At 40.6% G+C, this 69,466-nt stretch overlaps 4 protein-coding genes across 7 annotated transcripts in view; 2 read left to right on the forward strand and 2 right to left on the reverse strand.

Annotated features, from left to right (window-relative positions):
• Positions 1–12,078: 12,078 nt before the first annotated feature.
• On the reverse strand, positions 12,079–18,655 carry insig2 (insulin induced gene 2). Of its 3 annotated transcripts, XM_029530442.1 has the most exons (7): positions 18,530–18,655; positions 17,789–17,997; positions 17,342–17,514; positions 15,471–15,595; positions 15,169–15,335; positions 14,690–14,789; positions 12,079–14,571 (listed from the first exon to the last, which is right to left on the reverse strand). In XM_029530442.1, exons 2-7 carry the CDS (start codon positions 17,887–17,889, stop codon positions 14,530–14,532), a joined length of 708 nt encoding a protein of 235 aa, XP_029386302.1. In that variant the 5' UTR covers positions 17,890–17,997; positions 18,530–18,655; the 3' UTR covers positions 12,079–14,529. The 3 variants fall into 3 exon arrangements, with proteins under 3 accessions (XP_029386302.1, XP_029386301.1, XP_029386303.1); XM_029530441.1 differs by having other exon boundaries at positions 15,169–15,595; XM_029530443.1 differs by lacking the exons at positions 17,789–17,997; positions 18,530–18,655 and having other exon boundaries at positions 15,169–15,595; positions 17,374–17,511.
• Positions 18,656–23,674: 5,019 nt separating this feature from the next.
• Positions 23,675–26,385, reverse strand: LOC115061865 (U3 small nucleolar RNA-associated protein 14 homolog A). The gene has a single exon (XM_029530404.1). It carries the CDS (start codon positions 26,341–26,343, stop codon positions 24,031–24,033), a length of 2,313 nt encoding a protein of 770 aa, XP_029386264.1. The 5' UTR covers positions 26,344–26,385; the 3' UTR covers positions 23,675–24,030.
• Positions 26,386–27,369: 984 nt separating this feature from the next.
• On the forward strand, positions 27,370–56,233 carry ccdc93 (CCC complex scaffolding subunit CCDC93). Of its 2 annotated transcripts, none has more exons than XR_003842360.1 (24): positions 27,370–27,456; positions 27,786–27,899; positions 28,359–28,453; positions 28,990–29,101; positions 29,741–29,839; positions 31,041–31,097; positions 31,792–31,892; positions 32,885–32,921; positions 35,625–35,723; positions 36,045–36,095; positions 36,920–37,006; positions 38,818–38,934; positions 45,546–45,608; positions 45,698–45,771; positions 46,494–46,575; positions 46,681–46,755; positions 47,269–47,340; positions 48,357–48,465; positions 48,567–48,649; positions 52,744–52,781; positions 52,908–52,992; positions 53,146–53,259; positions 54,206–54,632; positions 54,803–56,233. XR_003842360.1 is itself a non-coding variant. In XM_029530405.1 (24 exons), exons 1-23 carry the CDS (start codon positions 27,370–27,372, stop codon positions 54,260–54,262), a joined length of 1,908 nt encoding a protein of 635 aa, XP_029386265.1. In that variant the 3' UTR covers positions 54,263–54,279; positions 54,803–56,233. The 2 variants fall into 2 exon arrangements, 1 of the variants encoding a protein (XP_029386265.1); XM_029530405.1 differs by having other exon boundaries at positions 54,206–54,279.
• A 5,220-nt stretch (positions 56,234–61,453) lies between these two features.
• The window catches only part of tmprss3a (transmembrane serine protease 3a), a 12,375-nt gene continuing 4,362 nt past the window's right edge, over positions 61,454–69,466 (forward strand). Inside the window, exons 1-7 of the mRNA XM_029529750.1 lie at positions 61,454–61,492; positions 61,875–62,109; positions 66,014–66,127; positions 66,921–67,034; positions 67,384–67,507; positions 68,240–68,359; positions 68,783–68,829. Coding sequence (XP_029385610.1) covers positions 61,454–61,492; positions 61,875–62,109; positions 66,014–66,127; positions 66,921–67,034; positions 67,384–67,507; positions 68,240–68,359; positions 68,783–68,829 — 793 coding nt within the window. The remainder of the gene's footprint in view (positions 61,493–61,874; positions 62,110–66,013; positions 66,128–66,920; positions 67,035–67,383; positions 67,508–68,239; positions 68,360–68,782; positions 68,830–69,466) is intronic.

Raw genomic sequence — 69,466 nt, forward strand, 5'->3', positions numbered from 1 at the left:
TGCCCATTACAGGTCAGCAGACAGGGCACCCTAAAACAGTTGGCCCTCACTTCAGTTCATATGTGGCACTAAATGAAGACTCACTGTACCATGACTCCATAATGTCCCTTCAACGTTCCATTAACATTTATTACTTTAGAGAAGATATAGGGGTATTACAGCAGGACCTGTCCAGGACTCTTGGATTTGGCTCCATCTTTTATCTTTTTGAAGTTCTGAGTCTGTGCACAGTATTGTTCAGTCTTGTCAAAAAGAAAGACATCCATTCCAATTGTGATGAACTTTGTTTTTATGATTGCAGTTGTTATTCTCCTCCAACACAGTGTTTACCTGTTTACACCACTCCTATGTTAAACTGTGGCAACACAACAGAGCTACAATCAATCAGCCAACAGCACAAAAATGCTAATGTTAAGGGGTTAGGGTTCGGGTTTGTTTAAAATCTAAATCTGATCAAATTAAATGTATTTATATGGCGCCAAATCATAACAAAGTTGCATTTAGGCACTTTACACATAGAGTAGGTATTGGCCCAACTCTTTATGGAGTTGTTAAAGAAACCCAACATATCCCTCCAAGCGCAAGCACTTGGCAACAGTGGCAGGGAAAATTTTCCTTTAAGAGGCTGAAACCTCAGGCAAAACCAGGCTCAGGGAGGGGTCAGGGAATGCCTTGACTGGTTGGGTTGACATAGGGGTGGCGGGGGGTGGGGAGGGCAGACTCTGTATAGAAACATACAGTCACTGTATGTTTCTATACAGTGACTGCAACTGTTAGTTCTAAATGTGCAATAGTAAATATTAGCAGTAGGGGAAATGAAGAGGTTGCAATGGGAAGTGTGTAAAGATAACTAATGTTAACTCTTCCAGCAGCAGGTGCTGAGCAGGAACATGGAGCATGATTCAAATGATTCAGCACCTGTAGGACAAGGACAGGAGAGACAAAACACATACTACAGGAACAAACAAAGTCAGAGAGATATAATATTTTAATGCATGGGGGAGAGAGGAAGGGAGAGGTAGGGAGAAAGAGAGAGGTGCTCAGTGCAACCCCCAGCAGTCTAGGCCTATAGCAGCACAACTAAAAGAAAAGAGTAATGAAACCTTGAATTTTTAACTGTAGGCTTTGCCATAAACAAAGGTTTAAAGCCCGATCTTGGAAGCTGTGACAGAGTCTTCCCCACGAACTGATACTGGAAGTTGGTTCCATAGAAGAGGAACCTGATAACCGAAAGATTTGCCTCCCAGTTTACTCATAATTCATATCTGTGAACCACCCACCTCTTGTTTCTTTTGAATGAATTGAATTTGATTGCATATTCGACACATTTGTTTGGTCAGGGTTAATCTTTTTTTCAATGTGGCATTTTGTATTTCTATGTCTCAACTAAACACAGAGTTTAGACCAGATCTGTTTTTGTTTGAATCTCTCTCATTATTTACATGCTGGCGACGTAGAAGATTGGAGGAATACATGATGCCTCCAATTTTACGTTTGCTTTAATTGGTAGGAATGAACACCTCAAAGTGTTTGGCTGTGGAGGTGCACCATCTTCCTCTCAATGATTTAATGATTTCTTTGCAAGCTCCTGTCACAGAGCACATGCCCAGAGAAATGCAGGCCACAGCTTTTGTTGTTGCTCAGTGACTATAAAACCTCTGTTTATTAGATATTTTAGCTTGTAGTAGTAGTGAAAGAATACATTCACAGCTTTGCACCTGAACTAAAATTTATCTGCCCATTGGCATAGGCTCCACTCCAGCCACTCTGAAAGGTCTGAGCACGACAGAAAGCAGAGTCTTGTACTCTGAGTAGAGACTCCCAGTGGACACATTACCTCTCTTCCTGTGTGTTCATAGACCACACTTAGAAAAAGACTTTGGAAGCCACACGCAGTGCTGGTGGTAGAGCATGTAGTCTACTTCTTCGCACTTTTAAATCACATTCTCTTTGCCTCCCAAGCAAAATTAGAAGCAGAAGTGTGTCTGAGGAGCAGAGAAAAAATAGACAGATGGGAATCCGAAAGATGTCAGGCTTAAGTAGAACATGTGTAAAATAAAAGATAAGCTGCTGAAGAGCACTTTCCAATGTGTGATCAAGAATTAGCAATTCACAGCAGAATATCACATATATTTTCTGGATGTCAGATCCCAGTCACTTGAAAAATGTCCAGAGCTGTAGGGTAAGTCTAACAAGGACACAGTTTAACTGTAAAGAAGCCTTCTGGAGGACTTACCTCCAAAACCTCCTTTAAAATTTGGTTTTACAAAGTGCATGTTAAGTTTAACATATGAAAAATCTACATCCAAGTGAAATGAATATACAGCACCCAGTTTCAAATTTAGGCAAACTCATCTTCCCTTTAACTGGTTAAAGATACATGTTGCTGTTTTCTCAGGTCATAATCCACAATTCTTCAGTGTCTGATGTCTCAGAGGAGAAACTGAGGCCAGGGGTTGAGCAGAGATAACTGATTAGTCCCACAGTGTCTACTGTGGTCTAAGTGCAGTGAGAGGGAATGAATTGCACAAGCTCTGATCTTCTGTTCTGGGCCCAGTGTGCAAATAACTTGTGTGTGACTGACATCTTGCATGTCTCAACCTCCTGGTTGAGGGTCCATGGCATTGTCAAGATTCTTCCAAGTTTCCAGAAATTACTGATTCAACAACGCCGCCTGCCTTAAAATTAGCATTACAAATAAAACTGTGTGTAACTAAGGATAGTGAAATGACGTCAACTTTGTTCCCAAGCTACATACCTCCTCTGACTGACGACACTTCAGTTGCTGGAACAGGCACCCAAGATTACAATGCTTAGGATAAGTTGTGTCAAATAACCCTCGACCACCACTAACAAATCAATGAGTGCAAGACAATGAGGCATTACTGCATCTTATCAATTCTGCCATAATTATCATCTGTTTTCTGAAAGACATGGACAGAATCCGGTGGACTGAATCATATATACTCCCTCATTCTGCAGTCACTGATATACAATGTGCAAAACAAGTCAAATTGTGTTGAAGATATTGCTACATGGAATTGCAATTTTATTTAAGAATGAGCATTGAAAAAAAATTTAATATATATATTTGCGTGTGTGTGTGTGTGTGTGTTGACTAATTAATATGAAAATTGAAGGAAAGATTATTTACAATCAGATTTTATAATCAGAAGTTGTGAACCAATTGACATTCATTGTTGTTTACATCTTATTATTAATATTTGTTAGGAGCCTAAGTAAAATAGCTAAATATTGTTCCCATTAAAACTCAGTTTTACGATACCATTACACCACAGAAAGCACAGGCTAGCTATATAAGTTGATATATAAAATAGTCATTTTGACTGATAATCCTTTGTTTCTTTTAAAATATTTGATTTCACTGTTAAAATGTTTTGGCCCTAAGTGGTCAAATTCTTTACATATATGTATGTAACTGAATGTGATATAGAACAATTGGTAAACCCACAGATCCAGCTGTTGTAGGCCATTGACATGTGTGCCATGAATTGAAGTGTGTTTGATTGAGATGGTAAACCATAGCTTGAACTGCTTTGGTATTGTAGTCACACATGACAAAACCACAATCTTGTGACAGGCCATGGATCTGTATGATATTCTATTTACTAAGGATATGAAGGAGTTCAGATACAAAATTTAGTTTTTCCTAAACACCAGTTAAAAAGTGTAGACCATCATACATTCTGACGGAAATGATCCCTCCCTCTGCTACAGTTAGAGGACAGGCTTGTACAAAGACAACATAGTAGCTTCCTCTGGAGTTTTTTCAGGGAGGTGCCATGGATATGCAGGTGTCGGCTGTCGGGCTATTCACCCTGTCCTCCTAAAGTGCTTGTGTAAACAACCTCCACTGCAGGCCCTGTAACAAGAGAGCTCACTTTCCAGCTCACAGCACCACACGCTGTTCCTGTTAGAGATGCATTCTCTCCACGCAGGTTTCCCTCCTAATCGGGGGTGTCAAAGAAGAAGAGGGAGAGAGACACAGAGAAGGAGGGAGAGCAGTAGCATCACTGGAGACGCCTGCGTTTACGGTTGTAAACTCTATATAAGAGAAGGCAAGTGTCGCAGAGACAAGTTAACCGTCAATCACAAGGCACCCATCTGTGCAGGGCTCACACGGTAGGCTGATGTAGGGAAGACAATGTGCTCCCAGATCATTTACACACCCGAGTGGGAGAGAGCTGTACATCTGCAACCAGAACAGATTGTTATATGTATGTTTGAAAGGTGGGAATTGTTCACTGTGCAAATACATTTCTTCTACGTAGGCAGTGATAGCTGATTTGATGAAGCAGAGCCTCAGTTCCTGAGGACTAAATATTTCTGGGCTGTAACATGCAAGGAGAGGTAGATCGCAACACAAGGGCAAGTATGTTGTGTCTTCCTGTATAGCCAAGCCACGGAGAACACGCAACATCTAATTTGCAGGTGGTTTCAGGAAAAAAATGGGACATTTCCTTTTTTGAAAATAACAATTATTGATAATGGAGTTTTTGTATGGGTGTGTGTGTGTGTAAGTTACACATCTGTTTATTTCATAGGTGGTTATGTGTTTACTGTCAGCTTTGCCTCTAGCAATATAATTCCCTGCTGGATCAGAGAAAAAGACCAGCAAGGTTCACATCCTGATCCCCATCTGATGTTCAGACAACAGCAGCTTTCTCTTTTCTGTTTGGGGTCAATGTTGTGAAATATTCTTATATCATATCAGGATCTTCTGTGACTGAAACCAGAGCCTATGAGTGGCCCACAGAACCATGAACCAATTAAAGGGTAATGTAGTCACTATATTAGTTAAAGTGTTAGGTGATGAAGTCTGTGGTTCTGCTGCAAATAAAAAAACATTTTTTCGTGATTTTGTAGCAGAGGACCCTCTCATAGTCATTTACTGTCGCTATTAGCATGTTGCTAACATATTTGTGTTTGCCCAGTGTGAGTTGCCACCAGACTTAATGCTGATCTTCAGTTTAATCCACCTCGCTTTAAAACCCTTATTCAAGGAGACTCTTGACTACATTAAGCATTATCCTTTACATTAACATCATCCTTTCCTAGATCTGCTCCAAGGCTCCATATACACACTTATCTCTGCCAGATGATTGACAAGTCAGGGTTTATTTCCCTTGAGTCCTCCCCTGTTCTCCTCTCATTGGCTGAGCTCCATCTTTGCTCTCATTACAGCCCTTATCTCTGTACCCTGCTCATACGGTTTATCTTTTTAATTATGTTGCTCCTAACCTGTCGAAGAGGTTTCTTGGTGCCTATCAGTGGACGGCGTCCCCTGTGTTCCAGACCTCTGCTGTCTTGTCATACACACACTTACATGCACACTCATCTTAGTCCCATGTGGGCCAAGCGCCCCTCTGTTTCCTCAAATACAAAGGACAGCGTTTTTGTTCAGGGTCTAATGACAAGAAATAAACTGCTCATACACAAGCTGTTACTCTGATTCCCTTTCTCTGCACTCCTCACCTGTTTCTTTATTGTTAATCCCAGTCTTTCACCTTCTTGGTCTCATTTGCCTGCCTGAGGGAAGTTTTTGGTGGAGAGTGGTGGAACATTTCACACTACAAGGTCAACCAACTCTCATGAGACACTTCAACACTTTTATGGCCGAATCAATGGTGCCTTCCTGGTGTACTGGGATTCAGCGTTAGCTCTGGGAAGGATTAGAATGTCTGACTCAGATACAGTAACTGTCAGATTTCAGAATATCTCAGTTGTTGAGATCAAGCACACAGGTAATATCAAAAACATTCCTGAGAACAAAAAATGTGTGGCTATTATGCCCCAGTCAAGTCAGCTCATGATGATTTGTGAGGACGGAAGGGTCCACGTGGAGCCAATGCAGCTCTTCAAACAGCTCCCTGCAAACACCCATGCAAGTAAAAGAGTGGGTAACACTAGCCCCAAGCAAGAGTTTCAGAGGGGGGACTGGGGTCAAGTGCCACAGTAGCAGATGAACATTCAAATCCTTCACTCCCTCATCCCTCTCTACACCCGGTCTGCTGGGGCTTCATGTAAGCACCCAGGCTCTCTCACTGTTTAACATTCAGTGTGTGGACACACTGCAGCAGCAGGGGGTTCCTGAACAACGCAAATCATTGACTCATAACCACCATAGGGTCAGAGGTGAAATCACTTCCATTTCAGGAAGTGTATTTTTTTATTCAGGCACAGTCTGAAACTGAAAACCAGTAATAGCAACAATAGCATGATGCGTTTGTTCCATTTTTACTTTTACTAGACTTTCGCCTAGCCCTGTTCTATATCTAAAGTGCCTTAAAGTAACTGATTTGGCACTATATATCAATTAATTTGATTAGATTTTGTGTGTTTTGTGGAGTTGCTATGACTGTAGGGATGCTCCAGGGAAATAAACAGCAACAGGAACAGTTCTAATCTGTGGTGAAGATGAGGCAAGCCACCTTCCAAAATTCACACAATCACAGCCTCCTTTCAAATGTTGCGCTGCCATTGCCATCCATGCTTGTTGACTATGAAGTGCGCAGCTTGTCTGGCATGATATCACTGGAGAATGGCGGGGGGGATAATTGATTTGACTTCGGCGTTGGCAAATCCCTGTGAGGTTTGAAGGGGAACGGAGGAGGAGCAGCCACAGAGTGTGTAATCACTAGGTATCCATGACACCACAGACAATAAGCTCTCTTAATAAACCTAATCTCCATCATTGGAAGAGAGGAAGAGGCAAGAGACTTTGTAGAGATGAGGGAGATATTCATGAACCGAAAATTGATATTTTGCAACAGTATTTGTAGAGTTTACTGAGAATAGTGGTGTTTTAAACAATTATCCTCTTTCACTTATTACAGACAGACAGACAGACAGACAGACAGATAGATAGATAAATGGATAGATAGAAAGATATTTTATTCATAGGGAAATTCAACAAAAAATCTAGATTCTACTTCTTCTAGAGATATTGACCTGTATTAAATAAATTTAAAGATGATGTGATGTGAAGGGAAGATGAAGGAGGCAAAGAATGAACAAAAAATACTGTACCTCTATATTAAAGGCATGCTAATTCAAGATCAGTCCTCACACCAGTGAACAAAAGCAACGCAGCCCAAGGATCAGCACATCTGCTCTAAAAGTAACACTAATGATCTGGTTCTAAGGAAACAAAGTATTAAGCTTTTATGGCAGTTTAATTTGAGGCTAAAGAAACACTAGCTTTTGGCTTAGCCCACTGGTGTCTACCTAGCTGCTTTCCTAACTTCCCCAGTTCCAATGTGACATCTAGTCCTCAAAACTGTGCTGCTGTTTGTTTTGATATTTAAGACACCACACATGCATACACAAATTCACACACACACTCTTTTTTTCCCTCTGTCTGTTCTCTCTCACTCACACACATAACTAAGTGGATTACATACTGACGATTTGTGTTTGACCAAAAGCATTTAGTCACAGAGTGCACCGCAGTTCAAAGCGAGGATTAGTACCCTAGCATGTCATCCGTTTGGTCAGTGACCATGTCTAATGGCTTCAGTGATTTAGCATGTCATATGTGTGTGTCAGCATACAAGCTAACAGGGTGGGATCCTGAGCAGAAGGGAAGGGTTTAAGGCCTCCAGATGTTATTGTCACTGAGCTGGCATTTTTTTAATCATGGCATACCCTAACCCACTACAAAAACAAAAAACAGACCGGTGACAGTTACTGTCTGTATATATGAAATTAACTCCTCCATATTTTAATGCAATGTTTTGTGGGTTTAATGCAGTCTTTGTGGTGTGTTTGAGAGGAGACAAAATTTAATATGTTTTACTTATTGTAAATATTTTTACTTAATATTATAGTTTATATAAATTTAAGTCAATAGATTTAGTACTTCCTCATCCCCTTAATGCTTAATGTTCAACGTTTTTTGTTTTTTGTTTTTTTTTTTCCCCACCAAAACAAATTTACTGTAGATAGAACAGTTGTGCTGGACAAGAAACCACATTCTGAATCTTATATTATATTTTCATATTTCATATTTAATATTATATATTATAAGTGCCAGGGTCAATGCCAGGGGCAGAACCAGGAGCAGTTCGAGGGGCAGTGCTGTTTCTGTCTAAAATACTGGATCACATATCAGTTACTATATAATTTACGAAAAAATTATAGTTTCACCTCAGTTTTAATTATTCTTCTCTGCTCTAAAATAGCAGCTACAAATGTACTGAGCAGCCACTGGCAGCAATTGTTTAAGAGCAGCAGTGAAAAATGAGTTCTGTCTTATCCAGTAACACAAGACAAGAAACAAGTGATCATATAGTGTATGTGATGGTTTAATCTGGATGGTGGGCACCAGTGTAAGAAGAATTCTTTATTCCTTTTTTTATATACGACTGACTCACTGACTTTCATATCTTCATATGTTTCTTTAAGGATTTAAACTGACTCAAACAATAATGATAGTGACCATGTCAAATTAATACAAGTTCAACACAGGGTTTGCATTCATTAATTTATTTATTTTATATGCATTGGTATGGAGTCTGTACTTATCATCAACCAATCCTGAATAACTACTTATGTTATGAACTCAGCTCAGCAGTTTAAAATTGTTACATTTATACCACAACAGCAGCAGAACAGAATCACTGTCTTAGTGTGAGTTAAAGTGTTGAAGTGTGTCTTACAAATATCTCAGAAGAAGACACCACCTGTGCACTCATAAAAATTTTGACCATTCTGCAAATCACTTCTCATACTGCTGCTGAGCACAGATCGAAACACTGACCAACCTTCTCTGCACCTTCCTGTCAGGGGACAAGTTGGAATCACAGAGGAAACCATGACAGTGCTTTTGAATCTTTCGACCCAGTCTTAGAAAATTTGGTTTGACCTCCATGACCAAGTGGCTGTGGAGTCTGTGTCAGGGCAAGAAATCACTGTGTGATGACAATGCCATGTGTGATTAGACACGCGCTGACTTTCTGTCTGAGCAGCACCACAAGAACAGTTTGCCTTAGTGCTAGGACAGCCAGCACAAAGGAGGCTTTTCATGGCTGTGGTGACACGCAGCTCAATGAAAGACCGTCACTGCTCCCCTGACACAATTTCAACATTCTTGGTAGATGGTTTAGATCAGCAGGAGGTAGTGGCTGTGTTGAGTGTATGTTTACATTTCATGGATATTGAACACGGAATTTTTAAGTGGGTGTCATGTGTTGTGTTGCTGAACAAAATCAATAGATTAATATTAATTTGGTGTGATTGAAAAGAAGACATCTTTCAGGGGTCCACCTTCGTGTATTTAAGTTTCAGGGGTCTGTGAGTTATTTCCCTTTCATAACACAAATGTTTGTTTTCGATAAGACACGTTTCACATGCTGTAACTACCTGCAATATAAAAAAATTATCACTTTTGTTATCCATAACGTGAGACCCTTTACACCATTTACTCGTACATCCTGACTGGGGTTGTGAGCAGTATGTTGTAAGGCTGCCTGGGCAGATGTGTAGTGCTGGGACCCCTACTGGCCATCCACTCTCCAGGTGTCCACAGCACACAGAAAAAAGTAGGTTAGCACCAAGTGAATACAGTTAACACAGGAGCCTTCAGAGGTATCACATTTGAATATTATAATAAGGTATAATATAATAGGTCCTGTTGTGTGTAATAATGGGTTTCAAAGCACACCATGAGTCAGTAGGGTTAAATTATGTTTCACTATAATAATCCTGTTCAGTAATCCAGTCCAACATCGTTCTGGAGGTATTTTTCCCATTGTCAACAGATGAACACTCTCTAAATCATACTTCACTGTACTGCTCTACAGTGAAGTGTGATTTCAGAGTGTACATGAGTACATGATTTCTTGATTCATTCAGTGGCACATCCTTCGACATCCTTCACTCAAACTCACATGAACTGCATTTGAACTCTTGTATATGCCCTTTTGTAAAAATCTGTTGGAAAATTAACATAAAATTTACTGCACATTAAACGTTAATTAAAAGTTGCTACACTCTGCAGCATGTCAGTCATGGACACAGATGCTGCAGAAATACTGAGCAAGGACCTAAGGCGGGACAATGAGGATGAGAACTGCAGAAAACACCTATGACAACAGCAATTATTTATTTTTAGGAGTCCCATCTGATGAAAACATGAAATTTTTTATTTTTATGCTAAATGTAGGGTTGTTGCTTGAGTGACAACAGAGAAATGCTGGCAAGCAGTGTACATAATATACTAAATATGCCTCCTGGCAAAAGAGACAGTTAGCTGTAATACACTTCTTTCTTCTGTTGTGGTGGCTGTACATTCAGGCAATACAACTTTAATCATACACTGACCAGAAAAGGTCAGATCTATCCAGTCTGTATTTACATGTGTGTACTTGTCTACATTCCTTATCGTTCATCACTCCCTTGTCCTTTGTCAGCAGTCTGTGCTCTGTGGATGAAACAGCAGACTGTGCAGAGAGTAATGAAAACCTAATTAACTGCTTTTGGCACCAAGCAGCCAACACAGACCAGCTTTGCATTTATGCTCCTCTCCCTCAGCGCTCCGAGGCCTCATTCAGGCCATAACTGCTTCTCATGGCCATTTTGTAGCTCTCTTATTAAAAGACATGCTGACATGGCAAAGCATCAATAATTCTACCTAGAAATATGAGTGTGGGATGTACTGCTGCTGTAGCTACAGCTGCTAAGCCACAAAACTCCATTATGCCTCCTATTCCAGCTCCCTCTTACAGAGCCGATGAGAGTGGAAAGACTGGTGGAATAGGAGGCTGATTGTGATTGATGGCTTCCCATTAGCAAGTCTGTTATCTCTCCAGCTAGGAAGAGCAAGCACTGAGTTGTAACACAACACATTACCTGAGTCTCTCCCCAGCCAATGCTGAAAGCTGCTTAAGTAAAAATATAGATCCTTTCTCCAAGAACCTCATTCCCTGCGCAAGGCAGGGAACAGTCAGAAGATTGTTATGTCATCAGCTGTGATTTGCTGAGCATACCCACTTAATAAACATATCATTAATATTCAAATTAACTGTAGCCAGTGTTTGAGATATATGCACTCCCCTCTTTCTTTCTGCTTTGCAAGCCTGTGAAATCTGATTGTGGATGTATCCACTATAACTTCACCAGGTTTTATTTTTTTTTTCTCTTTGGTGTGCCCTGTCAAAATGATTGATTGGGCCCAGGGCACACAGTGTCCTGCATTACCCCAACAAATGATCTGACCCTTGCTTGCAGACCTTGCCCAGAGAGAAATCAATATTTCACCATTAAAATCTATCAGAGGAGAGTTAGGGCAGTGACTGTCAGAGGCGACACTATCAAGCCACTGCAATATTGAACCTGACACCTGCAGCACATGAGTAATCAATATCTAGTGGTTCACAGATCATTTGTGGTCACCTTTTAAGCATTGATGGATGTCTCCTGGGGCAATGATTCATGTTGTAACACACTTTAGCAGGGTTTTATTTCATTTTAGATGGTCATCCCTCAACTATTGAACTGGAGATTGAGCACTGTCCCCACTAAGACCTATTGCATCGTATTTGGTCTGTCTTCAGTGATTACTAAATGTATTTTTATAGGTTTTGTGGCCCACTATTTGTGCACACCAAATGTGTGAGTGCAAGGTCAAGCTTTATGAATTCCAGTACAATTTTTCATGTGGGTAATATGTGAGAGTTCGGGGTGAAAACTATTACATTGTGCATTCAAAATGTGCTTGTCTAAAAGCCTAATGAAAATAATGCAGTGCGATGACATCACAGTTCATGTAACTTCATTAATTTGCAATCAGGTTCTTTGTTTATTTTGGGGTTAAGGTTACATTGTATTGATGTAGCAATGGCCAGTGAGTACTAGTGTGATAATTTAGTAATGATTGAGTACTGATGCACTAATGCAGTGCTTCTCAATTATTTTCTGTTACGCCCCCCCATAGGAAGAAGAAAATATTTCACGCCCCCCCCCCCACTCTCCGCCACAACTCATTTGTCTATAAACTTGTTATAAGTACACCTCTGCATAACATTGTATTCTTATAATTAAAGAAAAAAAACAAAATAAAGGAATATAGATCACACTTTATTCTAGTATGGCAAACAAACCATGTTCCGCGGGGCACTGCTCTAATGCAATAATGATCACTGAGCACTGATGTAATAATGTAGTAATGACAGAACACTGATGTAACAATAACCAAATAGTGATGTAATAATGTCCTGAGTTATAAACAGAGTGGGATTAGGACTGCACCTGTTTTAAGTCCTGTTTCATGTTTACATCTTAGCAAATATTGCACTCTTAACCTTGCCTCCTGACCCTCACTCAATGAGGAGAGATAATTGCTTGTCAGGAATAACTAGAGAGATTAATGAATTCATTAGTGGTAGGGAGTTTAGCTCTTCTGCACAGCACTTATTTCTATGACACATCACGCTTATTGTTTTACTAGCTAGTTAGCCTTGAACAATAACATTCACACAGCAAATTGCCTCATAAACTCATGTAAAGCTCAGATAAACCGTGTCCGTATCTTGAAATTTAGCAATAACACAAAGGCTCCTTAAATCCTGATTATTCATCTTAATTATTTTATTCCCGTAGTAATGAGTCCATGTCTGTGGGAGCTGGAACAAGACAGGACACATTAATCCATATTAGCAATAAACACTGTACGATTTAATCTGTGCAATTTTGCAGTAGCAATGTAGAATGTAATGTATATGATTTGTAGTAACTCCATTTGATTAAGACCTTAATATGAAGAATATCTAACACTGATCAAAGGTCACTTCACCAAGATTATGTCTGACTTTGATGTTACTTTCACAGGAAATGTAAATGATATACACTGCATGAACACCAGAATCACCATATTTGATTATTGTGGCAAAAACTAAATAAAAAAAAAAACCACCCTAAAATACCTCATTGACTTTGCGTTTTGTCACTTATTTGACTATGAATTAGACTGACAATTAGTCTGACAGTATGTTTGATGGGCAAGTCCTGTGATGTTTTTGAATACCCCTTAACATCCATACTCCCCATGTTCCTTTTCTTCTACTTCATCTACATTTCAGAAAGAACTCTAACTACACAGAAAGCTGGAAGTTTCCATGAGTTATTGGAAAAGTTTGGAAAAAATAAATCTGCAACAAAGAGCATATGATGTGAAAATTGAGGAATCCTAAGTTTCCAACAGGTGGTGGTTTTATTATAGCTTCAGATTACAGGAGATGGGCAAGTAATTAGAACTGTTTAAAAGTATCTATTTAAAAGATTTTAGTAAAATAAACCAAAAAAAAAGTTATTGCAAGGGTTACACATACTCTGAAATTTAGAAAATAAGCACTGGTTTTTATTTGCTTTAAATGTTACGATCCTTCTATATTCAGCATACCAGTCATAGAGAAAATGTAATAAAAATGTCCCTTTAGTGGATCCAGTCCCACTTGTGCAGATACAGCTCATAATTTTTGTGATTTTCTTCTTTAATGGCTACTAACAACAGGGCTGTAAATCCATCCACGGGATGCACTGAAGAACTTCAGATTAACACTGGATTTGTAGGAAGTCCTCTGAATTTAAGTGTGTGTGGTGAATTATCAACTAGCCTCATAAGTAAGGGAATTCAATATGCATGACAATAGGTTCCCTTGGCACAGCCAACAGAGTTGATTGTAACTGTTTCTATATCAGTGCCATCAAACTCACTGTGCAGTGCTGAGAGGAAACAATATGGCAGTTCTACTGCTCTGGAAAAAGTGAAATGAGGATGCTACAAATGTTTCTACTGAAATTAAGAAAGTACTTAAAACTGATTAGGTGATTAATCTGCTTTGCATGATGAAACCTGTGATGAAGTACAGATGAAGCTGGTAGAATAAACCCTTCACTTCCAAAAAAAGATCCTCAGAGCACCACCGTGTGACTATATTGTACAGTACAGGCCAAAAGCTTGGACACCTTCTTATTCAAATAAATAGGAAAGTGTGTCAAAACTTTTGGCCTGTACTGTAAATACAGGATACATTATCACTCTTATCAAATCACAAATAGATACACAGCAGGGTCATTATAGGAAATGGTGGCTGTTTTCGTAAAAAGAACTGAACTGGGCTGCATGTCCTCCACCATCTCGTGAAGAATGTGACAGATTGAGGTGATAAGAGCAGACTGTGATCCCAGTGTTTGGCACAATGGAGCCAAAGGTTTCAAACATCCAAGATGATCTGAAGAATGATAGATGCTTCACTGTTAATCCCCTCCAAAATAAGTAGCAATAAACCCCACTGTCATTGTTCACCCCAGCTCAGGTCTGGTCAGAATGTAGTGACCACCCAAAATTCTGAAAGGTCTCACCAGGGTCAATCACAAATACTGCCTAGGCCAGATAAAAACAGTAGGCACCCAATCAGGAGCTCAGGGGAGTCAGCCCTGGTCTGTGCTGCATGAAGATGTTCTCCAATAACCCGTCTCTGTTTTCAGGCCGGATGGAGATGAAACTCCTCAGTCCTGATGGGTCTTTTCCTGAATGAACTTATACTCATACTGAAAAACACAAGGAGAAAAAGAAGACTCAGAGTGAGCTCAGATTCATGGCTGCTGCTTTTCAGGGGACACTGATTTTAGCTTTGGCAAATTTACTGAAATGGTTGCAGGTTCTTACCAAGGCTAACTGCCGTCCTATGTTTCCCATTGTTATGACACCCGCAAAGAAAATACAAGGTAACCAGGAACGGATGTACAGGAAGTCGGGAGATGTATACCTGAGAAGAGAAGTACGCAACAAAGATGCATCATCACTGCCCTTCAATCTTTCACATCATGTCTCCATTTCACTCTGTGTTGGTCAATTTTCATTGCATTAAAACAACATGCTGCTTCATGTTGGTCTTCTGTCATCATAATACTCTCTCTCTCTCTCAACAGAAAACCACTGCTCATAATGTCTTCTCACTGGACCCGCATCAGCCTGCACCATGAACACACTTTGTTTTTATAAACAAACTTTTTTTGTGTTAGTTTTCCTATCATCAAATTTTCCCTAAAATCTTCTCTGTTGTATTTAAACCACCTATAATCTCTAACTTCTCATTCATTTGTAGCAGCACTAAATCAAAGTGAACCAAGTTGAAGGGAACTTACTTAAAGACTCCATTATAGACAAGGAGCTGGGTGGCAAGCGTTGCCAGCAGGGCAATGCCAACTCCAAGGCCAAAGCCACTGCGGGAGCGGTCAAATGTCCACCACAGACCGATAGAGAGTGCTGCGAGAGTCAGAGATAGCTGAATGTTGTTGGCAAAGTCCACCTTCTGTGAGGTGGGGTCAAGGACCAGGTTATCAGGGGCTAAAGGCTCCAAACAGTATTTACACAGCTTAACAATTTTGACTTTTGACACTTGACCTTTTTGTGAAAGGTGAAAATGGAGGCTCCTCAGAAAGGATACAGCACTGGCATGGTTGATGCCCACAAACACAGCCACGCAACGCATCACGCTGGACCATTCACGCTTGAACTTGTGTGGCTCACCCAGATGTCCATCGATGCAGGGATACAACAGCCCAATCATTGCTGCAGGAAGAAGGCATGGACATACAAAAAAAGAAGACAAAAGCTCTCACTACTGCCACAACATGTCTTCCAATGCCCTTCAAAAAACCTCACACTGCCAGGATCTCTGAACAGGTCCACAAAGCCAGATGCATGTGGGTCCCTGGAAAATAGACTCATTTCGACTACAAAGAGACGCATACTAAATATAAAGAGACATAACTGTTAAAAACTACTAGCACAAAGGACTCAGATAAACAAACACCTCACAGTGCCCTTGATTCAAACTGAATTTATATTTACTTAACATAAAGCGATTCTTAACTTCCATCACAAACTGCAGAGACCTGCAGCTCACTTCCAGATTACCTGTGACCTTACTACTGTGGCTTCAACTAAAATTAATTTTTGCATTGTCAACAAACTACAATAGCCTTCCCCCGGGGTATGAGTAATGGTAATTTGTAGTACCAAAAAGTAAAAGTGACAGGTTGCTGTTGAGGCATGTTTGGGGAGGAAGAGAGTCTCAGGCTTAGGGGACATCATTTCAATAATATTGGCTAGTCAAGCCTAGTGAGCAAGCTAACCATTCATATGTTAAAGTGAAAGGCATATGTGTGTGGGTTTGTATCTGTCTGTGCATCTGTATTTGTGTATGCATTTCCTTTTTAAAATGCTTTTAGCAGCAGTTGTACTGTTACAGATACTTTTAGCAAATAACACAGTTTGAATGTGTTCAGATGCACAGCCTGGAATATCTTCCTGTGATAAAACCAACCACAGCTGCTATAAATAACACAAATATAATCAATAGAGGGTTTCCTTACACTGTCAAAATTAAAAATTTTGCTGTTATTGAAAATCCTCACCAGATTATATGGTTATACTAATAATGAGCTGGGATCTGACAATATGGTTTAACTTAATATTGTTTAAAAGCAGTTCTGACTACGTTTAGGACTCAAGCCTCCAATATAAGGCCATTCGGGTGTGTTAGAACACATAGCTGTTTAATGGACAAGGTTAAGTACAATAATTTGTTGTAGTTAACCTGTTAAAGTTGCTGTATGTATGATAATGATGAGATGATAATGTTATTCACTGGCAAGCATCACCACAATGATGTTGTTGCAGTGAGAGTAATACACTAAAGCGATACACAAAAATGTATTTTGGAAATCTGTGAACCAATGAACAAGTTTACACCCTCTCATTTTTTTTTATACATTGGAGAATTCAAAGCTCAATGAGATAATTTGCAACCTATGACAGACCAACTAAAGTAAATATTTTGCTTACAATATTAAAGATATCAAAGCCTTCAGATCCAATGTTAGTATTTGTTTATGTATGCAGAAACTTAAAAAAATTGCAATCAAACTTGTCCACTGTAACATGATGATTTCAAACTTTAAACCAAATAATCTTAGTTCACTCTTCTTCCATCACAAATGCGCAATGGTTTGATTAGCTGGTTTGCAGCAATGTTGCATCTGATATCAACGTTGGTATTAAAGGTCTGATTCTCAACACTAACTGAGCCCTCAGAATACAGCCTCTTTGCTGGTGCAAGCTATAATCTGCTCTTCAACTCTCATTCTATCTCAAGACTAATATCAGAACCTAAGAGCAAATTATATTTTTGTCCAATCTTGTTTACCTTTCACCTTAAGGGAACAGAACTGTACTAAAGATACACAATTAAAGATGAAGGTAAACCAGACAGGACCTTTTTATTGCTTTCATTATGGGGATGTGTTCTCATACCTGAAGCTGTGCCACAACAAGGTGGTACCCACCAGGCTGAGGAGAAGATACTGCTAATGACATCTGGTGGAAAAAGGGTGACATTTCTCTGCACTTGAAGTAAGTTCAGCACCAGGGCCAAGAAAACGCCCACAGAGAACAGCATGGCCCCTCTGATCACCAGATTGGAGGTTCTATAAAACAGAGAGAAAAGGTAGTCAGCAAATTAGGGCCTACAAGTAAAAAAACTGTCTCAAACAGTATGAGATTATATATGTATCTTCCCAAACTGCACTACAAACATTGTGGATTTCAAAAGAAACCATGGTCTCCTAAATTCATCATAGTCATCATTTGTCATCCTCATGGGGACTTTGGTTTAAATAACATTTCATAATGAGAGTAAAGAACACGTTCCCGACATTTGCATGATATCAGATTTGACACAGCAGCAGACAGGTAACTAACCTGTTGGTAATGACTGAGACATAGGGACCCTGTTGATGCTGCTGAGTCTGCTGGGACACTGCCAACTGCTGCTGACTCCTGGTCACTGTGCTGTCACCCATGATGTCAAGGGCATTCAGGAGCCAAGGGCAGGAGATATGGAAGAACCACTGATTGACGTCCTTATCCACCACTGAGTTCAAGCTCCCCTTTTGACATCCTAAATCAAGCTGAGCAGATAGGTCAACAACTGTTAAATCAATTTAGAGGGGGAAAAAAACAGCCGTTTCAGTGATTCTAAATATTAATTATCTGCGAACACGAGTAGGTTAGAATCGGGACACACACGCTGAACGTAAACACACACTGTTGCAATATTATTTACCATATGACTTCCGACATTGAACACAACAGTCCAAACACGTTTAACACAGGATTCAGGTCAACAACTGCACTGATGCAAGATACAGATACAATTCCAACACGATACCAGACGATTTGACCGCCTATCTGGCTACCTGATAAACTACGAATGGCCGCGAGTCATCAGGCAGCCTTGTCTTTCTATCCCCGTTTCTAATTGATCAGAAGAAGCAATTGAATAGCTCGCTCAATCAATGCTAACGAACCGCTAGCTGTGCTGTCAGTGGACATGCGGTTAGCTTGATGTTAGGTGGGTAGCCTGAAATACAATAGCAGGACAGCTAGCTGAATGTGTCAATAACAGCTAACCATCGGAGCACAAATTAACGACTCTCTTACCCAGTGACAATACTCATTAATTTATTGTGACTCTTAAATATCCTCAATTGCACGACGCTGCAACACAATATAATATCAACTAGCCCTCTTTCCTTCTACTAACCACTTCCGGCTCAAGGAACACCCAATAGCTTCTAAAGCTATGACGATATCACGTCACACGAAGATTACGTATGACGTAATTGGCTCTTAATCCACGGATCGTCCCACAATTAATGACAATACACATACATAAATCAGAGACAATGGCGTCGATCATTAGTTTGATTTGTTAAATTGCCATTGTACGTGTTACTCACCTGTGTTGTATATGCATTACATCGACGGTCGTTTCGAGAGACTCTAGTCTATTAGCTGTTTAAATTAGCGAATCAGAAGAACATGTTAAATAGGTCACATTAGATAAAGTTGGCCGGTGCTTAATTTCAGCGTTCAACTACAGAAATGCACAACTGTGCGCTCTAGTCATTCATCACATACACTTGTTTGTGTGCAGAATATTTGATGTGCTCTTGCTGACTAACAGTCTTACAAACAAGCAGAGGCTAGACGGTTACAGTGCATAGTGGATCACTTTGAATCCCCAATCACTTTTAAACTAGCTATTATTCAGCATAGTGATGCTTGTGGATCTTGATGGGGTTCCAGGGATTATACTTGGCTGTACAATGGTCTAAGGCTCACCAGACTCTCATTCCACTGCAGCTTAGAGTAAACATTGTCATATTATAAATAGTTAGTGCAGATTTTAAGGCGCCCAGAGTTTATCAGGCCTCTGGTATTGTCTTTTTAAACTAAGCCAAACACAAGAAAGAATAAAAAAAATCTAGTTCTGAAAGATCAACGAAAATTACAATTTAAATAACTGATTTATTCTCTCTGTTGACAGTAGAAAAAATATTACTTCTGCAAATGAAGAAATTCTGAATTCGTATTTGTTTTTTGTTTTCTTTTCCTTAATATTGTGATATAGGACATTCCTTAATTTTTCTCAGGTTTTCAGAAAATAATGTGTCAACTCCCATGTAAAAATTAGACATATCAATTCTGTTGACATCCAAGACTTTCTAGAAGGCTTATGGAAGCTGTACACTCTGTTGAGTGCATGAGATTCAGTGGTGATACAGCAAAATGCAAGGCTGCAGGGATGCTATAGATGACACCAAGGCCACAGGCTGTGTAACATTCCTGATGGTGAGGTTATGACGAGGGGGGGGACACACATTTACTTTGTCTCAAATTAGATGTGGTCCTTTTTTGATTCAATTACGTTCAGTTCACAATGCAACAATTAATAAAATTGTGTACATTTTGCTTCTTCAATATAGATATGTCATGTCAAAGAGCTATATTTAAAAATGGCTTAGTGAGTCGACAACTGCCGGCTGTAGTATAGCAATAATTCAAACTGGGGAAAACATAGCTTTAGTTGAGAACTATTTTCAGCAGTGAATTAATGAATGTGTGTGTGTGTGTGTGTGTGTGTGTTTCACATATTGCAACAATGTGGCTCACTGTTGTGTTTTCATTTAACATGGTTTTACAGTGTACGACAAGAATTATTCATAGTAACAGATGTAAAGAATGTCAACCCTTCAATAAGCATTTCTTAAAGCCAGCTTGCTTCATTGTCATATCTTAAAAATCTATTTTAATTTGGTAGAAAAACAAACAAGCTTCTGGACAGAGGAATGGGATCTCCTCACCAACTCACTGTCCTCTGAGCTGGGAAAGCAGAAGTGATTCATTTCTGTCTCTGTCATTTATTTTTATCTAGAAAAATGAGTCAGCAGGTTCAACACACCACACTCACCACAGCCCCATGGGATATTCAGTTAACCCCAATAATTAGAGTAATAAATGAACTCTGGTAGGTAAGAGTATGGGGCTTTTCAATTAGCTGTCAAGTGCTACTTGGGGGCCCCCTGTTACAGCAAGAGAACAGCCAGGGGTACAGTTCATCCTGCATGTGGTAAATACTAAGGGCCTTTTCATTATCAGACCATTGAGTCCTGCTGTCAGTTCCTTCAGTATAAATGTGAGTGATGGTGTGTGCAGGTTGAGCTGTGGGTGTTCAATGACGATGAAGGGGTGGCGCCAGGCCCTCATGATAAATGTCACTCCTATTGGACCGTTGCAGGTCCCAGATCCAAAACAATAGCCCATGTGACCTCTCTGTTGTCTCTAATTAACCTCCAACCCCCTCCCTCCCTGCTTCAACCACCAATCCCCAGGCTACCATGATGTGGGAGAGGCTGTCAGCCAAGCATTTCTAGCCTTCGTCTCTGACTCTTGCAGCATAGGTGCAGACACAAAAATCATAAAAGGTTGTGGGAGCAACAAAACAAAATGGCTGCTGTTCTTGTTGTCCACCAGACTCTGTGTTTGGGATGATCTCAGCACTATGCATCATGATGAAAAAATTCTCTCTATATTAGAGAGTGAATTTAATTATGATATATATGTCATGCCATAAAGAGTACTTTTTAATTATGTAAAATATATTGCAAGATATTACAAGGTGATGAACTGAGACTTTGATTTCAATTGTATTTTAGTTACAACAACCTATGTCCACAGGGCACAAATTCTTCTCACAATGAGTGTCTGACATACCCTCTCTGTCCATGTGAGTGCGTTGACATGCTCTAAATCTGTAGTAACAGCAGCTTAGCCTTCTCTCCAGCAGCAATAGCTGGGGTTGGATAGTCAAGCTCATCTGAAAACAAGAGAAATGACCTGGAACACATAGGTTCCCTCCCTGTGCAAATTGACATTTACCAAAACAATGAAACCTTCATCCATGGAATGATGGCAGCGCTGGTTGTTGACTAAATAATCACCAAACACAATAGACAGTCAAATTATCCCTAATGGCTGACACTTGTACATAACGACATTTTGAGAATCCACTCAGAGACAAAAGGCAAAATGAACAAGTAGAGAAAAAATGAGACATGGAGTGAGAGAGCGTCCCTGTGTCTCCAGTAACTCTCAGGAAGGAAAGAAACCACCCCTCACCTAACCCCAGGCTGCACATAGAACACGTATTTGTGGTGCATTATTGTCTGTGCAAATTCTTCAGACTATGAGCAGAAAATGCAAATACGCCATTGCTCACAGCAACATGGATGTCATGCCAGCATGTGTGTGGCATATTGAATGATAATGATAAAGTGGGCTATATCCCTTGTGAGCAAGCCTGTGGAACAATGATTACAGATTGGCCAGTGGTGTCCTTCGCAACTCAAGGGGACTCTGATTTTAATGCTAATCAAAGCTTCACCCCATTCAAATATATCTGTTGTTGAAAGGCAGGAGGAAATAAGATGGACTATCCCAGTCAGGCTGTAATTGTATAATGAAGCTCTGTTTATTTCGATATTTCAGTCCACAGGAATTCATACAGGGTCACTTTGTAAGCTTAACCTATTGCACCACCTGCTGGCCTCAGCTGGTGTCAGCTTTATTCAAGCCTTTATTTTTTCTTTATTTTTGTGGGGTACTTTGTAGCAATTACAGGCTGCCAGGCACAAAATGTTGATGTACGAGCATGACTGTGTTCTGTATTATTCAATTTGTTATGTAAAGTGGAAAATCTGTTATAGATGCCCCTTCCCTCTCTGTTAGCTGGATCACACAGGCCTGCATCAATAACATCCTCAATTCAGACCCCCACCCCCCATTTGTGTCTCATTTTGATTGTTCATTCTCATTTTCATTCTGAGAAAAAAAAAAAAAGAAGAGCTGAGGAACAGTGATGCTCAGCTGCACTCTCCATGTAGGTTAATGGAAAGAAGGAGAGTCTGAGCTCAGGCCGCCTCTCATTGGCTGCTCAGCAATGTACAGCTTCTCCACACCACAATCTGTCACTATTAATCAGGGGCCATCTCTTAACAGCCAGCCGGGATATCGGTGAGGTGAGCACATTGCTATTCAGAACGAAACAGATGATAAATCATTTGTACATAATTAGTGTTCAGCAAGGTTACAACTGACACGTATTTTCATCTTAATTAGGAGAGAAATTTGTTCCATTAATTTAATTTGGTGTGCATGAGCAGCTCTGCACCTAACTAAGTTAATCTTACACCTGTCAGGGTGGGAATAGTGTTGGCCCTTGGACTGCAGTAGGACATGGGAAAGAGTTCTCGACTGGATTGGACTGTAATGTTGTGAAGAAGCAACTGTCAGTAAAGCTGCAGCTCTTAAGGTGTACTGTTGTGCACAGGAGGCTGTTTAAGGTGCAGAAAATAAACCCACTGATCTATAAAGTACATGCATAAATGCTCCTTTGCCCTAGAACAAATGTTTAAGGTGCTCATAAATGGGCCTTGTAGACAAAAATATGTTCTATCATGGGAGCCGTAGAGTCCTCATACCCAAACTGATTTAAAGCTACAGTAGGCTTTTTGTGTTTGTGTTATCTTGTCTGATCTTGTTGCAGTCCAGCAGTTGGAGGAAGTTGACTGGCTCTATGTTCAGTGCTGAAAGCTGTATGAAGTTGCAGTAATTGCCCCAAAGAGGAGGTTCAATTGAGAGGAAGGTGTAGAAAGACTGATTTGGTAACTAGTTGAGGTTTCTAATGGAATTCTCCACTGCCTCTCGGGCACCAAAGCTGACAACCATTACTTGAACTGATGCATAGTCCATTACAGCACCCCCTCTCTAATAGAGTGTCTATCACATGAAATACAGAGATGTCAGGTGCCAAACCATGCACTTTCGCCCATGTGTGAAGGTTTAATCCAACTGTAATTGCTTTTCTTTTAGACTCTTATATGGCCTTACAGATGTATTGAAAGTCCACATGAAGAGAGAGGAGCAGCAGCTGCCTGCCTGCCCCCTTCTTAGATCATTCAAACAGGTTTCAGTCATAAGCTTTCATCATCTGTTGCTACACAACGTAACTGTAAGAACCAAATGCTGATGAGACAAATTAGCCTTGAAAATAGTCAATTATTCAAATGGTTATTTTCTGAACTAGTTTAATAGTCTATATAAAGCATGATAACAGGTCAGGTCCTGCTCTACGTGTAACTGTCACGATCAGAAAAGTGGTACCAGGGTGCCCCCTGAAAAGAAGAAGAAAAAAAAAAAAACTTTCAACACTGAACATTTCTATTTTACATTCTGAAATATTAAATGTGTCTATCAAACAGCAGCTAAGAAAAAGAATTTGATTAAATGAAATATTGAAATTCAGATCACATCAGACCAGACCTTCAACATCAAACAGATTGTTGCTTTAGAACACTTGGATCAGCTTTGGATCCGCCAAGGGTCTAGAGACAAACACACACTTCAAATATGAGCAGGCAGGAAGGATGAACTGTGTATTGTTGTGATGTGCCATTTTAATCCAACAACAAGTTATTAATACTACAGGTGAAATTCAGTTGCAGTCTGAACAAGTTCAATATATTTGATTAACCACATTTTATATCAAATATACAAAATAAAAAGGACAAGTTCATCTGATCACTATCTCAAAACAGTGTTTATGACAACTTCACACTATCTTGACTCCCTGGAGATACCAGCTTCTTTCCCAGTCTTTCTCGGTTCATGGGCTCAATGATGGTTCCCAGCTGGGTGACCACCTTGGGCTTTGTGATCTTCTTGACGGTCTGCTCTGTGTTCCAGGTGCGGCCCATAGGACAGCGGATGGTGCTCTCAAACTGAGCATGGTTCTCAAAGGGAAAGGGCAGCGTGTTGACCTGATGAAGTGTGACAGAGCTGTTTCTCTTCTCCAAAATTATGACACTTGGCAGATTTTGATCTTTCCTTGGTGGAGGCAAGGCAGCCTTAATCCTGAACCTCCTTTGTTTGTTGCGGGATGGCTTGAGGTCTGTCCCTCCCCACTCTCCCCATCCAGGTAGTGTCAGGTCCAGCAGCTTAGGCTTACTTGTATCCTCCTGCTTCCTCTTATCCTTAAGGAAGTCTGAGACAACATCATCTCCAGCAAATGCCTCTTTGATGAGCTGCCTCTGGTCAAGGCTTTCATCCAAGTCCTCAGAGTCCCGGAATGTTGGAGCAAGTGGGACATGAATGATGTTCGTCTCTTTGGTAAGGACATGTTTCAGCTCAATCCCTCTTTTCCTTTTCCTTTTCTTCTCTGTAACTGGAGATGCAGGGAGTGGGTTTTCTGTTGATGTAGAAAGCTGGGGCTTAACAGGTACTTTCTCAGCAGCTGAGTCCTCCTGACTGAGGAGCTCTCTATCTTCCAGAGTCCCGATCTTGATGAAACTTTGTTCCAGCTGAGATGAAGTATCTGCAGCTGTTTTAGCAAACTCAGCTTCAATGTCCCAGTGGGCGTCAGTGAGTCCTTGCATGAGGGAGGTGAACTGAGACAGCTCCTCCTCTTTGTCTGAAGTATCCAAGTCCTCTGCTGCATTTTTAGTTTTCTCTTTATCCTCATTATCATCATCATCCAAACACAGAATAAGCTCAGTGTCAGCCTCCTGAATCTGACGGTGTTTCCTCCTGTTGTCAAACTCTCTTAGGAGTGCTTCTTCCTCCGTTTCTGCCACATTGTGCTTATCCTCTTCATCTTCTGATGCATTTCCTCCAAAACCCTCTGCTGTCAGATCCACAGAGTCACTTGTTTGTTTCTCTCTGGGTTCTGCCGAGAGTTTTCCTCTCATCCAGGGATTTGAAGAGTCAAGCCCTTCTTCTGCATCTTTCACAAAAGCAGGCGTCACCTCTGCAGAAACCTCTTCTATTTCACTATCCTCCTCATTGTTCAGTGATGTCACCAGTTTCTGGGTCAGATCTTTGTTCACCTCCAGCTGCTGCTGCATGGATTTGCGAGCCCCCTCATCGTATTTTGCCATGATGACCTGTGACTTGGCCCATTTTCCACTGTTCTGGTGCTTCAATGACATCCTTTCCTGCATCCTGGCCAGCTCAATTTTGTTCAGCTCCTCTAACGCTGCAGCTGGATTGGTCTTCACCATCTCATCAAACTGCTTCAGGAACTCTTTGCGCTTGTGCTTATTCTGCACTTTGTGGTATTTCTTGCTCTTAATCTTCCTTTCTCTCCGGGCTTTGGCCTCATAGTAGGACTGCAGAGCCCGGGCTTTCTGCAGCTCTGCATGACGAACCTTTGCCTCCTCCAAACTCATAGCCCTCAGAGATGCTTCCTCTGTAGGGGTCAAGATGGGGTCATGGATGGGCTGCTTGTTGATAGACAGAAGAGAAAAGATTTCCTGCTCAAGTGGTGTTTGTGCCTTCCAACTAGTTAGAACCCTCTCAAAGGGTTTGGGACCAGAGGGCTCCTGGTTTAGAGGGAAGACCAGCTGCTCGGCCCTCTGGTTCTGTTTGATGACACCTTTCCACTGGGACACCTCCGAAGCTGCCTTCTGATAGGCCACGTCCCTCTGAATCCTCTCACTCTCTTGCTTACTGAGAGGACACTCCACAGTCTTGTTGCTTTGTTGGAGAGTTTTCAATTGCTTTTTGGTCTTGGCTGGAATTGCGGCGTTTTTGTCGATAGTCCCGATGAGGTCTGATAGGTTTACTTTCTCGCCCTCGCCGCTGACTGTAAATTCGGACATCTGGACAGCTGCCTCAGATCTCTCCCCCAGCTTCCTCTTCCTCTTACCCCCGAGAGCGCTGATGGCCTCCAGCAACCTTTGACGTTTCCGTTCATCTTTGCAAGCGTCTTCCTCCTCACATATGATGTTTTCATCTGCCGCGTTTAATTCCTCCACCTCTGCTTCGTCGATATAGACCTCATCTGGATTTAGCTCCGCGCTCTCCGGGGTCTGCGAGGAGCAATTTTTAATGCTCTTTTTGGAAACTTTATCCATGTTGGAATCAACACCACGGGCCTGAAGTGGACAAGAAACACGTGTACCGTCAACGGAGCCGGTGTCGAAAAATAGCCACCTGTGATCGGCAATGTCGCAAAAGTCCTTCTTCTTCTGCTGAGTGGCCAGATAGTGTTTTACCGCCACCAACTGGAAATAACTGGGCTTTTCACTATTTCTAAGAGAAAAAAGTAATGTCAAGAAAAGGCTGCAGACCAAACAAATAAAGCTTTTCTCTCTTTAACAGGTAATTTAATTTTATTATCTTGTGGGTCACTCTCAGTATATTATTTCTTCCAGAAAATCACATCACGTCTATTCTCTCTCACATTTTCCTTATCTTATATAACGGTCTCCTTTTTGCTGAGCTTTTCACGATAGCCGAGTGGCTTCATACCTGAAACTGGTTGATGCCAAGCCAGAGCCAAATGTCTTACACCTTCAACTCACCGCAATGCTAATAAATCCTCTCCCTGTACATCTTTGTTTCATCCGGGACTGTTGATGAAATACCAGTTTCGTTAGATGATATATATTTTTTAGAATATGTCTAACGTGGGTTCATAAGAAGTTGCATTTTTATTTTGAAACAGTTTGAAACTGCAGTAAGGCCAGAAAGTGAACTACACCCAGCACATGTGAACCCGAGTAGGATGAACATTCTATTTTCACCTTTTCTCAATAGCACCATGTTTCTCTCTTGCTGTTTTGTTGGTGTACGTGACGTGAGCTGAACAATGTATCCAATAATATGTTACGTAGCTTACGTCATGGAGGTGTGGGTAACAGCCTAACAATCATTGGGAAATCATTATTAAAATGAATTAGACTTACACTTCTCAATAGCCTAATTTTATTCCCATTCACTTTAATTGGGCTTCGTGGTTTTTTAGTTATTTTGTTTGTTATATTCTTTGCTTTGAATATATTTGGCCCGATGCCAAATTTGCCAAGCCCTCCTCTACAGTCACATAGGATTATATGATGCAGTCATGTGACTAGTCATCCACCACCGGTCAAACTAACATGGCGGCGGCAACGTCTGTCTTTCACAGAGTAAGGGCTGGCTCGAAAATCTGCGCCCAGTATGACCAAGAAGGAAATCCCATCCAGGTAAAGGTTGTTCAGTTTTTAGTTTAGTGTGGGAAGGGTTTCGCTGTCAATCTACTTTATGTGTCAAGAACACAGACGGTGATTAGTTAGCGGTGGAAGCTAGCTGCTACCGTAAAACCGAGAACTGATAAAGCAGTGACAGCAACAGGCTGACAGCAGAAAGACAGGTTCCCGCCCTTGCCTCTGTCTCTTAGACTGAAGCTATCTGATTTAAAACGATCTTCCAGTTGTGTTGTCCTCCAGCCCAGGTGGAAACAAGTTTTCGTCAGACCTCGACGATAATAATAATAATAATGATGATGTTGTTGACACATCTGTTTTCCTCCCAGGTTGAAACCAGGGAGGATGAAGAGCAGAGCATCAAGCTGGCAGAGATCCTCGAGCTGCTACTGGCAGCTGGGTACTTCAGAGCCAGGATCAAAGGACTGTCTCCTTTTGATAAGGTAACTTGGATCTGTCAGGGCCATATGCTGGTCCCAGCTAAGTCTTGAAGAACTCTCAAACCCTTGACCTTTACTTGTTCAGTTCACTCTCATATGTCTGTACATCTGTGAAGTCCAGTTCCTTTAAAACCTGCACAAGAAGCCTCACTCAGTATATGTGTTGTATCATCACCAAAAATTCTCCATTCTCTCTCTGCTGGTCTCGTCTACCCTATCCTCACAGCTGATCTCCAACATCCTTGCTGAGATGATTTCCTCCACCCCTTTCTTTTGGTCTACTCCCTCACTTCTGGTCTCTTCCAGCCTTGTTGTCTCTCCTCCTCCTCCATCTTCTCTTCGCCAGTCTATTCCAGCCTCACCCTCTCTGCTGGTCTTCTCCACCCTCTCTCAGATGGTCTCTTCCTCAGATGGTCTCCTCTCCACTCACTGCCTCAGTTGGTCTCCTGCTCTCCTCCACAGGTGGTTGGGGGTATGACATGGTGTATCACCACATGTAACTTTGATATTGACGTGGATCTTCTCTTCCAAGAGAACTCAACCATCGGTCAGAAGATGTGAGTTTTGCTTCTTTCTCTCATGAACAGCAGTCTTCATCACACAACCTTAGACTACGTAACGGTGTTACAGCTCAGCAGACCTGACAATCTGAGCTCCAGGTATCAAAGCAGCAGCCTGTCTAGACAGAGAACTTTCAAGAGGTTTTGTGTACCCTAGATGCCAGAGATGTTTTTATAAATTTTTTTATCAATTTGCTAAAAATGTTTATTTTACTTTTAGCTAGAGATACTTAGAAAATAATAGCATTAAAAGTGTCTCCTCACTAGCCTGCAGTGCATAGACATAGCTCTTGAGAAGATGTTATAACCTCCTTTCCTATAAACACCATGATGGCACAAATGGCATTGAACAAACAGTCCCTTAAACTTTTTTTCATCCTCAGTGTATTCAGAGGATGTTCTTGCCTGTATTTTCACTCTTTTTCTGATAAATTTCAGAGTTCTGAGTTGCTTTTTCATCTGCTTGATAACTTGATTGATTGCAGATAATAAATGAATTTTGAGAGTGATGAGTATTTGTTGTCATCATGCAGAGCCCTGACAGAGAAAATAGTTTGTGTTCTACCCAAGATGAAGTGTCCTCATCGTCTAGAGCCTCATCAGATCCAGGGGTTGGACTTTATCCACATTTTTCCAGTTATTCAGGTAAGAGTTAATCCCAGACTGAGACCCAGTCCTGATCTATATTAACATGTAGCACTAAATCCATTTTCGTAGTTATAATGGTGACATCAGGGGAACATGGTGGCATCGTGGTTAGCACTTCTGCCACACAGCCAAAATGTCATTGGTTTGATTCCCTGTCCTGGGGACTTTCTGTGTGGAGTTTGCATGTTCTCCCTGTGCTTGCATGGGTTCCTGCAGGTACTCCGCATCCATACCACTGTCCAAAGACATGCATAGGTTGATTGGTGACTCAAAATTGCCAATAGGTGTGAGTGTGAGTGGCTCCAGCATCTCCCACAACCCGGAAACAGATAAGCGGTAGAATGTTGAATGAATGAATGAATGAATGAATAAATAATGATGCCATCATATTCATTGTTTGTGGTTTGACTTTACAGTGTTTTTCCACTGTTAAAGACATCAGTACTTTATTTTTGTTTATCTGAGAATTTAGAATAAAATTCGTATCAAGTTTTGATGTGCAATTTCTACCTCTGAACATGATAACCCTAACCCTAACCCTAACCCTAACCTTGGAGGGTTATTAAGAGTCTGCAGGAGCTCTGTCTTGTGTGTGGTTGTTTACACCTGTGTTGATCAACTGGTTTCTCCTGCCAGTGGCTAGTGAAGCGAGCAATAGAAACAAAAGAAGAGATGGGTGACTACGTGAGAGCATATTCCGTATCTCAGTTCCAGAAGACTCACACCCTTCCAGAGGTAAGCCAACAACTCCATAGCCGTGGCCTGCTGAAGTCCAGATGGTCAGAAGATTTAAACTCGCCCAAAGAGCATCAGTTCGAAGGTTAGAACTGGAGATATAACGGGATGAAAATGGAATATCACAGTTATTTAATTTCACATTTGTAGTCATCAAAGTTATCACGGTTATCAGGCTTATCACAATGTTGTTAGACGTACTGAAGGTCGTTTTAAAAGGACTGTCACAAAAGCTGAAATAATTTCCCTGAGTTTTATATTGGGAAAAAAAAAATAGCGAAATTGACTTTTGGTTTACACAAACATTGAAATTACACTTAATTTAAACATGAATCCACCAATCCCTTAACATCATCTACAATGACACAGACAATGAGCATGCATTTAGGAGAAAGGGTGCTTATATACCCACATCAAAAATTCTCAGGACCTCATTGCAGCCTATGCTGTTGGAAGGCCTGGCTCTCTGAGGCCATGCTATTACAAAACATTCTACAATTAGTGCTATTCATTTGAGTGATGAACATATTTTGTTCCGTTATTGAACATTGGATTTGTTTGCCCAGAGATGTAGCTCAGTGGTAGAGCATGCAAAGGCCTCAGGTTCAAGCCACAACGCAAAATCAGTGAGATTCTTGTGCCAGTCCGAAACCCAGACAAATGGGAAGGGTTGTGACAGGAAGGGCATCCGGTTTAAATGCTCTGACCAAATCATGTTTATCACAGAGCTGAGTTGTTGTGTTTCCAAATACTGAAAAAGCTGAAGGAGGGGGAATTGATAATTGGATTTGTTTACATATGGTTGTAATGTTGTCATGTGCACATTGCCTTCTCTCCAATGATTCCGTGATATAAACATTTGATTTACTTATTTTAGTTTGTGTTAATTTATAATCGCTTTTAAAATCTTCTGGTTAGCGACAATCACTGAATTTCTTGTGTTTTGATATGTTTAAATTCAGTATTAAATTATTTCAGTTTGTGTGTGCATTTTTTTTAATTATTATTTCCAGCACATTCTAACAATGCTGTGATAACTATGATAATTTAGGTCACTATAATGGTGTTATAAAATTTTCATACCATTACATCGAATTCACTTCGTAATGTTTGAGAGTACGGTATCAGATTAACCTCCATTAGGCTGTATGACATTTTGACAAAGTAAGAGCTGGTGCTGTCATGAGACCTTTTCTTCCAGGATGTTGAGTTTCTCCAAATGAAGGAACAGGCTATGAGGGCAGTTCTGGATGTACTGGTGAGTTTGGAGTCCACCAGGTATTATTAGTATTTACAGTCCCTCACTTTCTGCACTTAATGATCAATAGATGACAATAGAAATTGGATCAGGCAGAAACCTGGCCACTTTCCAGTGGAGGTTTTTTAGAAACAAGTTAGGTCTAGAGGAAAACCTGATCCACAGACAACTGGAGCAACAGTTTACCTTCCAGCTCACAAAGACCTGACATAAACACACAAAACAAGCCTCAATAGTTGTCAGGGCAAGAGAACCTGAAAATCCCAAACAAAGTCCAGACTGAGACCACATAGACACTATTTAATTTCTTTTAAATTAATTGTTAGATTTAGATTGATGGCAAAGGTAGTGGTTTAAAATGTATCAAATGTTTGGTTCTCTCTTTCTATGAGGAGTTTACATGTTTTCCCATTTCCTCCCACCGTCCAAAGACGTGCATTTTTGACATGCATCAACTGGTGACTCTAAATTGCCTGTAGTTTCAGAGTGAGAGTGTGATTGGTTGGTTGTTATGTTGGCTCTGTGATGGACTGGCAACCTGTCCAGGGTGTACTGCAGCCCTTGTCCAGTGTGAGCTGTGATTGGCTCCAGTAGCCCCCATGACCCAGAAACGGATAAGCGGTAGAAGATGGATGGATGGATGAATGTCGTTGTTGTTACACTTATTGTAAATATTTGAAACACTTGTTTCCAGAAAGTGTACAAACCACAGAGGAAATACAAGAGACAAAAGGAGGCTGGGCAGCTGCTGGATGAGGAGTCCAGGGTGCACTCTACTCTGTTGGAATACGGCAGGTAAGATTTCACATCAGGTGTTGTATGGTGACCTTAAGATATAATCATCTTCTCCATTTTTCCAGAATTTAATTAGTCAGAAACCACATGGATCAAATATACATTATTGTTAATTTAGTGGGGGGAGAGGGGGGGGGGGAGAGAGAGAGTTTTGACGTCTTTAAGAACCATTTTCCTTCCATTCTTGTATGGAAAATGGAAATGTCAGTTTTTCTTCATTAAGTACTAATATGTGTAAAGTCTTTTCTTTCTGCAAGAGGTTAGCTTGTTGTGGTCACATTCCCAGTGGTTAACCTCTCACAGTATTTAGTCAAGGTGGTTGAACCATTTACATAGATCATTACTCATTTCTGTTGATTTTTTTTATTTTTTTTATTTTTTTAAATCTAGTGATAAGGCTTCATTTGGGCCTTTTCACACGTGGCATCATCTACTTCAGGTGTCATAGGCCTAGACCACAGCATGTAATGACTATGTAATGTCTCCTCTCTGTTTTCCTTCTTGTTCCTGCTCTGTTCATATTATTGGACTTTACAGTTATATTATGGCCCTGTTTTAGGAGCACCAAGTTTGTTACCCAAATGCAACCTTCACACTGACCCTTCAGATGCCCCTAAGGGCAGACAGCCACAGATCAAATCAAAAGAGAATCTGTCTGTTGCATCTAATACATGAGCAATTGTCAGCTAGTCCCTAATTTGTTTGAGAAATTAAGGAAAATTTCAGTGATAGTCATTTGTTGGACTCCTGATCATTGCAGGAGGTTTCCACCTTGCTCAGAATGATGGATGCAAACTGTGTCTCTGATCTGATGCACTTTGGTATTTATTTCTTTATTTGGTAACTTGTGCTCAGAGATGTCATTTAATGTGCTAGTGATGTCATGTGGCATGGTGTTATTGACAACACAGGAAATAGTTTGTTTATTGTTGTGAATCACACAGGGTTTCTTTTCTTTTTTCTTTTTTCTTTTTTCTTTTTTTTTTGTCTAGGCGATATGGATTCAGCAAACAGTCCAAACAAGATAAGGTAGGTCCTGACAAAGCAACAGAAAGCCTTTGATTCGTTAGTAAAGCACCCCGCCTGTATAATGCATTCAGTGTACCCTCCATAGCTTAAAATTGAGAGGCATTCTATACAAGTCTATACTTAACTGTCACTGTGTAGCTTGTAGCAAAGGGGCTAGAAATGGTTACACACACTATGTAGTTGGGCACCAGACAGGAGACAGTAGCTGTATCAAAAGTAGAAACTATTATCCTGTTAAATTTTATAAAATTATTTAGGTGTGCGGGTAACCTATAAAACTTCACTGGCTAGCTGTTAATCCTACCCACAAAAGGATATATGAAGAAGGTTTCAAGCACAAGTATAAACCAAAGGTGTTTTTAATACATAAATCAGATTGCTGCCGTAATGTGTAACCCAAATACAAACTACAAATCAAAATCTCTCAAGATAATATTTGCTCATAAGGTTAGCAAAAATAGACGTTGAAACAAAATATCAACACAACACTAGTAAGTGTTGTAAGTAATCAACGCAATGAAGGGGTAGAGGGGTGTGTGTGTGTATGTTAGATCAGTTCAGTTTCAGTTCCTCCTGGGTTAATTGTGCATGAGTGTATAGGTGAAAGGGGAGGGATTAGGGTGTATGGCGGATCAGTGTGAAAAATGGTTGAGGGGACACAGGTGAAGCCTGTAGAGGGATGGTCAGTACTTAGCTCTGTTGGAGGGTTTTTGCAAGCCCAGGCAGGTATAGGGTCCAAGTATGCAGGGGCAGGGCACACAGGCACCTTTTTCCTCCTGTGGACTCCTGGGAACTTCACGACTCCTAATCAAGCTGGTTCTCTTTTTCTTGTTGCTGTTTCTTCTTTTTTCAATAGTTCTTATTTAAATTTATGATATTCATTTATATTTATATTTCTTTCACTCTTTTTCTTTGCTTAGCAGGCAGATTTGAATGAACCTGCATCTTTGTTCCTCTCACTCCTCTCTATTCTCCTTGCTGTTTGTGTCAGTAGCTTCCCTTCCCCGGCTCACAGGTGTCACTCATTTGCTAACTCACCTGTTGTTTGTTTTTGGTTTTTTTTTTTTTTGTTTTTTTCCCCGCTCACACTCCTTTCCCCCTACCTTTCCTGTCAGGAGTTAAAGGGCTGTTCAGCTGTTTTTGCCCTTCTGCCACAAGCTCATCACCGAGTTATATTTTCAAGGATTGAAGGATTCAAGGGAGCTTTGTCATACCCACAACATATGCATGCACATGAGGGGGGTAAGAAATTAAGAATTGAGGCCCAATCACGCCAAGATAGCAAGTATACACAGTGTGCTTGGTTAATAAAAAAAGTACTGTATTTACATTATACAACAAAAAAATAAATAAATAAATAAAAAGAAAGTAGAAAAAGTGATAGTCCGGTTGGCTAATTTAGCCAATATTGCGTATGCGCATGGTGGGGGGCAGGGGTGTGTGGGTGTATTGCACATGTTCATAGTGAGGGGACAGGGTGAGTGAGTTTATTTGTGTTTAAAGGGGGCCGACAGAGTTCAGCAGCCTAACAACTTGTGGATAAAAGCTGTTGCTGAGTCTGGTGGCTCTGCTCCTGGATGCTCCTCCACCTCTGGTGAGTTTGCGGGGTGGGTGAGGTCCCTCATGATGTTGGAGGCCCTTTTCCTGCATCTGGCTGTGTAGATGTCTGTGGTGGTGGTGGGTAGGCTGCCACCCACAATCCTTTGTTCAGCTTTTACCACCCTGTGCAGGGCCTTTTTCTCTGCGGCAGGGTAGCCACCACACCATACTGTGATGCAGGAGCAGAGGACACTCTCCACTGCTTATCTGTAGAATGAGGTCAGGATTGAGCTCCCAAGTCCAGCAACGCCTCAACCTCCTAAGAAAGTGCAGTTGCTGGTGGGCCTTCTTAACAAGGCAGGAGGTGTTCTTGCTCCAGGTGAGGTCATCGGTTCGGTGTACGCCCAGGTACCTGACCCTGGAAACCATCCCAACAGCTGTTCCTCCGATGCGCAAGGGAGAGGGAATATGGTTGTTCCTGGGTTGACAACCAACTCTTGCGTTTTCTTTACAATGATGCAGAAGTTTTTCTCTGCACCAACCCCCTAGGTTTTCCATCTCCTGTCTGTACGCAGACCCATCGTTGTTATTGATGCAACCTACCACTGCTGTGTCATCTACCAGCAACAATATGACAGCTGGGGTGATTTCCACAGTGACGCCGACACGGTTTTTTATGTGGCCATAACTATCCTCTCAAAGCACTTCATGACTACCAGGGTGATAGCAACTGGCTGATAGTCATTCAGGCCTGGTGGCTGTGTTCAGACAGGTACGAACAGCAGCCTGTGATAGTGAGATGTTGTAGATGTCTGTTAGCACCTCAGAGAGCTGATGTGTACAGCCCTTTAGTACCTGCCCTGGTATGTTATCTGGACTGGCAGCTTTGAGGGTTAATCCTTTGCAGGGTTCTTCTCACTTCTGCTGAGGTCATGCTGAGAGGCACTTTTCCTGATGGTCGGGTGAGTCTGGTGGGGGGGGGGGGGGGGGGGTCGGTGGCGGTAGAGGTGGAGTTGGAGTTGGAGTCTACTCCTCGACTGGAGTCCACTATATCTGTGATACACTGCTTTAGACTACTCAGGTTAACACATTTTCAAAACTAGATTTTAATGTCTCTTCACAATTCAGTTTCTTTACAGCCCACTTCCTGTCCTTCTCAATCAGGTGGATTTGGGGACAGCTTTGTCGACCAGTGGCTCCCAGGTGGCCCCTCAGGGAATGGCAGAGGTGTCAGAGGAGGAGGATTTGCAGGCAGCAGAGGAGGTGAGCACTGTGTGTGCCAAAAATACACACAGTTAATTATAGAGAGGCCAGAGAGATACAAACAGAAAGTGAATAAATGAATATACATTTATTGCCGTTATTCTGTGTCAAACTTCTAACCATATGCAACACGGTGGGGCATGAAACAGGGCATGAAAGGACTGAAATCTTTTGATTTTACACCCATCAGTCAAATTTGTGGAAATAGCAACTTAATCGTTAGAATATTCACTTAGTGGTTATGAATGTACAATAAGGCCACATTTTAACTCTTAACTGTGTGCAATTTTTCAGTAAATACTGTTTGTGTGTGTGCCTTAGATGCGGATCAAAACCTTGATGACCAGCATGGCTGCCATGGTGAATGAGGAGGTAAACTTGTTTTTTGTGGTCCTCCATCGCAAGTTGACTCTTGATATCATTACATCATCACAACTCTTAACTCTCTCCCTTGATTCAAGGCGTAAACCCCCCACAGCTCATATGCTCTGTTATGGCTTTTCATTCAATATATTCTAACTTTCATTGAATATATTTGATATATTCGATGTGGGGCAGCGTAGTGGTTAGCGCTGTCGCCCCACAATAAGGTTGTGGTTTTGGTTGCCGGGCTTGGAGCCTTTCTGTGCAGAGTTTGCATGTTCTCCCTGTGTCTGCATGGGTAGGTAGAGGTATTCTGGTTTCCTCCCACCGTCCAAAGATATGCATGTATAGGTTAACTGGTGACTCTAAATTGTTCATAGGTCTGAATGTGAGTGTGAGTGGTTGTTTGCCTCTGTGTCTCTATGTATGTTGGCGCTGCGATGGACTGTCGACATGTCCAGGGTGTACCTGGCCCTCGCCCAGAGTGAGCTGGGATTGGCTCCAGCGACCCCCCTGCGACCTGGAAACAAAAAAGCGGTAGAGGGTTGATGGATGGATGGATGGATATTCAATGTGTGTTCATGTGTGTGTACACACATATATAAATGGGAAAACTGCCTTAGAAACATTCCATACCAACCATTTGTGCTATGCATCTTAAATAATCTATGTGAATGATTTAAACAATGCTTCACTGCCAACCAGCTCTAAATCCAATCATCTCAGTCATGTCATAAAGAGGTGTTAGAATCTGGGCAGTGATCTGTTCTTAGAGGCATGATTATGTTTGGCCCAAACGTTTGAAGGCTTTATTATTACTTGTTCTTCTGTAGGGGAAGCTGATGGCCAGTGCAGTGGGTCAGATCGTGGGGTTGCAGTCTGAGGAGATCAAACAGATTGCCTCTGAGTACGCTGAGAAGGTGAGTGTTAAAAAGAAACTGCAGGTCCCTGAGAAGCTGCTGAATCTGGACTTGGATGACTGAGGGCTTGTATTTTGAGAGCAAGTTTGTTCAGTAATTTAGTCTCAAACATCTGTAAAGCCAAATGGCGGGTCACTCACCTATTATCACTCTGGGAAAAGGCAATGACTTTGAAAACCTAATATGCTAAATTAACGACAAAAAAAATTATTTGGTTCTATTTCATGTTTTAACCTTGAAATAACATTTAATTTTAACAGATCAGTAAATGTTCCCAATAAGCAGAGATCCAAGAGAAATGTTTTAAGATTGCGTTGCATTTAAACAAAATTAATATTATCCACATATTGAGTCTTATTTGAATATAGCGTAACTGTACATTATTTCTGATATTCCATTTGATGTCAGTATTTAATATGTTTACATTGTTAGTAGAACAAATGGCATTTCATTTATTGTTAGTATTTAAGGTTAGTCTTTGAAGTAATGTTCTTCATCTTATATGGCATCAAGTTGGATATCAGCAATATCTGTGCTCCAATAGTCTGCCCGGCTCTGGTAAGATTCTGGATAACTAAGCACATGTACACAGCAGTTTTCTGACCGTGTCATTTTAAGTTGATTACCTTAGTTTGCTCGGGATATAGGTTGCTGAAAAGTAGGTAGGTATTATAGGACTCCATGTGGAGATATTTTGTTTTGTAGCTTTGGCATTTGATAAATTAACAGGTTTTCTTTTTTGTTTAGTTTTTTTTTTATGCATTGTACTCCTACCTCTCCTTTTTTCATGTGGATTTTTGAGCTTTGGATACACGAGTCAGAATCTTTACATCCTTCAATCATTATCGTATATCATTGACTACCGGTAGACAAAAATTAAAGCATTTCAGATGACTAAAATTAAATGGCATTTTTGTCAAAAATAAATATAAATAAATATAAATATAAAATAAATGAAAATTGCCTGTTAAAATAAGTCTGTCAGTGTTATGACACTGGTGAGGTAATCATTAACATGTAGAAATGACAAAAAACAAAAAACAGTGAAGTCAGTTTAGACTTAGTCTAAAATCTATGCCCTCAGTAAGACCTGGATAGACAGTCTTTCTTTCTGCAGTGGTTTATTTAGACGTTGTCATGGTAATTTCAGTTCCATACATTTAATCTACTTGATATACCCCACTTCCCTTTTCCTCACGAGGATGTCAAATCCTTTTGGGTTTTTAATTATGATGTCTAGGCCCTTTTAACACCAACATACAAAACCCTGCAGGATACCTCCGGTGTGGACCATACCCCGGCGGAGTTGGCAAACACCTACAGCAGACCAGAGGGTGTGAAAACACACCTTTGGGTTGGGGGCATTCTTCAAGTATAAATGTTTAGCTCTCCCCATGCTTGGAGTCTTTCTTCATTTTTACAGCTCATGTGATGATTGACCTTTTCTTTGCAAAGAAAATAAAAACTTGTCAGCGGCAGAAGAGGTCTATTTCACTCTTCACCAGCGGCAGTTGATTTCCACAATGGTCACCTCTGATCAGCTGTTGCACAATTTCAAAACTTACAACCATAATCACTTATTGTATGATTGTGTTATGCTGCTGTTCTTGGTAACATGATGTAACACAGTCCTTATTTTCACAAACTACAGTTTACAGTGACACATTTCAGAGCCTCTGAATCTGAAGACCAGGAAGAAGGCTCATCAACGGTGACTGTTCCAGAGGCCTTTTCAAAATAGAGGGACCAGAGTACCTCCTTCTTGTCAGCCTCTCTGTTGTAATATATTGAATGTTTGTGTTTCTCTGCAGCAGTCAGAGCTGACTTCAGAGGAGCGTTCAGAGCGCTACGGACCACTGCAGCAGCACCGCAGAGCCCTCACCTCACTCAGCAAACAGATCCAACAAAAGGCTACTGAAATGGAGGAGGTCAGTAACTCCCTGTGGTTTAACCACTCCCTCTTCTTCCTCTGAGTCTGTCAAACACTCTCAAAGAACAAACACAACACAGTTCGTCAATCCCACTGGTGCAAAAGCTAACCTACAGCGGAAACATACAGGTGGACATATGAAGTGAGGTGGAGGTGGACAGACTGAACACACATTTTAAAACTGCGGTCAAACAAGTCACTCTGATTGCGTTTAAAGATTAAACATCAATAAACTGATTTAATCAATACAAATAAGCATGAGATGCAGCACTCTGAGTGTTCTAGCCCTAGTTGTCTGAACTCCAGACAATTGGTCAGTTAAAGGACTAGTTACAAGTAAGCAAGCTATGATGAATCAAGATTTACCATGGACCATCATGAAATCAACTCCTTGCTTTTGTTCAAGCTGGAAAATGACAGCAGTGAGGAGTAACAGGGGTCACTGCTGTCAGTGACAAACTAGCTTCCAAAGAGGACTGGTGATAGTCACACATATGCACTAACATGATAGAAATGTTAAGCTGCAAGAGCAAAAGTGAATTCATCTTATAAAGTGTTGACACTCCTTGTGCTGAAATACAATGAGGACAAATGCAGACAGAAAAATAATCTTCTTTGGGGGGAGGGTCTGCATTTGTCCTCATAGTTGAACACCACAGGCTGTGTAAACTTTGAGATTGATGTAGCTATAGTCTTGCAGCTACATTTTCTCAAAAATTGGTGGCTTTATGTACGAATTCTTGTTGTGCTTACTGACCTCGAAGCAATTTTATGTGGTACTTCATTCTTCTTCATCTTCATCCGCTTATCCGGGGCTGGGTCGCAGGGGTAGCAGCTCCAGCACATGACCCCAAACTTCCTTTTCCCCAGCCACATTGGCCAGCTCTGACTGGGGGATCCCAAGGCGCTCCCAGGCCAGTGTGGAGATATAATCTCCCCACCTGGTCCTCAGCCTGCTCTTTGGCCTCCTCCCAGCTGGACATGCCAGGAACACCTCCCTTGGGAGGCGTCCCGGTGGCATCCTTATCAGATGCCCAAACCACCTCAACTGGCTCCTTTTCATGCGAAGGAGCAGTGGCTCTACTCCGAGTCCCTCCCGGATGGCCAAACTTCTCACCCTATCTCTAAGGGAGACTGCAGCCACCTTCCTGAGGAAACCCATTTCGGCCGCTTGTACCCGCGATCTCGCTCTTTGTCATGACCCATCGCTCATGACCATAGGTGAGGATAGGAACAAAGACTGACCAGTAGATAGAGAGCTTTGCCTTAGGGCTTAACTCCCTCTTCATCACAACAGTGCAGTAGAGTGAATTCAACACCGCCCCTGCTGTTCCGATTCTCCGGCCAATCTCATGCTCCATCTTACCCTCACTCGTGAACAAGATCCCGAGATACTTAAACTCCTTCACTTGGAGGTAAGGACTCATTTCCTACCACGAGTATGCATGCCACCAGTTTCCTGCTAACCATGGCCTCCCAATTAGAACGTGCTGATCCTCATCCCAGCCACTTCACACTCATTTTATGTGGTACACTGCCCTCAAAAATCTGTCAAAATGTTTTAGTGTGACTTTGGTAAGCGACAAAGCCGCTCTGCTTGATGGATTGTCAAAGCATTGCCAGCTGAAACAGGGACTTTGTATTGTATTGTGTTGGTCCTTGGTTGGATATGGTTTGCAACGTCAGACAGTGTTAGATAACTAATTATGTAGTGCTGGCAAGCAACCATCATCCAACATTTAGTCAATGTTACCTTACTATAATAAGATGTCAAGCCAATGTTAGATTTTTAACATAAACCCAATTTTCAAATCCATATCATAATCCAGTTATAATAAAATGTTGGGATACAACGTTGTTCCAACGTCACACTAACTTCAAGTGTGAACAAAATTCTGAGTTATTGTGAATGAGTTGAGTAAAGTTCGACTTACCTGACTGTTTTGTTTCACTTTATATATGTTATGAAGTAAGTCGGATGAAATCCAGCGACAGGTAGAAAACCACAGTTCGAAGGATATCAACAACACAGCCACAGAGGTGGAGGAGGAGGTTATAAGAAGGGATTCAGCTGATATTGAGGTGAACAAGCCAGTCAGAGAGACAAATATGGAGCAGAAAGCTAGAGTTAAATGGCCTAGTGCAAGTAGTAGCAAGGAATGGGAGACAGTCAACAGGGACTTGTCAATAATTGTCCTAGTAGACTAGGAGGAGACGCAAGTGATAGATTAGAGAAAATGGGAGACATAATTTACTCATATGGTGTCGAAAGATTTGGGGTGCAAGATAGAAGGAGGGTTGAAAGAGTACAGGTAGCTAAGTCTAGACGGCAAAGAGAAATTGAGAAATTAGTTAAAGAAAGAAGACAATTAAGAAATCGGTGGAAAAGAGCTACAGAGGAAGAGAGAGAGGGAATTAATGTGTTGCAAGAGGGGTTGAGAAATAGGCTAGCTGTACTCAGAAGGGCCGAACATCTTAGGAAAAAAGAAAGAAGTGACCCTGGATGTGGAGGGTAATAAAAACATTGCCATAAACAGGAGTTATAACCATAGCAGAGAGAGTAATATAGTGCAGGGAATGTACATGTAGAGCTCTAACAATTCTTAATGTTGCTACATGACTAATTGCCTCAGAAATAATTGCGATTAACAATATAATGTAACAATAAAATTTCAGTCCAATTTTTAAAATACTTTTTTTCATTATCCAAGTCATCACTATTTATAAAACTGTGAGAATAGTCATCACTGCATCTTGACTTACATTTTTTCCCAACTATAACTCCCTTGTCATTTTAGTTGATATGAACGTGTATACAGACAAGTGCCAACAACTAACTGTTTAAATCATAATAATAACAATACAAATATATGGTTCTCTGAAGAAAAAGAAAAAAAAAAAAAGCATAGTGGGAGATTGATTTAAAAAAAAAAAAAAAAAAAAAGTTTATTTGTTGAGCAGATTTTGGGCCAGAAGCATAAGAATGTTGAGTTTTGTCTGGCTTGAGGCTGGACTTCACTGGGCTTGCAATGGTGCCAGCTATGCTGAACATTCGCCGTCACGTGTATATTTTATTTTATATTTTGTTTGCCGGCTGAATGCCCAGTTTCCGGGAGGGGCGGTCCACTGATGCAGGGGCACTGATTGATTTGTTTAACTGTACAAACTGTGAGGGATGGTGATTTTTGATATGCTGTCGCATTATACTCTCTAATTCTCCTTGGATTGTTAAAGTTAGACAGCTGATTTGACTTTGCAACTGGAAATCAATGCATGTGAGGTGTCCTCCAATGGGACAGTTACTGTTCTGTCTTGCTGCAGGATGCACGCGGAAACTGGAAACATGTTTGATGGATGCAGACAAAAGTGTTACGATGCTTTGACCATCTCATGAAAATAAACCCCATCCCCCCAAAAAATTGCTTTAATTGTGGCTAAACAAGTAAACTGCAATTACATAAAAAAAAAGAATCACAATTAGACAATTATGAAATAATTGTTACAGGCCTATGTGCAGGGATGGTCTAGATCAGACCTGGGCATTTAACAGCACATGCGGCCCTTTGGTTGACTCTGACCGGCCTGTGTAAGGTTAATAGGAAATTACCAAATAAACATATTTTCTTATTTTACCTCATGCAGGAACGGAATGTGCATTGCTTTTATTTTGAAGTCTTTTTTTTTTTTTTTTTTTACAGCACGTACAGGTATGTAAGGCAATGCACATTACTGAATTGAGTTATCGCAAGCAGGTGACATGACAGCTTTAGCCCCCAAAATGTCTACTAAAAAAGAAAGGTAGATGCCGAATGCAGGGCTTTGAACAAAACATGGACTGCGAGGTATTTATTTACTGAAGTCAGAGGTAAAGCTGTTTGTTTGGCTTGCGGATTGCTGTGTTTAAGGATTACAATTTGAGTCGACAAAACATGCAGGGAATTATAAAAGTTTGTGTGCTGCTGAAATGGCGCAGATATCAGAAGCTTTGGTAGCTAAGCTACAAAAGCAGTAAGGGTTTTTTACCAAGCTTCACACATCCAGGATTGCAGCAACCAAGACCAGCTTTGTGATATCTCACAAAATCACTCAAAACAGTAAGTCATTCACAGAGGGGGAGTTTGTCAAAGAATGCTTGGTGGACTCTGCAGACTAATATGTCCCAAAAAAATAAGCATTTGAACAAGTCCCGCTGTCTAGGCGAACCATGACGTGAAGAATCGTGGACATTGCGGGAAAGCTGGAGCTTAAACTGCAATGTGAAGTGGCAAATTTTTACTTTTATCTCCTTGGCTTTGGACGAGACCTGTAATGTCCGTGACACAGCCCAGTTACTTGTGTTTGTCCGTGGGATAACGAACTTCAAGATTACGGTGGAGCTGGCAGCAATGCACTCAATCAAAGGAATTTAATAAAGAAATACAATTAATATGTAGAATTTAGTTCAGCGTTTTGGTCCAGCCCTCCATATTTTCTGGTTCTCATGTGGCCCCATGGAAAAAATACCCCTGGTCTAGATGCAGATTCAGGTTTAGGGAGTTGCTGAAAGCAAATTTTTTTTTTTTTTTTTAAGAAATTCAATAGTTTTTTTTTTTTTTTTTTTTCCAAGAAGCAGATATTTTCTCCAATGATATATATTCTACAAGAAGGTTCAACCACTGGGAGATGTTAAGAGACTGTTTTCCAGTTAACTAGGATTGTTTTCTTGGCAATGGCTAAAACTACAAGAACAGACTGGGATAGAGGTAAATTGGTTGTTGTCAGGTCACACATGAAATTTTTGTCAGTTAATATTTGGACAATTTAAGTTCATATGTTAAAAAGGCGATTTACATTTGTTCTTAAAAATAAACGTTTACAGATTTACATCTTTATAATTCATATTTACAGCAAATAATACATTAATACTTGATTAATTAAGCATAAGATGTGTGTAGATGATTCTGAATATTTTTTTATTTTCATCTGTATTCTTTTTGTGGTATTTGGGAAAGCATTGTAGCTTTCTAGTGGGGTGCATGTTTAATTGGAGGCAAGCATAGAATTGTCTGAGTAGGCGTGGTTTCGAGGCAGGCAAGCCCAGGACTTATCTGTGTGGGTGTAGTTGCCTGATCTGACATTGACAGTTTGACGTCTCTCTATTCTCTCCCATTCTCTTTTATTTTCTCAATTTTGGACAGCTGCTGTAATATTGTTTTATTCTTGGAAGTAAACAATTGAAATTAATCGAAAGGGTCTTGTGGAATTATTTTCTGTGCAGATGTGGATTACAACAATCGAATGATTAGAGCATCAAGCTAAGGCTTCATAATTAAGGAACCTACAACCGATAAGGAAAAAGTTGGGGGTTAGTGGGATTCTGCAGTCCAAAATGGAGGAGAGTTTCTGTGTTACCATAGACCAGAAGTTCTGCATAAGGGAACAGAGCCAGTAAGCGTGGAAATAGGTATTTGTGTGTTATCTGAGTGCATTGCGTGCATACATCAAAGTGAGAGAAACCCATTTTATACATCTTGTATTGAGTTGTGTGTGATTTGAAGTATAAACTGTTTTTGGATTGGATATTTTCTATCCAATATAAATGTAATTTTGTATTTTGTAGTTGGGTCCATAATTGTCCATTTGGTTTTGCTGCACATTGTTGTTAAATCATATCCTCAATATTTTTTATTTTATTTTATTTTTTTTTTTCAGCCAGTTTTTCCTGTCTTTTCGTGTATGATGAATAAGATATAATTTTGCCTCTGATCACAGCCTTCCCAGCTTTCCAAATCAGAGATGAAGATAGATTTGGAGAGTCCATTTGTTTCCCAAAAGTCTTTCATTCCTTCTTTATTAGAGTCAAGTGGGTGGCACTTTCAGGGTGGATACTGTTTGAATGTGGAGGGACACCAATGCGTGATCACTGATTATAATTCGGTGTGTAATAGTGTTGAATTTTTTTATTTTTTTTTGAGTCTCCAGCCATTGTTCCATATAGTCCTTTGACTGACTGTGATTTTTTTTTTTTTGTGTGTATGCAGAGTTATGAGAACGATCTAGATTCAGTGCTGTGTTAGGCCCAATCCCAATGTTCACCCTACTCACTACTACTAGCCCTCACTCACTATCCCTAGCCATCCCCCACTACCTCTTCACCCTCGAAAGGAAGCCACAAGGGATAGGGCTTTGTAATCTTGCCTAGGAATTGGGACACCACTTGCTACGTCACTGCGTAGTTTACGTTCGGGCACACAAGTGACTGCATGGTCCTAGCAGCAACATGGAGTCTACGGTTGCGATTGGTTGTGACTTCTCCACATCCTCTCGTTCTCTGGGGTCGCCATTGTTGTTTGATTCAGTATGCAAATGAGTGATTCCAATGAGGAGCCACTCATTGGAATCACTTTTGTTGGAGCAGGTAATATCTAAAATATGCAGGACAGTGACCCTCCAGGACTAGATTTGGACACCTCTGGTTTAAAGTCCTTTTTGTCCACTATTGTAACAGCAGGAAAAAATGTGGTCAAAATTTGGATCTATAAGAAATTTTTCATCTGAGTTTTGTTAGTGGGGTTTTTGAGTGAGAAATATAAAAAAAAAATTTATTTATATTTTTGTTTGGTCTGGCAGCTACAAGGAAAGCATGCGCAGGTGGAGACTAGCTGTGAGGAGGCCAAGATGAAACTAATGGAGGTAAGAAGTATTCTGGAAGCAGTGATCCTGGAGCGTTTCAAACATCTTTAAGATGGAATGATGTTTGTTTCACTTGTTTATCATCCTAGGCTACAGAGCTCTCAGAGAGATTGGAGAAAAAGATGAAGTCTTTAGAGGAAATGGAGGAACAGTCTGACCCAGGGTGAGGCTTTCGTGTTATTTCTACCTACAACAATAATAATAAAGTAAAAAAAATATTATAATAATAATAATAAGACTACCTGTTAACATTACACTGATAGCACAATATTGAAAATTATAAAAATGTTAACTGTCATGTAATAAAAGTGGGGAGGGGTCCACACCAAAATTCTAAAGGGGCAAATAAAGAATCTCTAGCCTGACCACAGACCAAGCAGTGATTGAAATTAAAGTATTTATGATACTGACACTTGATGAGAGGAGAACCAAAATAAATCCAAATACAATTCTTATTTGACTCAGGACTTAAGGTCCTCAGTCTTAATTCATTTTTACACTCTTAATTGTATTGTAGATTTGATTGGACGGATTACATTCAGTCTTCACTCATTGTGGAAAGAACAAAGGTAATGCTAACTTTGAGGTGGGAACATAAAAACTAATTACTTGCTTTTGAGAAATGTGGCTGCCTCAGGTTTAGGCCCTATCTCATGTAAATGCATCACATAGGTTCCCCAGTACCACCCACTGGGATACAAATCCAAGAGGGACACTCATGATTCTGAAATAATATTTAAAGAGAGCTGGATTTTGGTATTTTGTTTGCTGATCATCCTGAATTAAGAAACGTTGATAGAGGCAGGGGGTTCTCCCTCTGAACAAGCAGATATTCATGGACTCTAAGTCTGTCTGTCTTATTCCTTTGTTGTTGTTTTTAAACAGCTTGTTGGAGAAGCTGAGGGCCCTGGTAACAATGAGTGAGAACCTAAAGCATCAGGAGCAAGAGTTCCGCACACATTGTAGAGTGAGTACACACACATACACACAAACACACACACACATTTTCACTGTGTGAGTGTGTATATTCTAAGCCATGTTTGACAGTATTTTGTTTGTCTGTTGTGTCTAGGAAGAGATGAGCCGCCTACAGCAGAACATTGAAGAGCTCAAGATGGTATCGGGGCAGGATACAGGGGAGGAGAAGGTACAGACACACTCTGTCCTCTTTTCTCATGTGTCCTGTCGTAAATGTAAACGTGCCCTTCACTTAAATTGTCCATGATGAATGCACATTCAATAATGACAGACTGAATCAGACTTTTTCCAACCCAAATGTACTAAAAAAGGGGGGCAGTGAAATATATTAACAGAAGCAATGGGATACTTATATGACCAAATGAACCACCTTTGCCAATGATGGCACCTCCGGTCTCTAGATTTCAGCTGTCCTTTTGTAAATGATTAGGGTAAGAATAACTTACACATTTTTTATTCCAAATTTGTCACCCCATAACATTGAAGCCTGAATCTATTCATATATAGTAAGAAAGTAAATTAAAACAATTAAGCGTCTTTGAGTACTATGGAAAGCGCAATACAAATGAAATGAAATTATTATTATTATTATTATTATTACTAATGATAATGACAATAATACTAATAATCATCTAAAATAGCTTCATCCTCACCATCACTTTTCCTTTGTCTTTTGTCCCAGGAGAGGAACCAGCTGATAGACCAACAGTACAACACAGACAGAGAGAAACTGCAGAAAATCCGTCTGCTCATGGTAACAAGTTCTACAACAGTAGATTAGATTGAGCTCCAGTGATCTGTGGCAGGCAGTTTGGTCACAGCAGCAGATAAGAGTGAAAGAATCACGCAGCTGGTGCACTGCATCACTTGCATTAGCAGGTTTTTTCACTTACTTTACTGCTGTACTTCTCTTCAAAATCAAATCAAATCAGATTTATTTGTATAGCGCCAAATAATAACAAAGTCACATCAAGGAACTTTACATATACAGTAGGCCCAGTCCAAACTCTTTATAAAATGATTTAAAGAGCCAACAGATCCTCCAACGAGCAAGCACTTTGTAACAGTGGCAAGGAAAAACTTCCTTAAGAGGCAGAAACCTCGGGCAGAATTTTTTAACTATAAGCTCTGTCACACAGAAAAGTTTTAAGCCTGGTCAAGAAAATTGCTTCATGGAAGTTGGTTCCATAGAAAAGGAGCTTGATAACTGAAAGATCTGCCTCCAGATTTACTCTTGGAGATTCTAGGAACCACAAGTAAACCTCCATGTAGAGAACAGAGTAGCCTACTTGGATAATAAGAAACTATGAGCTCTCTGAGATATGATGGAGCTTGGCCATTAAGAGCTTTATATGTTAACAGGAGGATTCTAAATTCTACTGATTTCTTTTCCTAGTTCCTGTTAATATTCGTGTAGCAGCATTCTGAATCACCTGAAGACCTTTCATAGATTTGTTTGGACATCCAGATAGTAATGAGTTACAGTAGTCCAGCCTACAAGTTAAGAATGCATGGACTAGTTTTTCTGCATCTTCTTGAGAGAGGATGTTTCTGATTTTCCTAATGTTTCTCAGATGGAAGAAAGCAGCCCTACTGACTTGTTTTATGTGAGGGACAAAGGACATGTCCTGGTCAAAGGTTTCTTACAGTGTTTCTTACAGTGGAGCTGGAAGCCAAAGTAATGCCGTCCAGACTGATTAGATGATTCGAGTACAATAACTTCAGTTTTGTCAGAATTAAGGAGTAAAAACCCTAACCCTCTCTCCTCAGGCTCGGAGGAACCGTGAGATTGCCGTCCTGCAAAGGAAGATAGATGAGGTCCCAAGCCGGGTTGAATTGACCCAGTACCAGAAAAGATTTGTGGAACTCTACAGCCAAGGTGGGTTCCTACTTGAAGAGCTTCAAGCGTGTTTACATTACTAGTGTTAAATACCTCCAAAACCTGGAACAAAGACAATCTCTGTTTCTCTTTGCCATTAGTTGCTGCCACACACAAAGAGACCAAGCAGTTCTTCACTCTGTATAATACATTAGACGACAAGAAGGTTTATCTGGAAAAGGAGGTAAGTAACTACAGCACGCAGTTGTAAATGGCTTTGAATTCAGATGAATCTAATTCTAACATATCTAGTTACAGACTAAACAACAACAGTAGCATTTACATACATTAGAGACAGTTGCAGACAGTGCAGACAAAAACTACAATTACGGTGCCTTCAGTACAGATAGTTTTTACAGTACAGTCAGTCAGTTTGAATAAAATACAATACAATACAAACAGTCAGTACATGGCGCACGCTCTTCTGTGACAGCACGGCCCATACTCGGTTTAACTCCACACCTTACTTACTTACTTACCAGTGTGTGTATGCACTGGTAAGTGTTGTGTGGACACACTGCTAAACATGAGCACTGCTGTTCTGCTGCTGTGCTGATCTGTGGTAGTCTCGAACATCTGACAGATGCCGGCAAAAGGCTACTAACCTACAGCCGTGATGAGCTCCTGCCTCCTGTTACAATGATCCTTGCTGCTGAGTAACATCAAGCCTTACAGCAGGAGTTCAGGCCGGGTAAAAAACAAAGATGTGGAGGGATTCGCAGCAGATTAAGAAAATGTCTACTCAAGCATCCTCTTCCCTATATCATTCTGTCATATGTTTGTTCACTCCAAAACAAAATGGACCTGCTACATGCCAGGTTTTGACTGGAAAGGGGTTTCAGGGACATCTGCATCAGTACTCGGTCAGACATGTTGCTGGACGAAACAGTCTGCGATACCAAGGTCAGTCTGGAAAACGTTGACATAATCAGGTCAAACAGAACAAGGGCAATTAGGGAAGACTTGTAGTGGGTGGGGTCTGTTTATACATCAACCACAAATGAACTAATAACATCATAGTCCACTATAAGCTGTGAACACCCCATCTGGAAATATTAACATTGTCTATCTGCCTCTTCTACCTGCCCCGGGAATACCCTACTGTTTTTGTCAGATGTGTTTATGTTGCCCCCAGTGCTAACATCATGGTAGCAGCTGAGCTGATAGCTGAAGATGCTAATGCCATGGTGGCTAGAAATAGGATTTATGGCTCTTAGTAATGAACTGGATCTTGAGGAGCCATTATTTTCAAAAGACATTTTTTTATTTTTTATTTTTTTTAAGTCATTGATAACTTTTTTTAACCAAGAAAATAAGCACTGGTAGTAATTATCAGGTAAGATTTGCACACTACATTATTTCCTCCTTACTGATAGAGTCAGCAGCAATGTGGCAGGATTTTTTTTGCCAGTTGGTGAGCGCTTGCTACTTATGTCTTCCCGATAGAGCTGCATAGAGATGCATTCACGTGAATGGAGAGTGCCATGGACAACTCAGAAACTCAGAGATGTTACGTAGCATTCACGTATACGTATACGTATACAGTTGTCCATACAAACAGTTTTCTGACAGTGTATAAAGTCCTGTGATGAATTAATCTACTGGCTCCCCTCACTGCTGCACTCTCTTGTTGAACCTGGCTCGTTCCTATATGATCACCTCATATTGCTCACGCTGCTCTCTGGTTAAATCCAACCCTGATAGCACGTTCTCAGCCAACTCCCATGCAGTAAACTAGCGTGTTTACTTGGTTAGCATCGGATGATTTATGTTAAGTTACATGCCAGTCTGAAGCACTGAAATCTCCATATCCCCTTCACCCACAACCACTCTTGGTCTGCATCTCCTCGATGTAGAGTTACTTTTTTTTGGGAGGTGCATGTCAGACTATGCCAGGGGCTACAGTGAGCCTATGAAGTAGGCACGGCGTTCATTTAACACAAGACCATAAACCAGGTTTAATGCAACCTGGACCATGTCAGCTTCACTTTTGACACCCTGTTGTGTTGTCTGCATGTGAGTCTTTGTTCTAAAATAACAAAACCATATTTCATTGTCTGAATGTTTACCATATGGAGCAAGGAGATAAACCCAGGACTACTCAGCATTCACCTGTCTCTGACATCATCATATTAAAAAATACTGTTGCACCACAAGAAGTCATTAGGAAAATTCTTGAGTTATTTTAATCACTTTTGCAAACGATATGCTAGTTGGCAATGGGACATTACAACAACCATGTTAAACTAAACTAACAGCAGCACTGCCAGATCGGGACAATGCCTGGACCAGTTACAAATAGCTTTTTCTCACTTATCTAATTCTGAGGAATACAGTGACTGACTCAGTCAGGCTATCCATGAGTCTGTTAAATGTCAATAAAAGTCGCTTGTAACAAAAGCATTCAGTAACATAGAAACATTGAGTGGATATAGGGGTATACAGAATAACCCGCTTTAACAGTTCAGTTATTCCATATAGCAGCATGAAACATGCATATTCATGAATAACATTACAACATAATGTCTGTGAATCTGGAATGCACTTGTCTTTCAGTAATTCAGATAGTTTGTCAACAGCATTAATGGCCGTGTGGCACGCAAAGTGCATTGCTATTCGCAGTCCTCATCATTTCTGGACATCGCTGTCAGGGTTACTGGACTCACCCACTCGTGTGTGTGTGCGCGCGTGTGCGCGAGCGACACTGCTGCCTGCTGAACAGAGGGTCACAGGAGGAAGGATCTAAAGTGCCAGTGTTTCAGCCACAAAAGCCCACCGAACCCCCCCAATTTTTATCCACCCGCCCAAACCTATCTTTGCCCACAAAATAGATTGTAAAACCGCCCAATTGGGTGGGAACTCGCTCAATCTGGCAATCCTTATCATAGCATAATTTCTCCACTTCCACTGTACAAACAGGAACTGTTTAACACTACAGCACTCCACTGTGGTTGGAAGATGCCATTACCTAACACTGAGGCTCCCTGGCTTGCACTGACTGGGACATTTATGAGGAAAATCTGAATGATAATGTTTCTGTCATTACAGACTATAAAATCTTCTCCATTAGTTCCACTGTCCCTGTCAAAACAATGAAGAAATATCCCAACTCCAAACCCTGGATCCCCCCCACATAAAACCGTGCCTTAACAAAAAACATCAATCCTTCAAAAGCAAGGACTGGGTTAGTCTAAGAATGGAAAATCACAGCATCGAAAAGTAAATATTTAAGGCGAAATTGAAATAAAAGACAAACTTGATCTTGAATTTTCCACCATGAACGCAAAATGGGCATTTAAGAGAGTCAAAGCCCTAACCAGAGGTGAAGCCAAAGCAAAAACATGGACAATAACTGATCCAGAATCTTTTTCGAAAGAACTCAGCTCATTTCATGGAGAATCATTTGAAGGTCCTCCCTTTCTTAGTGCAATCAGCCCCAGTAGGAGGTAAGGCGCCAGCTCAGCCAGTGTAAGCTTGGAGGTGTAAGCATTAGGGCCTGTTCATGGGAGCTCTCATTCATTTTTCACAGAATCTTCACCCAAATCTACATTACTGCCACAATACCCACTATCTGGAAAACTGCCACCATTATCCCAGTTCCCAAAAAACCCTGGCCCACAGATCTCAACCATGACCACCCTGTTGGCTTCAGCGCCCCATCATAACGAAATGCTTGGAGAAGCTGCTGCTGAACATAAAAACCGTAAAGTTTGAATTTTTTTTGCCTTGGTTCACATCATTGTGTCCACGTGGAGGAAAACATGCAAACTCCGCACAGAAAGGCCCTGAACCCACAACCTTCTTATTGTTGAGCGACAGCGCTGACCACTACGCCGCCGTGTTGCCCTCACTTTAGAGTCATATTGGACAATAAATTCACCTCATCACAGACATTCAAAAACAAAGTCAACAGAGACTATGACCCATTCACAAGCTAAGAGGACTCTATGCTACTCCACACTTCCTTCTGCTGTCATAGCAAAAAATGTTCCAACACATTCTTTACTGTACTGTACTCCATATTCCTGCAATGTCTGCTGCTCCCATATTTTTATGAACTCTGTGTGGTTTCTATTATGTACAGATCTGTGAAAAAGAATTTCCCCTCACAGATAATACAGTCGAAAATTTGTTTAGAATACAGTCAGTTATTACAGGCAGTCCATTTGTGCAGATTCACAGTTTTTTGTTTTTTGTTTTTTTTTTTGTTTGTTTGTTTGTTTGTTTTTTTTGTTTTTTTTTTTGCATCAATCCTGATATCTGCCTTCAATTCAATAGGTGAATCTGCTGAACTCCATTCATGACAACTTCCAGCAGTAAGTGTTCATGTACTCACCTACTATATGTTAGCAAATGACTGATGTGAAATAAGTGATACTGTTGTAGACTCTATAGCTATGAACCCACTTGTCTGGTCAGTGACATTCTGTCCTGTTGTCAAGGGCCATGTCATCTGCAGCAGCCAAGGAGCAGTTCCTCAGACAGATGGAACAAATAGTGGAGGGAATTAAGCAGAGCCGCATTAAGGTATGAGTCCATCTGGTCAAAGCATGTCTCCTAATCTTTGCCAAAGTATGGAAGCAGTGTCAGAATGATGTTGTGTGTGGCATCCAAATACAGCAGGATTATTTATCATCTCTGTTAGACAAGCTGTTGCAACATTAAGTGCTCTCTTCCCAGATGGAGAAAAAGAAGCAGGAGAACAAAATGAGGAGAGACCAACTCAATGATGAATATCTGGAGCTCCTTGACAAGAGGAGGCTCTACTTTAAAACTGTCAAAGACTTTAAAGAGGTGAGGTGTCAGCTCCGTTAGGCATGAACAAAGTTATCCAACAGCTTAGAATTAATATCTATGGAGAATACAATGTTTTAACAGGAGAATACAACCACTGGGTAAACATGTCTTAGGAGTATTTCATATATTGGCTAACTGACTGGTACTAGGGCAATGGAGCGGCATAGTGGTTAGCGCTGTTGCCCCAGAATAAGAAGGTCGCGGGTACGGTTCCCAGGCCTAGGGCCTTTCTCTGCAGAGTTTGCATGTTCTCCCTGCATGGGACATGCATGTTGGGGTTAATTGGTGACTCTGAATTGTCGTAAGTCTGAGTGAGAGTGCGAGTGGTTGTTTGTCTCTGTCTGTCTTTGTATGTTGGCCCTGCGATAGATTGGCAACCTGTCCAGGGTGTATCCCACCCTTGCTCAGTGTGAGCTGGCATTAGGTCCAGCACCCCGTGACCCGGAAACAGATAAAGCGGTTGAAGATGAATGAATGAATGAATGACTGGTTCCTGGATTATTGGATTATTAGAACACTTAATCACAACACAATTAGACAATGTCTGAAGTGCTCAGTTGTAGGTTAAAAGGTAGAAAGAACTTTGATCACCACATACTGTCAGATAAGATTTAACAGAAACAGAGCTGTGAATACTGTGATGTCATGTTATTGCTCTCTGGCGGACAAATTGTGGACACACAGCACATCCATGTCTTTCCTGTTCTGCAACTTCTTGTCACTAATCAGATACCCTACACACCAACACTGTATGTGAAAAGTTAAAATGTAATGAATGGGTCGATAATAATATTCAAAGTATGTGTTTTTACAATGTTATTAGAAATCAATTAGAATGTATTGGTTTGTTGAGAGTCAAAATATGTGGTTACTAATTTTTAGTTTTACATGACTGACCTTGATGTCTTATGATGGTGACAATGACATTTTTCTTTTTCTCCAGGAATGTCGGAAGAATGAAATGTTGCTCTCTAAGTTAAGAGCTAAAGGAGCCTCATAGCTGCAGCTGGTAAACAGGTCAATGTCTTGGTGATCACTGAGCTCTGTTTTCAACATTCCCTCTTCTACAGTTGTTACATCCTTCTTTGTCACTGAACAGGGGACTTTAACCCCTTGACACCTACATTTATTTACAATCATACAAAAAAAGATGTGTTTTTTTGCTTTCAAGTAGATGCTAAATTAACTGGAGATGTTGTTAATTTGACAATAGCACATAGAATAAATATAAATTTAGGTATGATGCAAATTAACAACAATCGACAAAAATAAAACGCATTTTCCTGTCTCAGATATGTAGATAATTTTATTGATGCCAACACGACTTTGACTAGTGCTATGAGAAACCAGCGCTTGCAAAAGGTTCCTAGGTATGCATTTAATACACACTAACCGGCACTGGGGGAATAAATACGCTATCTCGGCTGCATTACAAATGGAAGTGGTTGATTGGTTAATTCAGTGATTGATTGAAATGATGATTTATTCAATCATGATTTTTAACTATTTATTTTTAATTTTAATTTTTTTATTTTTCCAGGTCGATGCATGAAAAAGAATCCACATCACATGAAGCATGTGAAACATTATAGTGTACAGGCTTACATAAAGGTTTGAGTTTTGCAACAATTGGCATCAAAAGGTTAAACCTTCCATGTTCCAATTGGATGTTCTTTTTATGCAGTGAACATCCAGTTGACTAAACAAAATAAACTGAGTCACATGTAGTCCTTCAGATCCATGTATGGTAACAATCCTCAAAATCAAGACAATTTGTTTCATCCTCCCATGACAACCTCCCAACTCGAAGATGCACAAAGTCAGATTCAGTTAGAAATAGAGCTATAGCAAAAACCCCATCCTTAAGTTGATCATTAGGTCGGCTGCAGAGAAGTGCCTTAATATATGTGCAGATGATGTATAGACTTCAAAAGGAGAGGAAACCAGCTGAAGAATGAACTCCCGGAGCCACTCAGCAAGAGGAGACTCAACTTTAAAATGGTCAAAGTGAGGTTTAATGTGCCTCACTTCATGCCTTGTGTTTGCCTGTCTTCCTGTCTTCTGATGAGTGTGTCTCTGTAGTATTGTGAATAAAGAACCTGAACAGCTGGACTCTGTTATCAGGCAGCATGCATACACTCACTGTGTTATTGCAAGACATATCACAAATCATATGAAGAGTCTGAAGGAAACATTCTGTGTATAACATCACAGCTAGGATGGACAACCCCTCCAACAATACCCACAATCCCATCCAGGCTGGGAAGTCCTAAAAAGGATTCAATCACAAACCCATGGAGTCAAATTGTCAAGAGAGTAGTGGGAACAGTTGGACTAATTCAGCACTTCACACAGGGACCACAGTCATTGGTATGGCAGCTCTGTGTGTCGAAGTTCAGGGGCTGCCTCCTTTAAAGGACTGGTTGACAAAAGTGTGGTCCCTGAACTTTGGCATAACTGCTGTTAAGCTGTTGGGGGACAGAACATTGTCACAGTCATTGATGTAGCAAAACCTAGCACTTTCATTACCCAGAATTCTATTCCATCTTCTGAGGATGTAGTAGGAGAGTGTCCACGCAGCCACCTATAGATGGTCATTTAAAAACACTCATCAGGTTTCACTCTGGAGACAATAGGATGCTAACAGCATTACTACAGAAACAAGTTTGCATTCGTTCCAAATCACAAACCCCAGTCCGATCAGTTTCTCCATGATGCCAACAGACAAATAGTGAGCTGTCCACTTCAGGTTTCTCCACAGAGGGTCCATTTGGTGACAGTCTGGACTTTATCTACAATCCTTGGGGACAATCAGAGACTTGTTCTCAGGACTCTCCAGTCTTGTTTTATGTGTTTGTTTTAGGTCTTCAGACAATTTCTTTCATATAACAGCTTACATTTTTTCTAAAACATTTCACTAATGCATTGCTGAAATTACATTAAGTAATTTAAAGTTAAATCTACAATCAAATAAAGCACAAGATGGACTGTGTACTTTTCATTGTATGTGTGTGAGTGTGTTTGTTTGGGTGCAGCTCCCTTCAAGAGAACAGTGAGCTATGTGAAATAATGAATTTCCCTGATGTTGAACACTTAAATTGAAAGTTGTCAGGGTTCCATTAACTGCTCTATCCAGTATGCCAGTCCAGATCTTCCCTTTTGCCTCACCTGTATGGGTGAAACCAGGAGCTGTGGCCACAATAACAAGGTTGCATGTTCCTTGCTCATCTGATCCCAGAGTGCCATTTCATTGCGACAATATTTTGAATGTCATCAGTCATCTTATGACAGTAACAGGTTTTCATGAAGTCTAGTTTGTTGAAGAACAGTCGGTACTAGTAATAATTTCTTGAACGTTGTTATAAACTTGGACTAATATTTCTTGGGAAACAATGGGTTAACAAGAAATGGACCAATCACAATTAGAAGACGAAGAAGGAGAGGAAGGAAATGGCGGGAGCTAGTGAAGAAGAAGAAGAAGACCATGTGGCTTATATTTTGGATACTACTTTTTCAAGATTGCCTTTTCAGGCAAAACTAGATTTTATCCAAAAAGGTTGACCATCACCTGATTTGCCAGGATTGTAGCAAGCTAGCAAGGGCTGCCATAAGCATTTTCAAGCTAGCAGCTACAGTCGCTATCAGTGGCTAATGGGCAGCAGTAGCACAAAACTGAATTTGTAAAAAGCATACTGTAGGCCTACACCTACAATTTGCAGACAGTTTTATAGTGTTGCAACCGCACTTGCTATGCTCTCATGGTTGCTGTCCCAAAGTCCGAATTAATGCGAAGACAAGTAAACTGGGTGAGGATAAACACTTCTTTATTCAACGATCGTTGGAGAGCATTACATGCAAGCGCCATGTGTGAAAATGCTCTGAACAACAAAGAGAGGTCCCCGTCTTCTGTACCCCCTGGATCCCCCTATGCTCTGGTTTATTATCCTATTATGGAGTTGTTTTTCTGCTTTCGAATGACAGTGAGTCTTTGCAGTTCTCGGGTCTCCCCCCCCCCTTTTTTTTTCTTGTTCAGAGCAGTTTTTTCAAGGCCATTATTCCCTAGGTCGTTCTCCTTTGCACGAGCAGCTCCTCAAGGCCATGATAACGTAAGCTGCTCTGCTTTACTGTTACACTACTAGATTATGATTCAAACATATTATATGAGTTCCCCAGAATAGCCATTAAGGCTGAGCATGACTTACAAAGCTTCTTCCTTTTCCCATTTCACCTCAGGAGGTGTTTGCCTTTTGGCAGAAATATTAAATGTACATTAAAATTCAATTGTGTCTTGTTGAGTTCCCAAATTGAACTTGCGCATTCATTTGATGAAGGATGCAGGAGACGTCCAAATCAGTTTCACATGTTTTATTATAACATCTAACAGCAAAGTAGACTATAAAAAAAAGAAATAGTTTACTGACCTCTGCACCAGACTATGTCTCCCTGACCAGCATACAACTCCAGCATCAGTTCACAAAGTCTGATGCTCTATCTTTCCCTGGTCCAGCTTATGTTATGGTTACACAAAGGAAATTAGGTATGTGGGTGTAGTCCTCTTCGGAGTGTACATTTCTTCCTCGTGAAATCTGGCTCCACTCTCGCAATCAGCTTCTGGCGGCCATTGATCGTCCCTGTTTTTGTGCAAAAAGAAGAACAGACAAACCACAATCCACACAACCACAGTGTATCTTCTGCATTCAGTCAGGAATTAGTAGAAGGTCACAGTTGCATCATATACTGTATATGGATATTTCATAAAAGATGTTTTTCAATCATGTCTATACATTCTATCCTCATTACATTGTGCAGTTCTTACTTTATTCATGTGAGTGTCACTCTATCATAAGCAGTTCATTAAAGTCAAACAATATTATCATCAAAGAGTATAAAAGCATGTGAGAAGTATAAAATCAGATATTACAACGAGTGTTTCACTAAGTTTAGACAGTATAATCATCAAAGTGCAAAGGTGTGTGTGAGAAACAAAATCAGATATCCCAACAGTCTAAGCTGAAACAAACACAAAAACATTGGATCCATTTTCAGTTGTTGAACAGTAGCTAATGATTATTCTAGACATTTTACTTTCATTCCAGTTAAACAAGTGTGTGAGTGCTTGTTTTTTTGTTGTTTACCAAATAAAGAAATTTAAACCGAAAGTTTGGTTCTCATAGAGAAAGGGCACGTTTAGGAATTGAATTATCAAACTTCTGTTTGTGAATAAGGATTTTTGCATAGATAATGATAAAGTTTATCAAGTGTTCTAGACCACAACAAAAAAATAAATGTAAGGATGTTTCTATGTCATTGTTACAGAAAGTACAGGCGTCACTGACATCTGTGAATTTAGCTATAATAGAGTTGATAGGGTAAATGTTATGTAAAATTTTGAAATTTACTTCTTTTGCTTTGTTTGAGATTCATTATTGAGGTGCTTGTTTAATTTAGTTTTTGTACTTAAATGATATGATGATAGCTAGCTTATAGGGGTGTAACGATTAATAGATTTATATTCTTGTGATCCAACTGCTTCAACTTGCTAGGCAAATGGGCATTCCGGACGACATATGCAGATTAAAATCATTTGAAATGATAAAGAATCACTTTTCACAGATATTTGGAAAATGCGAGTAGTTTTTGCCTCTCCCAGCACTCCAGAGGGTTTTCCAGTCTTCCTATATTTGGCTTTGAAAGGTACCGCTGGACCTCCACAGTGGCATCTGCTGTGACATTTTGAGACCTCCTTGCCTCCATGATGCTGGTGTCTAAACAATGCCACAGTTTGCTACCTAAGAGGAAACCACAAATCATGTTAGTAATTCCTCTCATAGGAATAACTGATGTCAAAATGTAAAGTAATAGATTACCTTCAGTGACATCATGAGAGGTAGAAGCCTGGGGGATTTCCTCTCTGCTTTGTGGTGCCTTTATAATGGTAGCACACTCTGAGGTCAGTTGCTTTATTGCTTCAGTGGCTTTAGTTTGACTGAAAAATCCAATCCAATAAGTATATCCAATAAGTATAAAGCTCCTCCCGTAGTTGCTTGATGAGTTGGTCTCCCATTTCCAATGCCACTGCAGTTGCCGGCGTTGCTATTTCCTCCTGAAGGTTTTGCTCCAGCATTTTCATTAGGGGGACAACTTTGGAGGCAGACACATTTTCCTCAGCTGACAGCTCTACAGTGGCATCATAGAAGGGAGACAGCAAAGAAAGGCACCCTCCAACAATGTTGAACTCATCTGAAGTGATCATGGGCATATCATGTAGCCCAGCTAACGCTGCTGCTACTGGCTCCCTTAGCTCCACCAAACGTTGCAGCATAAGAATGGTCTCCACTTCTTGCATTAGCTTTATTTTTGCCATCCCTAGATGAAGCTGCACTTGTGTAAGCTTCTCCGTTACAGATACAGATAAGTAGGCCATTAAATCACTGCAGCAGGAACACTTCTAGTTGGCTTCTAAAGAAGCCAACCAGCCCAGATGCCAGAGAGCACAGGGTTATGGTCAAGTGCCTTCTTCACTATCAGATTTAGTGTGTGTGCAATGCAAATATGGCGCCGAAGCTTCAGCTCTCTCACACGCACAACCATATTGGAAGCACCATCAGTGACCATACATGTCACCTTATTAGTGATTCCCCATTCCTCCGTCAGTGAGGCTTTCACACGAGCTATATTTTCAGCAGTGTGTGATTGGGGGAATACCTGCACTCCAAACAGCACTGAGCTGAGCCTGTTTTTCTCACCCACAAAGGCATCCATGTTGATGGATGTCCACATGTCAGAAGTAAGGCTAACAGAGCCACCTTTTCAACTTTAGCCTTAGCCTTCTCCTTTGCTAACTCGTATTTGGCCTCCACCATGGTCTTCAGAGCCCAAAGGAAAATATATATAATGCTTAATTTCTTTGAATTGTGAGACATACAATTAAGTACTCATTTGTTTCATGCATGCACCCATACGTACCTGCCTTGGAGGGATAACATAATTAGGATCCAGCTTGGACGCACATTCCCTGAATCCAACATCTTCCATTAGCTATCCTGCTCTCCTCACTCTTAAATCTTAGTTAATACTAACTTAGTATTAGTTAGTATTTCTATCTAATATCACATACTTTAAAACAGTTGTAATTTTTTGTAATTACGTTCAACATAAATAAAAAAGAAGAAAATTCCACATTGATGGTTTTTGGAGGGTGGTTGATAGTGGTCACTTCTTTTGTTGTAACATCAGTTCCAGAAGCATGGAACAGTCAGAGACAAAACTGTGAAAAAACAGCCATCTGTTAATGTCTTAGCACTGATACAGTGTTTTGTTTTGTTCTGGTTTTTTTTTCATCTAAAGTGATCTTTTGATGAATCCCTAGTTTTCACAGTTTTTCAGTGTTTTAGGTGAAATAAGTAGATGTACAGTTTGTTAAAATACGAGCTTGACCTCTAAAGTAAAATAAATGAATAAATAAATAAAAAATAATCCTTTAAAAATCTAAATCTGAAGCCTTGACAACTTAAAGATGAATAAGACATACAAATTTATTTAATAAAGCATTATTATTAAATTTTGTTGTGTTGAGCTTGATCTTAGTGAAATAAAGCAACTTTTATACCATCTCTAGATGAGCTGTAGTGGAATTTGTAACATCTGTTTGTAGGTGGGTTAGCACTGTTGCCTCACAACAAGAAGTTCGCAGGATTGGTTCCCAGGCCCTTTCTGTGCAGTGTTTACATGTTCTCCCCGTGCTTGCATGGGTTTCCTCCCACCATCCAAAGACATGCTCTCAGTCCATGAGAAGTTGTTGCTACATCAAAGCAATTCAGATGTTAAGTTTATTTATTTATTAAGTTTATTCATCCTGTACATCAGGACATAACTCTTATAATTCACCACAATGCAAATGTATGCATGTGCATATTCATCATTTCACCCACCTCCCCAGACTCAGGAGACACTGGAGTGTGTAATTCTACCCACAGAGTAGGAGCTGCAGAGCTATCTGATACTTTCCCTCCCCAACAAGCAGCACTCACCTACTCAAATGTCTCTTTGTACCAAAGTGTAAGCAGTACAGGAGGGTGCAACATAACAGAGAGGAATAGGAGACAGACAGAGTCAGAGCAGAGAAGCAGAGAAACACAAAGCTGGGGTTATGGTGTTAGATGAAGCTCAGTTGAGTGTGGACAATGGCACAATGACGAAGACGTTCATGAACATCAGTATGTTGGACATGGTTCAGAAGAGTAACCTGTTTGCTTTCTGCCATTTTAATTCCCTCTTATGCCACAGCTTTTCTCCCTTACAGATCCTGCTGACAACACTGCTGGTAACTCATCAACCCCCCCAACAGTAAGTCAACACTCTGAGTGGAGCTGAATTTTATATCTTTGTTGATTGGCTGACTGTACTATCAAATAAACAGGCAAGAAGTGTTCATTAATCTTTTTCTGAAAACCTTGAGGAGTAAGAAAGTAAGAAGTTGATAGTCCCATCGTTAATTACTCTCCACTGCTGGAGCAATCATCCTTCTACCCAATGTATTAAATAAAGACATTGGTGACACTGATGACTGAGGTCTTCATAGTGAATCATTTTCCTCTATGTTGTCTGTTCAGGGACTAAAAGCAGAGACACCTGAGCAAGCAGACATCTCCAGGATAGAGGTGGTCTCTGTAACAGAGGAAGACCTCCCTACTGTCGGGACCCCCACCACACTGAATGTCAGTCCCCTCGGCAGCTTCACCGCTGAGCCTGAATCTGAGAATATTTCTGCCAAACCTGATGAAGCCCGTCCTGTAGCTGCACCCAGTGTAAACATGCCTGTCACCAAGGTACAACCATTTCTCCAAGGTGAGCCCCTGTGCTGATATTGGCATTGTTGGTGAGCAGTGAACAGTTACAGAGGGACCTGCTTGAGATTTGAAACGTGAAGATGTGACTGATGTTACATCTTTCCAGCCTAGTGGTGCACTTATCTCTTATTTGTAGATAATCTTGGGTATACAGTAGGTATCCATACTTGGAACTTCAACTGTGCATTATTTCTGAAAGTTTTTGACTGGTTGTTTCAAGCTTCAGGCAGCAGGACAGTATGCTTGGGTTCAAGCTGCTGTTGTGGTACAACTTACACAGGTGGAGCCTCCAAATGGCTTAGTTCACCACTGACTACAACTATATTTTAAAGTAGAAGTATTAAGAGTTCTGCATGGAAGAGGTTGGCAATATTCCTTCTTGTGCATCATCAAATAGATCAGCATTTATTATAAAGTAGCAAACAAAAACGGCAACATAACAGTGGCCAAATGGCAGACAATGAAACTACAAACAATATGCTGCTGGGGCCTCATGTCTCATGTGGTCATTTGCTAAGACCAGCTGAAATATTTGGTGCCAGGGTAAAACAGGGGAGGGTTAGTTGCATGCAGGGCAAGTGATGTGCTAAAGTTGAATAGTGGCTAACCACCAACTAATACAAATACCAGAAATCTACATACAAACCAAATCTACATGTACAAGGGTTAACAGCCCTATTCTTAGCTGTGCTTGTTTTATGCTAGGTTGAACCAGTGAATATTACCTAGTTCTTGGACAAGCAACTGTCCTTTTGTGCTTTGTCCAAGTCTAGAGCTGCAGGTCAGAGTGTTTGATTCCTCCTTAGTTCCTTACATTTTTTTGGGTTGCTGGTGTTGCAGTTAAGTTAGCACTTGATGCTAACTTTAGGCTTGTTGCTTGCAGGAAACAGCAGGGAGACGTTGCATCAAGTCTGCTGGCATTCAGTTTGTCCACTCTTAGAAATCTTGCGCAGGACCTAGCATTGCTACCATGGGAAGAGTAAAGAGTTTCAAAGGAGGTCAGGGCTAACTTCCAAGTCAGTAGACCTAGTCCAAGGGAGGCCTCAGAAGATCCAGAGGATCCAAGAACCAAGAGAGAGGGGCCCAAACAGGTGCAAGGGAAGCAAGAGCCTCGGGAGAAGAGAGAGAAAGGAGAAACAAACAGGTTTTTGTAGACCTGGGTCACATGCAATGACCAGTAGCAGCTGGACTGAAGTTTGCATTGTCTTCTCACATAGGTGTGGCAAGATGAATATTGTTGCAGAGCTGAGTTCAAAGAACTCTTCTCTGTCTTTGGAACAAAGACAGAGTTCTTGGACAAGCAACTGTCCTTTTGTGCTTTGTCCAAGTCTAGGGCCGCAGGTCTCTTTGGAACAAAGACAGAGGACACAGTTTTTCTTATGCTTTTCTTGAATGGGCTATCCCACACAAATTGTTCAGCACTCTCAGAGAGAACACTGTCAAAACCTCTGACCAGTAGTAATCTTACAAAAAATTCATGCTCAACCATGATCAACCTTATTCCTACAAATCTTTTCCTTGGAGGGATCTGTTGGGTCTCTTTAAATAATTTTATAAAGAGTTTGGTCTAGACCTGCTGTATATATTAAGTGCCTTAATATAAGTATGTTATGATTTGGGGCTATACAAATAAATCTGATTTGATTTGCTGTATTCCTCACCATTGTGCCAGCAGTCACATGTCTGATGAATACTTGTCAGGCCCAAGGAACATTTCAAACCTGCCTAAGTAATGCTTTTTTTGCTCAAAAAGCCCTAAGTTGGCCTTGCTCATGTACAGAACTAGTGACCGTTATCATGATTTCCTTTCCTGTTTTAAATTTCAACATTCTTATCGAGAAACAACCTAATTTCATTTAATTTTCCCAGCTAATATCTTGGGTGGGGTCACCAGTCCATCACCAGGCAAACACATTGAGGGACCACCAACACCTATGGGCAATATACAGTAGATTTACCAACTAAGCTAGACCTGCATGTTTGGACTATGGGACGAAACCAACACAGCCCCAGGGAGAAAATGGTAACTCACAGAAATCAAATCTAAATTATTTATATAGCTCCAAGTCATAACCGAGTTAGAGCAGGTCTAGACCAAACTTTTTATGGACAGGACAGGGACAGGAAGAGAAATTACAGAAAGGACAAACACAACCTGAGAAAAAACTGTTTTGAGACATTTAGTGTTGTAATGTAATGTTGACAATGCATCAGAGAAGGGGAGAGAGAGAGAGTGTAGAGAGAGAATGAGAGCAGGAGGAGGGGATATTCAAAAGAGGTGTAGACAGAGAGAGAGAGATTAAGTGCATCCTCCAGCAGTCTAGGCCTATGGCAGAATAACTAAAGACACAGTAATTATATTTTAACTGTTTAACTATAGGCTTTGTCATAAAAGAAGGTTTTAAGCCAGACCTTGAATGCTGCAACAGAGTTTGCCCCCCGGACCGATACTGGGAGTTGGTTCCATAGAAGATTCTAACAGCTGAAAGAGCTAGCTCACAATATACTCTTTGAGACTCTAGGAACCACAATTAAACCGAGAGAGTGAAGTTACCTACTGTGACAATAAGGAACTGTGAGCTCTCTGAGATATGATGGAGTTTGGTCATTGAGAGCTTTGTATGTTAGGAGAAGGATTTTAAATTCTGTTTTCACATTTACTGGGAACCAATGCAGAAGGGTCCCCCAGGAGATCTCTTTCTCTAGTTCATGTTAAAATTCATGCAGCAGCATTCTGAATGAATTTCTTTTTTTTGGAGAATTGTTAGGGACATCCTGATAGCTGTGAAGGTTCCTTTATTCAGGTGGAGGCAGAACTGTTTTTATATGATGTACAAAGAACATGTCCTGGTAAAAACAATGACTCAAAGGACAGTGGAACTGGGGGTGAATATAATGCCATCCAGGTTGGGCAAAGTGTCACGCCACAAAATGCGGTGAAGTGCGTTGCAGGGTGAGGACCCAAATGCAGGAGCCATAAACCAGGTAGGTGACGATTAAAAAGAAAAAAAAAAAAAATTTAATATAGAATGGACATACAGAGCAGGAACAGATTCTGACAAAGAACTGACAAGGACTAGACAGAGCATGGACAACAAGGATCCAACAAGGACTAGACTGAAAACAGGACTTAAATATACAGTGCGAGACAAAACACAGGTGATCCACATTAGGGCATGGAAGGCAATCAACATGGGACACAACCAGGAAGTAAAGTAACGGGGAACACGAAGGAACCAGGACTACAAAATAAAACAGGAAGTTACAAGGACAGAACACTAAAACTCAAAACCTGACACAAAGTACAATAATTTCAGTTTTGTCTGAGTTAAGTGAGTTAAGTAAAAAGTTGCAGGTCATCTAGGCCTTTATGTCTTCAGGCATGTCTTATGTGTAAGACATGCCTGAAGTCTGACTAGCTGAATAGTTTCATCCAGCTTCACTGACAAGTATGACTGAGTATCATCTGCATAACATTGAAAATTGATGCTGTGCTTCTGGATAATATTGCCTAAGAGAAGCATGCATAGGGTGAAAAGGATTAGTCCAAATACAAATTCTGCTTCTTGGAGAAGACTTCTCTCCAAGATTCTCTGCTCTTTCCCGGGGATCATGTGACTAGAGCAATAGTCAGTGAGTGCATTTAAAGGGATATCCATCAGAGTAACAGGGGGGACAGTCAGCATAGGAACAATATTTTGAAACAAAATATACTATATAACGTCATACTGACTTAAATGGCCCCAAATGGTAGAAATGACCCAAAGACTGTTTGATAGTCTTTCTGAAAGGTTTCTAAATTATTAAAACACAAAATAAAAAATAAAATACATTAAACAATAAAATTCATGCTGCATAATGTCTGAGTTCATGGATGTTTATGAATTGTTGTGTCTCCACAGAGGATGGCCTGGAGAAATGCTGGAAGAACAGACTTTTTGCCCATCGCTTTGAACTACTCATTGCCTCAGGCATCATTGTTGTGATGACTCTTGCTCTTGGCATTGGCCTTGGAGGTGAAGGAGCTCAATGTTTTGAGGAATTAGTCTGTTTGATGCAATGCTTACAATTTATACAATTTAGAAACCCCACAAACTCAGCCATCTTTACTTTGTGTTTCATTTGGAAGTTCATGGTTTCAGTATTCAGAACTGAACAATTAAGACCAGGTCTTTGTCATCACTAGTTTGTTCTGCTCCGCCAGAACATTATCCCTGGAGGAGGACGGTGCTTAGGTGGTCTTGACTGTTTAGATCACTATATCTGGTGGAGCTCCCTCAGTCTGTCCCTCTCAGTTGCCATGAGATGCAGCATCAGGCATACTAATTATCCTTAGTTAGCACAAGGCAAAAAGATGAAAACCAGCTTTCTGCATGAATGTCTGCTAGGTAGTGGCACCAAAACAGAAGTGTATTTTGTTGTATTGAATTGGGCCAGCATAGTGACAAATTAGTTAGTGCTGTTGCCTTACAGTAAAAAGATCATGGGTTTGATTCCCAGGCCTGGGGCCTTTCTGTGTGGAGTTTGCATGTTCATGCATGTTTAGCTTAGGTGACTCTAAATTGCCTGTAGATACTCATACCTACACTCATATTGTTATGTCATTGTCTCTATGTGTTGGCCCTGCCATGGACTGGCGACCTGTCCGGGGTGTAGCCCGCCCTCACCCAGTGTGAGCTAGGATTGGCTTCAGCAATCCACCCGCAACTTGGAAATGGATGAATGAATTAATTAGTGCACAAATGTATTGAAGCACTGCCCCAGTAACTAGCATGCTCCGTGTGTTTGTGTATGCATGTATGTGTACAGTGGGTCTCAGTTGTTTGGGGAAGTTCCGTTGTGGCTCTTCTCAGTGCATCATCTCATCAGCTCAGTGTGATGGAGAGGTGCAATGTGACAATGGAGAAGACGAGCTCGGCTGTGGTGAGACAGACAGACACACACACGCAAACACACAAATGTGTCAAACATTAACTCAGTTGAAACTGTCCTTTAAAAATTATGTGACAAAGTAAAGTTACTTTACTTACACAACTGAAGCCAGGTGGGGGCCAGGTTTACGACTATGAGCTGTTCAAGCTTTATTTAAAACCTGCAACATGTGATCCCACATTAGGGACCAGACTCAGATTGGAATCATCTTTGTATAGTTAAGGCCTCAGACCTGGACTCGGTTGACTTAACATGGGCCAGAGAAGATACATCATAAAACTTTCAATCAGTGTCTCCCTTTATCCCTTTCTCTCTCTCTCGCTCTATCTATCTCTATCAGTGCGTCTGAGTGGACGGAGTTCTGTGCTTCAAGTCCAGAAACATGGAGTGTGGAGGACTGTCTGCTCAGAGGACTGGAACAACTGGCTGGGGGTCTCTGCCTGCAAGCAGCTGGGATACTCAAGGTGTTAGAGATCCGTGTTTATAATCTTCAGCGCTATTATGATGTCATGATGTTATAGTAGATTTATAGCCATACCTCAAACCATAATCAAATCAGATTCATTTATATAGCGCCAATTCATAACCAAGTTGCATCAAGGCACTTTACATACACTTTACATATATAGCAGGTCTAGACCAAATCTTTATAAAATTATTTAAAGAGACACAACAGAATCCCCCATGAGCAAAGACTTGGCAGCAGGGGGGGTGGCCATCTGCCGTGACCAGTTGGGTTGAAAGAGGGAGAGAGAGAGAGACACACAGGGGGGTGCAATGTTGGGTAGAGTAGGGAGAGATGAGAGCAGGAGGAGGGGATATTCAACACAGGTGCCGGCAGGAACATATGATACTGTATTAAGTTAGAAAAATGGGAGCAGCAGACATTGCAGGAACATGGTGTGGCAATGATTCACCACCTGCGGGATGAGGACCTCTATTGTATAGATCTGGATCAGAGGTTTATGTTAAGGTTTATGCTAGTTTTATGTCCACCATTGGTCTAAATGTCTGGGGTTTGATGCCTAGCTTCGCTGGTGCACATTTCAAAGTATCCTTGGGCAAGATTCTTAAACCAAGTTGCCCCCCCATGTATCATCATTGTTACCACTGTGAAGCGATCTGATTGGAACTTCATTTACAGATAGTAAGTCTTCTTGTCAGTAAATTTTTACGCATTGTTGTGTGTCTATCAGGTATGTGGAGTCGTTCTTTGTCTCTCTGTCTTCTATCGAGCATGACCTGCAGCAGAACCTGGTGTCTATCAACTTAACCCAGCCCCTGATCACCAAGCTGCAGAATACCACAACTTTCAGGTACAACAAACCAAAACCTTGATGGTCAATGTCTGGAACTGACCAGTGAAAATATATCCATTAAATAGCATGACTATTGTCTTGGACTTGCTCAAACAGAGTGACAGTCACAGCCATATTCTATGATTGTGTAAATTAGAAGTGCTGTGATCATGTGAGAGTGGAGAAATGGTTCTAATATCATGGTCTCTGTGCTCTCTGTGCCCTACCATCGGTGTGGGACATCAGAGAGTTACATTAGATGGAGCTGCTCTGTGTATGTGTTGTTTCTCTCATGTATTTGTGAAAATCTGTTTCTGTGTTTCTGTTTAAAACAGTTGTCATTTAGCATGCAGCTAACCTGTTAGCCAAGCTCCAGGTCTTGAGCCCAGTTGCAAGTGTGTGTTTCTGACCCGGACTCCTATGTGGTTTGTGTTGTCACAGTAAGCCTGAGTGCAGCTCAGGGAAGGTGACCACTTTGAAATGTTTGGGTGAGGAAACTGATATCCCTACTGTGTCTTTAATGTGGAGTCAGAAAAAAGTTACTGCGTGTTGTGCTTGCTTGCATGTTTCATCTGTGTGTAAACAATCACCTTGGAAATATCTGATGTTGGGTCTTTTCATGTAAAACACTCTTGAAAGCAAAGCAACACAACTTGAAAGCAAACAGAGTGTCTTGATCTATTCTATCTATAAAAGCTCTGAATGTTAATTGAAAAATAGGCATTTTTTTTTTACTTGTCCTGCAGGAGTCATTTTGACAGTGTTACTCTACAATACTGAAAGTGAAAAATGTCTAATTGAAAGTAATAATCAATAATTTCTAACTAAATATTTTACTCCTACTGTAATAACTGATAACTTATTTCATTTGAACATGAAGCATTTAATGTTATATTCATAAAAAATATTAGCATAAAATATAGAGTTATTAGTATGAAGAACCATTATTCAAAACAATAAACTCCTCAAATTGCTAATGTTTTTTTTTTTTTTTTGCCATGGCAGCAAGACATTTTTCACTTTTTAATAATTTGCCTCTCAGGGCTTCCATAGATAACTAGTGTGTGCACATGTGTGTTTATTTGACTGTGTTAGCATGCACTCAGGTGAAACCATTAAAGTTTC

This window comes from Echeneis naucrates, chromosome 21 (assembly GCF_900963305.1).
Source record: "Echeneis naucrates chromosome 21, fEcheNa1.1, whole genome shotgun sequence".
Lineage (NCBI taxonomy): Eukaryota > Metazoa > Chordata > Actinopteri > Carangiformes > Echeneidae > Echeneis > Echeneis naucrates.

Coding starts and splice junctions, on each gene's coding strand:
- insig2 (XM_029530441.1), bottom strand. CDS start 17,889: ATGGGTGACAGCACAGTGACCAGGAGTCAGCAGCAGTTGGCAGTGTCC. Junction 15,596..17,341: donor TTGTTGTGGCACAGCTTCAG/GTATGAGAACAC, acceptor TTCTTCCTGCAG/CAATGATTGGGCTGTTGTAT. Junction 14,572..14,689: donor TAGGACGGCAGTTAGCCTTG/GTAAGAACCTGC, acceptor TGTGTTTTTCAG/TATGAGTATAAGTTCATTCA.
- LOC115061865 (XM_029530404.1), bottom strand. CDS start 26,343: ATGGATAAAGTTTCCAAAAAGAGCATTAAAAATTGCTCCTCGCAGACC.
- ccdc93 (XM_029530405.1), top strand. CDS start 27,370: ATGGCGGCGGCAACGTCTGTCTTTCACAGAGTAAGGGCTGGCTCGAAA. Junction 32,922..35,624: donor AACAGTCCAAACAAGATAAG/GTAGGTCCTGAC, acceptor CTTCTCAATCAG/GTGGATTTGGGGACAGCTTT. Junction 46,756..47,268: donor AGGATACAGGGGAGGAGAAG/GTACAGACACAC, acceptor CTTTTGTCCCAG/GAGAGGAACCAGCTGATAGA.